General features: G+C 46.7%; 2 protein-coding genes and 1 pseudogene across 2 annotated transcripts; 1 reads left to right on the forward strand and 2 right to left on the reverse strand.

Annotated features, from left to right (window-relative positions):
* Window positions 1-276, forward strand: part of LOC146176956 (uncharacterized) — a 1,191-nt pseudogene extending 915 nt beyond the window's left edge.
* Window positions 277-9,029: 8,753 nt separating this feature from the next.
* On the reverse strand, window positions 9,030-30,744 carry LOC146176957 (solute carrier family 52, riboflavin transporter, member 3-A-like). The gene is made up of 4 exons (XM_084581432.1): window positions 30,004-30,744; window positions 18,765-19,025; window positions 12,903-13,133; window positions 9,030-10,230 (listed from the first exon to the last, which is right to left on the reverse strand). The coding sequence occupies exons 1-4, from the start codon at window positions 30,742-30,744 to the stop codon at window positions 10,027-10,029; spliced, it is 1,437 nt and encodes a 478-aa protein (XP_084437558.1). The 3' UTR covers window positions 9,030-10,026.
* A 652-nt stretch (window positions 30,745-31,396) lies between these two features.
* Window positions 31,397-37,617, reverse strand: LOC146176958 (uncharacterized). Its single transcript, XM_084581433.1, has 2 exons — window positions 37,360-37,617; window positions 31,397-31,471 (listed from the first exon to the last, which is right to left on the reverse strand). The coding sequence occupies exons 1-2, from the start codon at window positions 37,615-37,617 to the stop codon at window positions 31,397-31,399; spliced, it is 333 nt and encodes a 110-aa protein (XP_084437559.1).
* Between the last annotated feature and the right edge of the window lie 34,472 nt (window positions 37,618-72,089).

Here is a 72,089-nt window from a genome sequence, read left to right on the forward strand (position 1 = left end):
GACGCAAGTAACAGCGTGGCGGACGCCAGAGAACCTGTGCTCGAAAGCCAAGGCAGCGCGGAGTCTCCCAACTCCGAAGTTATGGACTTCAACGCAGGAGTAAGCGGCCTACCCGTTGGGAAGCGGCCAGATGATGAGAGCGCCGGTGGGGATCTGCAGCCTGGTGGTGGCAGTGACAAGCCGCCATCGAAAGCACCGGGGGTTCGACGCTCGACGTTGAGGCCTCGGCTAAACGTTTCGTCCGAGACGCGGCAGACGGGGAAACCACCTCCGTAGTTTGGACGTGACCTAATGCATGTGAGTGCAGGGGGTGCGTCAGCCGTCATAGCCTGTTTTCGGCTGTGGCTCTTTGACTGTGTTTATGGAAGGTGGCAAGTGCGGTGGTCAGGCACGCCTCAGTACGCATTCAGACATCCCTTTGGGAGGCCGGATACGAGCACGTACGCTTTGGAACCTCGGACAAGCAGAGCAACATGGACGATTGAGGTAGGCATCACATGGATCGGGCGCCTTTTTCTCTAGATGCATGGCAATTAAGCTAGATGTCCCATTACGTGTAGCAACCTTGAATGTTAGAGGGCTTGGAGCCCGAAGGCGGCAATGCCAGTTGAATCGCCTGCTGCTAGATAATGAAATCGACTTATTAGCCGTTCAAGAGTCGAAGATAGAATCTCAGGACCATGCAGACCGCATGGTGTCTGTTTTCCATGCAAACTTTGATGTGTGTGTGTGTCACTCTGTGGGGGCATCAGGCGGTTGCCTTTTCATTCGCAATACTTTGGGTATAAGCGTACACTGCGTATTTGCATGCGAAAGTGGCCGACTCTTGGTTGTTGACTTTTTGTTCTCAAATTTATTTTGGCGTGCTGTCTGTATGTACGCCCCCAATGTTGAAAGTGATCGTCAAAACTTCTTTTATTCAGTCGAGCCGTACTTGAAATGTGACAAAATTTTGCTTGTATTGGGCGATTTTAACTGTGTGCGTGCTGCTACTGATCGAGTGAAGATTAGACCAGTAAAAGACAAGAGCGCTGAACTGTTGAATGTATTGGTGCATGACTATTGCTTGGAAGACATTGGAAATGTGTTTTCTGCTGGAACCCGTCCGGAATACACGCACTTTCAACGCGGTAGTCATGCGAGACTAGACAGGCTGTATGTATCTATTGATCTCGTTCCAATCTGTACCGACTATAATGTAAAACCTATTTCGTTTAGTGATCATTGCGTTGTTAGTGCGACTTTTGGAATGAAGGTTAAGAAATCTGTTTTCAACTGGCATCTATGGAAACTGAACGAGAAAATTTTGGAGGACGAAGAGTTTGTTAAGGCAATCACGAACGATTTGGAATGTTTGCTTAAGGTGCATGAAGAAAGCCATGCATATAAATGGGAAAGATTTAAAGAGCAGGTGAAGATAAAAGCAATAGAAAAGAGCATTGTTATTCGGTAAAAACAGAAAGAAACAGAAAAGGAACTTCATGGACAACTTGAGGGCCTGTTGTGCATGGAAAGCTGTGCGCCAGGAAAGTTCACGAAGCAAATAAGAGGTGTGAAATCTCATTTAGAAAGAATCGACGCTGAGAAGTACAGAGCCGCGGTTATACGTGCAAGAAGCGATAAACTGTGGGCTGGCGAGAAGCCGACAAAGCGAGCGCTATCAGATGAGAAAAGGTATGCTTGCCAGAAGGAAATCAGGCAAATAAGACATGAAGGGCAGATTACAAACGATGCTAAAGATATAAAGTGTGCGATTCTGAAACATTTTGCTGAGCTTCTGAGTAATACGCGCGAACATAGTGAAGGGTTTCCAAAAGAATATTTACGGCTAATGCCAACGCTCGAAGATCATGTGAAAGAGAGCCTTGAAATGCCTATTACATTGCAAGAGATAGAAAAGGCCATAGATGACCTCCCATGTGGGAAAGCCCCTGGACCAGATGGGCTGAGCGCCTCCTTTTACAAAGCATTTAAAAACCATGTTTCCAGCCTTATGTTGGAAGTGATAAAAAAAGCCCACGAACGCAAACAAGTGCCATTATCATTTACTACGTCAAACATCGTACTTATTCCAAAAACTGATGATCCGGAGAAACGCCTGTTGGTGAAGTCCTATAGGCCAATAAGCCTGACAAATGTTGATTACAAAACCTTCATGAAGGTTTTAGCGAAGAGATTGCAGAGTGCAATAGCCAAATTAGTCGGACCGCACCAAACGTGCGGCATAAGAGGTCGCAGCATCGCCACAAATATACATGTGGCACGAACCGTATTGGAATGTGTAGACACGCTTGGAAGTCAGGTTGCCATGATTCAGCTGGATTTGGAAAAAGCGTTCGATCGCGTATCACACGACATCCTTTTCTCCGTTATAGAGCATTGTAACCTGGGCTCGGTAATCGTGGAGGGAGTGACAATGGCGTACGCAAATTGCTCGACGCGTATTATAGTGAATGGCGATCTCACTGACAGTCTCGCAGTGCGTTCTTCGGTGAGGCAAGGATGCCCACTCTCTCCTCTGCTTTTTGCAGCCTATCTCGAGCCATTATGCTTGGCCATTCTCAATAACGAATGCATCTCGGGTTTCAAGCTTCAATCGGGGCATGTGAAGCTACTTGCATACGCGGACGACATTGCAGTATTTTGTGAAAACAGAGAGAGCATTTGTGAATTGGTTAACGTTGTTGAAAAGTTTTGTGACCAGACTGGATGTCGGGTTAACTGGGAAAAAAGCTCCGGATTTTGGCACGGCTTATGGGATGCTGAACCGGCTTCTTTCTCCCGATTGCAATGGTCTTCCGTGCCAATGCAGTATCTGGGTGTGCCCCTACAATGTTATCGCGATCCTAGCTTACATTGGAAGGAAGAAACAGAGTGCGAGAGAAAGCGGAAGCATGGCAGGGAAGGCAACTGTCAATCTTTTCACGCGCGTTCATCTGCAATGTTTTTTTGATTTCAAAGATATGGTATGTAATGAATGTTCTATGTGCGTCACGAAATGCCATTAAAAAAATTCATCGTGTGTTTGCGGTTTTTCTTTGGACTTCGACCTGGGAAAAGACGAGGCGAACGAATTTATTTTTTTCTCTAAAAAGCGGAGGAGTCCGTTTGATTCATTTGTTTCTGCGCCAAGTGGTATCGCGCTTTTTTTTTCTTCGCGACCAAAATGACACCTTTTTTAAGAACAGTCATGCAAGTGCGGCTGCAAAGGCTGTTACCCGGATTTGTTGTCTCTTTAAGTGAAAACATGCGTGGTGCTGTCACAGGATATTTACGCGAGGTAGTTCTCTCTTACAAGTTGTTAGAAGTGCGTTTTTCCCGTGAATATTTGTACAGTGTTGGCAAAAAAAAGCTGTATAAGGACCTAGTGGAAATAATGCTCCCGGCACCTTTGTATCGAGAGCCCTACCGTGGAGGCCCAGGGCAGGATATTTTAAAACGAGTGAAGAGGATGCCAGTTCGACCGGCTGCCAAAACGTTCTTTTTTAAGTTGCACTCGAACACTCTAGCCGTCAAAACCTGGCTTCACGAAAAAGAAATCTATGTCCCTTGGACGAAAAACTGCCAGCTTTGCAAGAAGCCAGAGACAATCGAACACATATTCTTAGACTGCTGGGATGCAGTATTTCATTGGGACGTGCTACAAAGAACAATTAAAAAAGAGCTGCCACTAGACTCTTATGGCATTTGGTTTTTACCGGTGGAGAACGAAGACGTACCCTATGATTTAATAATGCTTCTGGGCCTCCACATCTTGTAGAGAACACGAATGCAAGTAAGGCATGAAGATATTAACATTCGCAGTGTACGTGAAAATTTTGTTGAAAGTACTGTTTATCTACGGGAATGTATCTGCGCGCTCCCTGACCCAGCACGGTGGGCAGAAGTTCTGGATGACCAGGTAAAATTGAAGAAATTTTAACCTCAAACGCGTCAGCTCAAGGGCAGCTGAAGTGTTTTATTAAGTGTGACAATTTGTTGTTCATGTATACCTCGGAAATAAAGAAAAAAAAAAGCCGTAGAGTAGTGGTTACGTTGCCCGTCTGAAGACCTTAACGACCGAGGTTCGATTCCACATTCGGTAGTAAAATTGTTTATTAATTTAAATGTAGTCGTTTCATTTTATATGTTGCATGCTTTTTCCACCCTGGCGACGCGTTTCTTTCCGGAAACGAGGGCCATCGACCGTACAGGCCATTCCGGTATCAGAGCTCCGCGCGGTTTCATTCCGGACTTTCCAGGGCAGTACAGGAATTTGCTGAAATAGCCCCAATCCTGTATCCCAGATCCTGTACAGTAAACCTGTATACGATTTCCTCTACAAATTTTATATAGGATTTTTCAGTAGGAACACTATAAGGGGTATGTGCGAGCTTTGCTCCTTTCAGGAGTCATAGGCTTTGTGCTTTCATTTTGATGTACGTCTTTTGGTTATCCTAACTAGTTGCTGCTATCGAACGATTGTAGCATGGGCGAGATGCAATGGAGCTATTACAGGGGCTTGACTTGAATTGCACAAAGAGAACACTGAGTTCATAATGACGATTATTAGGGAACTTTCAAAAAGAGAGGAAGAAACCGGAGATTCTAAATATTACTGCAGAAGTAGCTCATATAACGTGCCTGTTTGTGTCGAAAAGGTTGTATGTGAAAACGAAGAAGGACGACAACTTGAAGCCTCCCAAAAAGGTCTGTCTCAAAATTCATAGTCTAGGGCGCCACTGGTTTGCAGTTATTCACGTACTACCGGTAAAGGCTGGAGTTTATAATTTCGCTATGGAAAGCAGGAGGAATCAGAATTGGGGCATAATTAAGCTAGAATAAGTAGATAAATTAGAAAAAAATTTTGAGTATAGAGAGAATCAAAATCATTCCACTTTATAACCGAGATCGGTAGTATAAATCAGAGTTCTGGGATATTAATTTTTGAGTAATTATATGCAGCATAACCGAAGGCCCATTTTGGAGGGCAACTTACATACCAGCAGGAAGATATGACATATACGACCTTTTCCGCCCAAAACGGTTCCAACCATTATATACTTTAAATATTACAGCTGTTTTCTCGGTTTTCGAAAGTATTGTCCTCATGCTATAGTGTCCGTTCAAAAAAGTTTGTTGTTTTTAAACGCGGTTTAGCACCGGTGTGCCCGAGGTGTTTCTACAGAATTGCTGTCTCTTGACCTATATTAGAGTGCCGAATATTAGCTTTGTTGACAATTTTCACAAGTATCCCGGGCCAAAACGATAGAAGCACAATTTAGATGACGGCCTCGTGAGAGGAACTGCTTAATCAGAGGATGTCATTAGAACAGCTATTGGGGCAAAAGCAAGTCGCTTCAGCTGAAACTGTTCCAATATCAGCACCGTATTTTTTCTTATATGCCAAGATCACGTGTGCCGATCTTTGCTGCTGATCTGGCACGACTACAGCGCTTCTTGGACTGATTACACCAGCATTGCACAGCAAGACTGGCATATGTTAGTTGAAGTTATCTCATCGCTGGTAGACACGCATGAAATATATCTGTATTTTTAAAGTGGGTAATGTTTACGTGCTATAAAGCAGCAAGTGCCGCGACTTTTCATTTGAATGCACTCAGCGCTGAGACTGACTAAATTGTCCTTTGAGGCGCCTAACTAAAGTAAATGCCCTTACGACCGCATGTCCTATTTACTTGCGTGGCCAGTTTTCACCTCTCTTGAAGGGTTTTGCAGCTATGGTGTGAACCGAACCTACATGCAATAAACTGTGACCGCGGTATGAGGCATATTCCTGCCCAAAAACCAGTATTTCCGTGGCAGATGTCACGTGGTAGTGACAATGCCGTAGGCGAGGAACGAAGAGACCAGAGTTGCACTGAAAGAAACTGTTTATTGTGCTGACTTTCGTCCGCGAAAGAGTAAGGCAGCACGGTGACGTCGAAGGCAGTAATCTTGCTCCTTTGTCGTCGAAGTACGAATCACCTTTGCACTCTGGAGGGCAGATTTTAAAATCGGTGCTGAAATATCAAGACGAGCGAGCCAACGAATACTTGAAAGGTACGTAACAATAAGGAAACATTCATGCTTGCCTGCGATCATTCCAGACTAATCTCCGCACATCTCGCGCTACTAGGAAAGTGATTATGCGAGTTTCGCGATAACGAGCATTAATAAAGAGGACAAAATTGTTCGGTGCGCCGCCACTAAAGTGACAAGCCGACAGCTGTTGAAAAGCACCACATTTAAAATGTTCGCGGTATTACTCCCCTCCTAAACTGGCAACACCTCGATGCTTCCAAAATAAAGTTGAACAAAAACATTAGAAATTTATTCTAGAGCCTTAGCACGCATAATAGAGCTTAAGGCGTGCAAAACCTGCACAATTCTTGGTGCGTGCGGTGCCACTTGGATGCTTTCACGTCTTCAATAATGAACCCGTAAGTCCGATTCCCTGATTCTGCGAAGGACCTTGTACGGGCCAAGTATCGGTTTAAAAGGTTTTCACGTGAGTCCACGGTGGCAAATCGGTGTCCAACCCCTCACCTGGCCACCTAGCTTGTACGCTCTGTCGCGATGGCACAAGTTGTATCGTCGGGCGTCGGTGCGCTGCTGGGCTTGAATGCGCAGCCGGGTGAGTCGTCGGGCATCCACTGCCCGCTGTAGGTAGCCGAGAAGTCGAAGTTTTCTTCTGCGTTGTGTAGCAGCATTCCTTCGAGCTTTGTCCTGGACCGTACAAAAGCTTGAATGGGGCTGCTCTGGATGTCCCTTGGACCGGCGCGTTATACGCGATGATTATGTAGGGCGGGATGGCGTCTGAGGTCTTGTGTTTGTCGTCACCGCACATAGGAATCACGGCCACAATCATTGGTAGGCCCATTGGTTTGGAGTTGGTACACTGTTGTACACTGGTGACTTTTACTACTATAGGTCAATATACCTAGCCTGAGCTCCACCGTAAATTCTGTTCCCTTACCTATGATGAGCACTTCGCAGCGCTGTGTCGCAGGAGAATGCGTTTGGCAAAGAACCTGCCGACTTCTGCTGTGGTACCATTAGGCGAGGCGTTTGCTTCGGCAGAGAGGGTTATGCAATCGGTTGTCAAAATAATAAACTTCTAGAAAGTGACTAGGGGATTTATTACGATTTGTTGAAAGGACATTGTCGGGGATGGTACGGAGTCCAGTAATCCAGCTGGTCTGATCAGGGACGTCTTGCATCGCTGACCTTCACGGTACATGTTCACGTCACGTGCAACGTCAAAGGTTAATCGCGGTCAATAGTAGCTCTCGAATTCGGTGCAATGTGCGTGCAAATCCGAGATGCCCTGCTCTAGGTTCATCGTGGGATGCTAGTAGAATTTCTTCTCTCAGGTTTTCAGGAACAGGAAATCAGGGATCCTACCGGATGAGAAGTTATTTGAAAGGATGCTGATGTATAACGTGTATTGACTCTTGAAGATTGTCGGAGCGGAAGCGGTTTTGCCTTGTAGGTAATCTATGACATTTGGCCTCTCGGGGAGTCAGGATCGAAGCGCTGCTCTTGTGCGAAATGTATGGCGCTTACCTATGCCAAGAAATCGTCGTCGTCGTCATCCTTCGAAGTATCGTGGACGGGGTTCGATATAAGCAGTCTGAGTCGAAATGCTTGCGCTCAGACTTGTAGACTACAGAAGTGTTAAATTCTTAAAGACGTAAGTTTCATCGGGCAATACAGCCGGAGCAGTCTTTCAAAAAGGCCAGCCTGCAGAGCGCGTAGTGATCGTTTATCACCTTCAATACCTGATGCATTTCTCGTAGTATCTTGAAATGCGTTATTAACATTTACTACAGCACATTGCGTCTTAGCAACATAGGTGGCAGTTCACGAGTGGGGTATGCAAACTGAAAAAAAAAATGTTCAAGCCCTAATCAGTGCAATATAAGGCTACTTTTGGACAAGTAGCAAAGCCTGGGTCCATCAACTCGATTGAAACAATTGTTCATAAGCGATGGATACGCCAGTTGGCATCACCGTTACAAAATTACGCATTAGTGGCAACTCTTGGCGCCGGAATAGGAGCTTTCCCACGCTAACAATCTTGTACCTTCGTAATGATGTTATTAGAGGCAGAAGAATAAAATGTTATTGGCAGTCACTTCTTAACCTGATATTATTTTTGAAATATCACAATCACTACAAGAACACGTGTATATTTCGTCAAATCCTCACATACACTTTATGAGAGCCATCTTCTGCCTTGGTGGGCGGAACCATGAACGTCAACATGAGGTGAAAAGTAGCTGTTAAATTCATTTCTGCATTAAGTTAACTGGTGCAGCTCTAATGGTGACTTATAAGGATTGGTTATTTTAAACAAGAGCTGAGCAAGTTCCTTGGGCCTAAAGCTTTTGCATAACACTAATGTGACAGTTTAACGGAGTGGTGGGAAACGTGCCGGAAAAATAGTTCGACGCCTCCATGCGGCCGCCTCCTGAACTCCAGTGAGACCTGATTAGTTACTGCTAAGACAGATGGCGCCTGCGAAATCTAGGATTTAAAGCACTGTTTGCAAATCAGGCTTCACGCCTACTCGGATTTCTCGATTGGGAAACACTCCAGGGGGTCTCGGGCCGCTGTCGCATGATATTTATGGTATTTCTGAAATATGCTCCTAATGTTTCCGATGTGGATATAATGGATATATTAAAATATGGATACGTATATATCCATTCCATATGTGGATATCCGAACCATTAAAACATTTATGTGTTGTTCTTCAACAGCCGCCAGAGTGCGGTCTTTATACTATGATTGTAGCGCGCAAAATAATTTTGTAATCCTTATTATGCTTGTCGCGAGACGCGGCTTTTTTGTTTGTCATGTGGGGCGAGATGGCGCGAGATGAGCCGATATTTTATATAGAACGATTCTGGGAACTCGCGTCCATTTTCAAAATCTTTCAGGTTGCTCTGGTCGCCTACTAAGTATTTATCTAGATGCATGTGCACCGACTTTAAATTGAGTTCTGACGTGTGCAACGGGCATTAATATTTCGACGACCAACGAGTACGTTTGCTGCTTTCGACACTGCCATCGATCTCTTCAATTCCTTTGCGGGTGCAGGTCCGCCCAATTAGGTGTTGATTTGAGCGCTGATACGCCTGTCTGCTTCTTTGGTTCCATGGCATTGAACCAACGCATGGCATAATTAATGACGATGAAACGTGTGTGTCGTTATTCGGATTATTTATTCTTTTTTCGTGTTACCTTTCCCCACACTGCAATGCTATCTCTTTTTTTTAGGTTATGTAATGTAATGCTACAAATAAATAAATAAAACCAGTTTGATCACGCTTTCCACCTTTGGAGAGCATTGCAATCCCATGACATTCACCTGCGTAGTATTGAATAATGGTTATTTTAAATTATCTTTGATGAGAATATTACAAAATAGTGTTGAAAAGTTGAAGTGAAAGCAACCTTTTACTTTGATCTTGATACGGTTACAGCGCATCGCACTATATAGTGTGTACTAATCGCACACGGCCCATGCCGGAGATGACTGTGGTTGTGCTTATACAGCATGCGGTTCTGGTAATCACGTTCGTTGATGCGTGGGGTAAAAGGCATCAACACTTTCCCTTTTGTCAGATGTTTCCTGCACGAAGCAATCGTCACAAAGTTCTTGGCATTCGGTCGCAAGATGGGGAGTTCTGGTGTTCTCAGTTTCTCATTACACAAAAATAGGTGTAAGGAATATTCCGAATGCCACTGTGAACATACGCCTCAGTTCTCTCAGATCTTAAGGGTGTAAGTTGCATATCATATCTTGGGTTTAGGGACCTAACTGGCACCGATAGGGCTACAAGAAATGTTTTGGGAGAAGGCTCTGAGGTATTTGCCTCGTTATATATCAGATCACATTGGTAACCATCTTTGTTGGGCTCCACACCCAAAGATGACAACCAAAAACCGCCATGGCGAGATCTTTGGAGAAACTTTTCCTTGCACTTTTCGTGCAGCACGTGTACTCAAAGAGGTCCTGAAGTCCAAAGCTACTCCTCATGCGGCGGCGCAGTGCTCTCGTTCGGAGAAGAGTTGCAGGTGGCTGATCAGCAGGTATGGTACCAGGCTACCGACCAGGGCGCCCAGCTGCGTGCAAGCACCAACCCAGAAGAGCGCTTTCTCCCCGTAGGTGGTGAGAACCAGGGTAACCATGGTCTTGGCGTAGCTCAGCACAAAGAACGTAGCCACCCAGCAGCACACCTGCAGAACCCATGCGGAAATACAGTAGTTAGATACAGGCCGCGATTACTTTATCCGGACATTCAAGTGAGAAAAGTTTGAGCCGTTGAAAGAATTCTAAAAAATATTTATTGTCAAATCCAACAGCATTCTTCGAGGGTGGTAAAAACTGCACTCGCGGATTCTATTGAACTGAGTGAGCTCAAACCACGATGCTTGATGCCAATAAAATGCATTACAGCTTTGGCATCATTTTTGCTTCAATTCCTTGTTTAGCCAATTTAGAAGCCGGCGGAAAATGTGTATTCCGCACTGTATCTAGAAATACATGGTTCGTTGCGCGGCGCGACAAGTAGTTACGCTGAATAGAAAGTCGGTTTGACGACTGTTGCCATGGGACCTGTATCCTTTGGGTAGCTAGGTGGGCAAGCTACAGTACATATCTAGATCACCCAGAAGCACTTCAGTATAATGTTCCTATGGCACGACTGACATTTCATTCATTCATTCATTCAATCATTCATTCATTCATTCATTCATTCATTCATTCATTCATTCATTCATTCATTCATTCATTCATTCATTCATTCATTCATTCAATTCATTCATTCATTCATTCGAAATGCCTACAGCGCTATTAGGGGCATTAGTGTATGGGGGATGCAATGAAACACTATGATACAGACATTAATACTAATTCATTTTCGAATCGACGTCAATAAAAAACTAAATAAACAAGCGCATAGTGCAATGACTGCACGAGTCTCACACACTGTGATATTATTTACCATGTCAAGATTTTGACTATCAAGTAAAAATGTTGTATAACCATAACCTTGAATTAATACAGAAAATAAATGGAAGGACAAGCGTTGCTGAAAAAAGTCGCTCAAATTTGAGGTACCAGTGACGGGCTCCCCATGACAATTTCCTCTAGCAAACCATTCCGTTCATGTATTTTCCTCGGAAAGGAGCTGAGTTTAACATATTTATTTCGCAGGCGTTTTCACGTACCTAATAGGAAGAGTACGTGCGCACAGGTACCAACGTCGGTTTATTAAGATGTCTACCCCAATCACGTGTCGCTAAGTTAAAAATGTTGCAAAACTGCTAACAGGTCATCGATGCAATCACTTCAAATACATGCTTAATTTTAACATTTACATACGCACTTCTATAAGGCTGCATAAATTAAGCTACGACCCTCAGTCCCAGCGTCCGCCATGCAAATAATCACCGGCGCTGTTAGACCTGTGACTCTGCAGAGTGTGCTCAGAATCTCTAACTCCGGGAAGATTGCAATCAAAATTCAATTTGGTAGCATTTAACCCTATAGAATTATTCAATGAAGCATCCTCATCAGTATGATTTAATAAACTACCAAGGAATAAATGAAATCTGTTTTAGGGTGCAGCCATGTTCTGACAGCCAAACACAGTGATCAGGTAGTCTAGAGCTTTCGAGAAGCGTTAAACCAAAAATAATCGCCAGGTTAAACACAGTATACTATACAATTGAGATGTTTCAATCGCTTACTTAGGCAAGCAAGTACGCGGGGGAAAGCTACGGAGTTGGCGCACATGGCATATAGTCTGAGAATAGCAGGGCCAAGGTTTGGTGGATTTAGCAGGACGAACTGATTACGACCCTGAATACTTCTTTTAGCAATAGAAAGAACCGGAACTGAACATAAAAGAGTACCAATTTGAGATAAGAAATACAAAGTTCAAATTGGGATCTATCCTTCGCATTCAGAGGATGTGGATGTCATAGGATAGGTAGAATTCAATTACCGTAATATAGAAAGGTCTCAAAATAGAATTAGAAAAGTCCTCAAGCCTGAAAAGGGAACGAAAGAAGGATGTCAACAGCTAGAGGTACACTGGGGAAGTATAGGAATTCAGGGTCTCGCTACTGAACAGATATTTGTTTTACCCGATGATAACGACTTAAGTACTGCATCTAAGTTCTAGTGTCCCATTCTGGATATGATTACGCAACCCAGTGAAAGTTCATGTTGTGACACTTAGGCAGGATACCGGTAAACCACATAAGGAAGCGAAACATCAGAACAAAAAACGGGGATTATAAAACCCTTAAATCCGTTAAGGAAATATAGTCGCCTAAGCAAAGAAAGTTGATTAATGTCCCTAAACTGACACTGCTAGTAATTTATAATTTGGCGAGAACTGAGCGCTGTTTAAAGAGCGGCGGTAGCGTAAAGGTGGCCAAGAGGAAACTAGGCTTGGTAGAAAAAATATTTAGGCATTATGAGACAAGGCAAGTAATATAAATATCATTATGATTAGCACAGTGAGAGTAGACGAAGAGTTTTACACTCATCTCTATAGTAGCCCAACTTACAAGGACGATAATGAGAATGGTAGAATAGTGAAGAGCAATCCGATCTACCAGTAACGATGAGAACATGAAACAGCTGGGGAGGTTCAGGTAAGTGCAGATTTGTTGAAGGCGGTGGAGGTGCTATGTTTGAGAAACTGGCCAACCTATATACTCACTGCCGCATGACCTCCAGATCAACGGAAGTTTGGTCGAACTGTTGTTGCTACGTTTTCTGCCTTGTCATGAATTGCTACGGTTTTTGTTTTTAGCCCTGGTATGATCTCACATCGAAACTATAAAAACGGGCATGATGGTTGGGACATTGCTGATCAGAACCCCGCGTCACTTACCACGAAGACTCTGCCCACGTCTGTGTCCACGAGCGGCGGTGTAGGACTGGTGGCTGCAGTCAGCGTGATATAGGCGGCACCCAGTGTCCCCAGCAGCGTCTGCGCGCACAGCTGGTGCATCCGGCGCAGCACCACGAACATGGCGAGCGCGCAGGCCACGGGGTACGCAATCCCGCACAGCGTCACTGCTAGGTGCAGCGCCCGCGGACCATATGGGAGGCAGGAGTACGACTGCGATATGCAACAGAATAAAATATGTTGAGGAATAGAAACACGCAATTGAGGGGGATCGATTGCACCTTGAACGAAACCTTGGCAGAAGAGAGATAACTTGATTTCCGAGGAAATGCAGTTGTGCAGTAACTAAATTACGTCGTGGTGCATTCAACATTGGATGCGTTACGAAAAAGGCCAAACACAAGAGGCGGCAGTGTGCTGGGCTCTGTTAGTGGGTGACAGAAACTCGCTCATGATTAAACTATCCCAGAGACGATGCCAGATATCCATTTATTGTTCCATTCCAAACTTTTCTCACTCTCTCACAGCGCGGCTGGGAATCTATAGGTCGAAGAGACACAGCTTCTGTGCCTTCAATTCGCGTTTCCTCAAAGGAAATTTCATTTTCCCTTCCCTGAAAAATGAAACTATTACTGCATCTCCTTACAATAATTTTGTAGGATGGGATAAAAGAAAAGAAAGAAACATCGCTGACGAGTGATCCAGAGTAATTGCTGGTTTCCAACGCGTTTTTGATTTATTTTTGTGCGTGCGAGTATTTCATTGCTTAGAGGCATTTGCGAAACGATGAATTACATGACCATGAAATGATGGAAAGTAGTACGCAGAATTGTCCAGCAGATAACTCAGTTTAGCATTCCGCAAATTACTCCAGTTGTCAAAACAACTGAATGTCTGCAAATTGGCTAAGATAATTCCAGTCCATAAAGACGTCAATGTTAATAGTGCGATATACTTCAGGCCCATTTATTGACTAGCATAGCATGTAAAGGTTTCGAACATGTAATCTCAAAACATCTAACCGATTGTCTAGAGCAGCAAAAATTGCTATAACCTGACCAGCACGGATTCCGTCGACGGCTATCGACCACCACTCAGTTAACAGAAGTGGTCCGAAACATGTCCCTTAGCATCGATAGCGGCAAACTTGCGTCCCACTAGTACATTTTAGAGCAGAGTTTCTTGGCGCCAGTTTTTTTTTATTTGGTTACTATCAGGGCCGTTCCTGGGCTTCGCGTCGGCGTCGACCTCGTAACAATCTACGCCCCCTTTTCAACCCCCTAGCTCAGCACCCATCTTCCTGCGCGGCGCCGACCGCACGTGTTATCTCATTGCTGCGCGTGCTCCCCGCTCGCTGCTGCTTAAACCCCCTCCCCCGCCCCTCTTCTTGCGTGGCGGCGAGGGTGCTCTCCGGTTGCTGAAAGGCCGGCTCGCTACCAGCGGATCACGGTGCGTGCATCCCATGCCGAAACGCAGGGTCACGTTCTCTTCACTCGCATGCGGCGTCAGCGGCATCAATCAGTCGCTGCTATCTGTTGATCGCGCAACGTTCATATTGGCCCACGCGCTGCCTCCCGCAAACTCCCGGTAACCTAATTTTTCCATACCGTTGCGTGTCTAATGACAAACTAATCCTAAAGCTGCAATACAAGATTCGGTAGGGGAAAGTTCTTAGCTGAACTAAATACTTCGTACCCGTTCCCAATTTGTAATGTTCAAAACTTTGCCTTCCAGAATGACCCCGGCCGTTAAGGGAGCCTCGCAAGGCTCCGTCTTTGTGCCGTTACTATTGTGAATGTATATAAATGATATCTCCGCTCATATTAACTGTAACATCAAGCTATTTGTAGACGACTGCATCATATGCTTTCGCAGTCCTTTGACACATGCTACACAGGTGCAAGAGACAGCAGATGACTATTGATTCTAAAACCTCTTTGTGGATGATAACCACAAAAAGAACCATAATGTTTCCATTACAGCATTCATGGCACTCAATTTATTATAGTCTCACAGTACAAGTCTCTTTATGCTCCACTAACCTCTGACTTTACATGGAACGCGCACATAAATAATGAAACATCGCGAGCATTGCGTAAACGTTTCTTTTTGAGAAGGTGCATGCGGCTTGCACCAGACCCTCTTAGCGTATAAAAATTCATACGAACTAATTTAGCGTAAGCTGACAGTGTTTGGTTTCCGCACACAGAACCGCTAACAGAGCTAAACTAGAAAAAATGCTAAGAAAGACACTGCTGTTTATTTATAACAATTATAGGCGTACTGACTCACCAACTTACCTTGCAAGCATCTCAGGTCTTATGACACATTGAATAATAGCAAAACAAGCGTGTTGCAAATTTTTATGTCAACTGCATAGCAATTTACAGAATATAGTGTCAAATATATTTGCCCTTCACAGTATCGACAGACACCCTACAAACATGCTCGCGCATTAACTTATTATTCCTGTCATATGGATGCATTTAAGAATTCATGTTTTTTTTGTCGTCATCCGAGAACGGAACAAAGTGGATTCTTTCACCGCACTTGCGCCAAGTTTAACAACAATCGTTACAAAGATCAAAGCCATTATTCGTGCAGAAGCCGGAGCGCCCCAGTTTCCCCAAGGGGCTTTACTTATTCATATTCTGTTTTTATTTTCGTTTACTCGATTTAAACAGAGCATGAGTCATTGCGTATTCTTAGTATATCCGCATAGGTTTGAGTGTCAATTCTTAAGTATTGATAGAGTTATCGTCATATGCTCATTTCTTCTAGTCATGTTTTACGTGCATGCTGTTCAGTGCTAACACTGGTTGATTATTTCTTATAAATAACGTCTTCAAGAGCCACATTTACATTGTTTTTTTGAAAGAGTTAAACATTTCTAATAGTTAGTAATAATAGATTTCTTTTGGCACATAATATTGCCACAAGGTGAACTTTCCTCCTGTTGTGCATTCAGTGCAAATGTTCTGTAGGCCCAATTACTTGGGACGCATAAGGAAGCCTGCAGTATTGAAAATAAGTATAACGCCTTGATCAGAATAATACACAGAGAGATGACCGCATATTGATTCGAGAAATTGTAGTGCTTTGGTCAGCTCAGTTAAGCATTGGGTAGATCAAAGCAGGCCACACAGCTTTGCTTGCCAGGAACCTGCAGGAAGAAACAAAGGTTTGGCATGGCTATTGCAATTCTGTCTCAATTAGTAGTACCTTAAGAACTTTTATGCGGCTACCAGTGGGCGGGCTCGACAAAGCGGGTACTCTCCACACAAGCCAGTCGATTGAATATTGTCTCTCTCCCAGAATCACGCATCAGGCGCAAAGCTGATCTTATAGGTCGAAGCATGACGTCGTTTACATCGGCAACTTCACAAAGCAAAAGACGTGTGCAGCTGCCGCACTTACTTTTCTACAAATACTCGATTTATCGGCAGCTGAGGCAATTGTGCAGTGGCGCAGTCGCATTCTGACACGACCACGCAGTGCAAAGCGAGTTCCCTGATGAGCTTCGTTCGCAGACCAGCGTTTTGAGAATTTTACTGCGAAGACCGTTTCTGCAGTTTCATAACTACATGCCTTTTGCAAACTCAATTTACTGCTAGCAGTCAACGGTTTCTTAAATGAGGTTATATTGTCCGCCTTTTGTACCCGCTATAAATGTGGACGAGAAATATAACGTTCCCTCAGTCCTATAACGTGGTTGTAATAAATTTAGAGGGTAGGTTCAGCTAAACCTTTCCAAGTTTATCGCAAGACATGTTCATTTTGAATGTTATATTCATGGAGGCATACGCCCGATGACAGTCTATGTAAACATCTACCAACTACGCTTATGTGTTATCGCTTTACGATGTAAGTTCCTTCTGCTCCGGTAACAATTCGGGCACACATAAGCTATGCGCTTAAAAGGTCCCTGAGATGCTTCTTGAGGTAAAATTCTAAAGCCGCCAATTCATAGAGATGATCTTTGTGAGCATTCTAGTCATATTTTAAAGCTTTATGTGGAGAGGATAATTTGTAAATAATTTTAAAAAGTGATCCTGGCGACCGCTCACAGCCGAATTGGACGATCTATTGCCGCGCGCAAGCCTCCCCCCTGACGTCAGTGGGGTTGCTAGGCACACCCGCTGATTGGACTCTCCCAAGTTAGGCGAGCGGGGCTGAGCGTGGTGACGTGCCGCTTCGACTTGTTTTTATTCTCTTGTCCTTGCGCGATGGCGTGAGTTTAGTTGAGGGGGAGGGGATGATAACGATTTTCGATCGCCCATGTGTCTGGGGCTAATGAAGCTAGCCTAAAGACGCTTGATTTGCATAGAGAATCGATGGGATACTAATTGCTATAGCGCGTTTCATAACTTTAGTAAATCGCTTTTCATGGGTCCTTTAAGGCCTCGGCAAGAAAGCGGTAATGGATCGCGTTTGCTTCAACCCTTGGACATTCTTTTTTCGTGTATACGTAGTATTTCAGCCTATGTAGCCAAATCTAAGCAGGAGAGAATGGAACAACAAGCCAGCCGCTCCTTGCAATTCTAGACCGCCAGCGGATGGAGAGAAAGGGTCGTTCAAGGGGTGGGCTCACGAGAAAAGCACTATTCTTGGGGTGCATGATGGCAAAGGAATGTCTCCTTCTCCGGCCTGCTCCCAGTCTCTTTGTTCCTCGTTCTATTTCTGCGCGGCGCCCACGTGGTCTTAACCATGGAATAGAGGTCGTCAACTCGAGGAAAAGGTGTTCAGCGACAAGAGACCTATGGCAAGATGTCTTCCATGAAGTTTTATTGACTTGCTCAATGTCGACTCTTCCCATTGGTCCCGCCGCGTGTCTTCAGTGGGTGAGCGAAATGGGAAAGCGAAAGACGTCAAAGAATTGAGTTGACGGCAATATTTGGTTTGACAGTGCTTTGAAAATTCATTCTCTAATAACTTCCGTTCTAGCGCAGCAATTCCTGCAATTCGGCTGAATGGGTAACTGCCTGACATTAAGAATGTATCTAAAACTTAGTGGACCAGGTTGCAAGGCCCCATTAAAGAGTACCTGGTTTCCGAAAGTTCTGCAAGCCCCCATAACAGCTTCTCTTATAGCAAGACTCGCTTTAAAATGTTACTCTAGAAAATAGGTCAAACGAAACCAATAATATAAATCACCACGAAGACCGATATTGTGAAATCACAGCAGCCCTCGCAACAGCTTCTCAGTAGCAAGACTCGCTTTGAGATGTTACTCTAGGAAATAGATCAAATTAAACCAATAAAATAAATTACCATGCAGACCGAGATTGCTTTTTAAAATGCTTGGATATTTAAGCTCAGCCATAAGGTCATGATGCGACAGCTTTAATGCACCTCGTCTGCAGCTCCCCTAGCCAATTTTCGCTTGTGTATAGGCAGTTTGAAGCTGGATTTATCACGAATTCCTTTATATGTGCCTAGATTGTATGGTTCATATTCACTTTCATAGTCATAAGCCACTGCGTTATGTGAAAGACAAATACACATAGGTATGAAGGTCCTCTCTAAACAACCCAAGAGTATTTCGTTACGTGGCCTAGGTGTTGGTGCTTGACTAGGGATAAAGCCATGTAGATTGGTGGATGGCTTCATGCTTCCTTCCCAAACAAGCTGCTAGAGTTTCCAGCTACTGACAGCTCGATTATACCACGTGGTCTCATGACGTCAGAAAACCTGACAACGAATCAGTGCCCTGTCATGTCACATGACCGTTGCACTTTCCAGAGGTATGCTCGTGATCTTTCACTCACAACGCTGATGCTGGAGTTTCTTAAGAGACTATCAAACCTTTCGTTGCAATAAGCATTCAACACTGATGGCACCTACCTGTATTGCTGGCAGAAACCCAAAAGTCAGGAGGCTGCACCATGTCTGGATCAGCAATAGTGTCACGTAGTATCGTCGCGTTAGCTGCTGCGGTCGGAAGAGTGCATCAGTATCGCGGCGGATGGCAGGCTTTTCTTTGTCCTCTTTGCCCAGTGTCTCCTTGTGTTCTTCAGAATCGGGACACGGGTCCAGGCGTACGGCTTCTGGTGACACCGCAAACGTCAGCGACCGGTGCATCATCTCTCGGCGGAAGTCTTCTTGCTTCATATTCATTGGGGAAAAAAATAGCATCGGCATGACATTTTTTTTCTGCTCAAAAGCTTTGTGCACTTTATATATAAGTCATGCTTTGTGTTTATTGTATGTGTTCGTTATTTTAAAGCGTTTAGCATTTATTTTGTCAAAATACCTTACAGGGCGCAGAAGGGCATTGCGTAAGGGGGGCAGTAAGATTGCACATAACGGGATCATTACAATATGCATGTTTGTTCGTTGTTTGTTGCGACTGAAAGAAGAGGGAAAAGAAAATGCACGGGCCTGCACTGATTGTAGCTCAGCCACCTCTGCTGCCTCATACGGACGGAACAGGAAATAGAGAAGAAAAAGAAAAGGAAGAGATAAACGCGCGACGCAACAGCAGTTTTCCCCCACCGAAGCGGTGGCGGGTGCAATGACGGTCTAAAAGACATACACATTTGGTGGCAGGCTGGCCCCCACCGCAAGTGGCGTTGGCCTACCTGTCCCAACCCCATCAGGGCCAGGACTAACCACCCTGCCCAGTAGGGGACTCTACCTTGCAATAGGCATCGTGTAGCAGTAGAAATCTTCTCTGGCGGACGTCACCGGGGTGTCGGTTTTGAGAATATTTGCATCAGATTTCTTCTTAACCATTCTTTGTGCAGCGTTCTGAGTGCTGCAGTGCAATTAGTAGTTTAAAGTCTAGCTACACGCTTCTTGGGACAGAGATCAGGTATGAAGCAAAAAAAAACAGATTTTAAAAATAAGCTTCAGCATCGAGCAATGCATGAAATATGCTTCTGACGAATTAATTTCGTATTTCCAGAAGTACATCTCTAATTCATTGCCAAAAAGCTAAAACACAAATGTTTTCCGGCATCCTAAATATTGTGACTGACGAGGATGAATTAGGCAGTGGCGCGGCCAGAAAGAGTTGCGATAGGGCCGCCAGCCTTCGATAAAATCATTTTAACGTCATTAGTAACCTGCAGTCTTTCTTTTGCATGCTGCCCCGTAAGATTTTGGATGGAGGTTTCAGAGTAAGTTTATCCCTCCACATTCCGATCGGAAATTTGACGCCCTTTGTTTGCTTCCGCCCTCTGCAGCGGATTTATGGGGCGCATTGCCTCGCTGTTTCTGGCCTGCCGGACTTGGCGCGATCGCCGTTCCACCACCCCGTCCCCCACCCCGACTGCAAGACCCGACGAAGGAGAAGCACAGCTAAATGACCTCATCAACCCGAGACGCCCCCTACATGACTACAAGACACGAAGAGAGATCCTATCATATTACCCCACTGACTGGAGACCATAACCAAAAGATTCACTGACCAAGGCACCACCACACATAAGGACATCACACTTGACTATGACATGTGGTGTCTGCGTCAGCCTCAGCCATCATATGTTGGAGACCTGTGGCCCGAATGTTTGCAAGACTAACCTTCATTCGGTCATCATTGTGGCGACAGGCTGTTATCTTGTTTCTGGTCTGTCTCGGCTCATTTAGTCACGTCCTGGTCATGTCATGTGCCTGTTCATATTGTCACCAACACACGTAGCAAGCAGCACAACAACCGAGCTGGCCCTTTTTAATCAAGCGAAACTCGAGCGAGACGAGGATGATGCTCAGCCACGCGCCAAGACATTCGGCCACTTGGTGGCACTAGAAGATGGGCAGCGGTGTGGCATTGCCCCCCTTCCAAGAGGCAGCGACCCGATGCCGCAAACGTAAGGGAGCAATAGAAAAGCGGGGCAAGTTATACGGGAGTCTCCTGCTTTGGTTTGGACCCTAAAATTGTTTAACGACTGTAATAAGGCTTCATTCTGGCGACGTGAACTATTTCAGACTTCGGATGCCGAGAGGAGCGGACAGTGCCTTGTGGTAACACCTCGTAGTTCACCGCGCTGAGGCGACGGAGCACCTCGTAGGGTCTAAAGTAACGGCGCAGATGCTTTTCAGAGCGCCCTCGCAACCGTATTGGGCTCCAAACCCAGACTTGATCGCCGGGTGTGTAAGTCACCTCTCGGTGTCGCAGGTTGTAGCGCTGGGCGTCGTGTACTTGTTGGTGCCGAATTCGCTGTCGGGCAAGTTGGCGTGCGGCTTCTGCGTCACGAATAAATTGGTCAGCCCCCACGACAGTGGAGGGAGCCGAATCCGGAAGAAGCATGGCATCCAGCGTAGTCAAAGGTTCGCGTCCATGGACCAAATGAAATGGAGTGAAGCGTGTGGTTTCCTGAAGTGCAGTGTTGTATGCGAACGTGATGTACGGCAGAATTCGGTCCCAGTTCCCATGATCGTCGTCTACATACATAGAAATCATGTCGGCAATTGTCTTGTTAAGCCGCTCAGTTAGTCCATTAGTTTCAGGATGATAGGCAGTTGTTTTGCGGTGGGTGGTGCCACTGAGTCGAAGGACCTCGTTCGTGAGTGCCGACGTAAACGAGGTTCCCCTGTCAGTTAAGACGACTGTTGGGGCGCCGTGACGGAGTACAAAGTTATGAATGAAGAAATGCGCAACTTCCTCTGCGGTACCACGGGGAATGGCTTTGGTCTCACAGTAGCGGCTGAGATAGTCAGTGGCAACCGCTATATACCTGTTACCCATTGAGGACTTCGGGAATGGGCCCAGTAAGTCCATGCCTACCTGTTGAAATGGGAATTTCGGGGGATCGATAGGCTGCAGGAGGCCAGCTGGTTTAATGGGTGGTGTCTTCCGCCGCTGGCACTCACGGCAGGTACGGACGTAGCGGTGCACAACGGCAGCTAGCTTGGGCCAGTAGTACTTCGGCGTATCCGTGCCAATGTGCGAGAAAAACCGAGATGGCCGGAAGAAAGGTCATCGTGGCACGCGCGAAGAACTTCGTCATGAAGCGTGGTGGGTACTGTTAGCAGATAAACAGTTTCTGTTGGACCGTAGTTCTTCTTGTAGAGCACACCACCGAGCAAGCAAAATGACGATAGTCCGCGCCTGAAGAGCTGAGGAGGAGATGACCCGGTTCCTTCGAGGTATTCTATGAGGGGCAAAAGTTCAGAATCGGCCCGCTGCTTTCGGGCTAACGTGGACGACGTGATAACACCGAGGAAAGCGGTACCGTCGTCGCAGCCGTCCGTGTGGCAGGGAGTAGGGGCGCGGGACAGACAGTCAGCATCACTGTGTTTCTTGCCGGACTAGTGCACGATAGTAACGTCAAATTCTTGCAACCAAAGGCTCCATCGAGCAAGCCGACCCGAAGGATCTTTCAGGTTTGCCAGCCAACACAGTGAGTGATGGTCGCTCACAACACGAAACGGACGACCGTACAAATACGAACGAAATTTCATGACTGCCCACACAACAGCGAGGCACTCCTTTTCCGTAGTTGAATAGTTGACTTCAGAACGGGACAAAGTGCGACTGGCGTAAGCAATGACGTGTTCTGCACCGTCCTGCCACTGAACAAGGACCGCACCGACGCCAATGTTACTGGCATTCGTGTGCAGTTCCGTGTCAGCCTCTTCGTCGAAGTGGCCAAGTATAGGTGTACATTGGAGACGGGACTTGAGTTCCGCGAAGGCTTGTTCCTGGTCGGGGCCCCAAACGAACGGTTCGGCGTCTTTTGTCATGCGGGTCAGAGGCTCAGCGATCTTGGAGAAATTGTGAACAAAGCAACGATAGTACGCGCAGAGGCCGAGAAATCGACGCAAGCTTCGTTTATCTTCTGGTTTGGGGAATGAAGCGACAGCGGCCGTCTTTTCTGGGTCTGGGCTATCACCTCGAGCGCTGACAATGTGGCCGAGAAATTTCAGCTCATTAAAAGCGAAGTGGCATTTTTCGGGCTTTAGAGAGAGACCAGCAGATCGGATGGCCTCGAAAACAGCGCGCAAACGTTTCAGGTGCTCGTCGAACGTGTCCGAGAAAATTACAACGTCGTCGAGATAGACGAGGCATGACTGCCACTTCAGGCCAGAGAGTACGGTGTCCATCATTCGTTGAAATGTGGCAGGGGCCGAGCACAGGCCAAACGGAAACACTTTAAACTCATATAAACCGTCCGGCGTAATAAAAGCGGTCTTCTCACGGTCTCGCTCGTCAACCTCTATTTGCCAATATCCACTGCGGAGGTCAAGTGACGAAAAGTAAGTGGCATGGCGAAGGCGATCGAGGGAGTCGTCTATGCGCGGCAGGGGGTACACATCCTTTTTCGTGAAGTTGTTGAGGCATCTATAATCAACTCAGAACCTTAAGGTTTCATCCTTCTTCGCGACAAGGACAACAGGCGAAGCCCACGGGCTCGTCGACGGCTGGATAACGTCGTCCTGGAGCATTTCTGTTACTTGGCGGCGGATGGCGTCACATTCTTTTGAAGACACTCGGTAAGGACGCTGGCATAGTGGACGTTGGTCGTCGGTAACTATAATTCGGTGCTTCGTTAGTGGCGTCTGTCGGACCTTGGAGGTTGATGCAAAACAATCGCGGAACGAATTGATAAGATTCTCTATGCAGCGTTTCTGACTGGGCAAGAGGTGTGGGTTCAAATCGGTCTGAATGGCTGTAGAGGTCGCATTGTCGAGGTCTGACGTGTTCGATAAAGCGTACTGGCCTGTCCATTCTCCAAGTTCTTCAAAATAAGCGACCATCGTGTTCGCCGTCAAATGTTGGGGTTCACACGTGAAGTTTGTCACTAACACTTCGGCTTGCCCACGGACAAGTTCGACAAGGCCCCGAGCTACACAAACTTGTCGAGTGAGAAGCAGTGACATGTTAGCTTCGGCAATGCCACGCGTGTCGGTGCTGTGATCACATTTGACTGTGACGAACTTGCTCGCTCTCGGAGGGATTGTTATGTGGTCGGCAGAGACGCGCAACATCGTTTTCCGGAAGTCCGTGTTGCTATCAACGGCTCACTTGGTTGAAAACGATACTGTGAGCTGCTCCCGAAGGTCTATAACAGCACCATACTCTTGCAGAAAATCAATCCATGCCTAGAATCAGATCTTTACAGCAGTCTTTTAATACGGCAAAGGTGCCAGTGAAAGTAAGACCGCAGATCTCTATGCGGCAAGTGCACATGCCAATCGGCGTCATGACATGGCCACCGGCAGTGCGCATCATTGGCCCAGACCAAGCCGTCAGAACCTTACGGAGGGTCGTTGCTAGCTGGCTGCTCATGACGGGAAAATCGGCGCCGGTATCCACAAGTGCGGTCACACCCCAACTGTCGGCGGTTACAAAAATTTCCCCGGAAACAATGCGTTCGCAGCACGTCGGTAAGTTCGTCGGATCGGGTCGTCGCCGCTCGGGCTGTCGAGTCAAATCGTCGGGTGGAGGCTGTTTATTCTGAGCCGTAGCGGCGGCCTCACCCCCGGAGGTCGCCGTGTTTAGTTTTCCCGGTGAGGGGATGTGCCTCTGAATTGTCCAGAGGAGGAGTATCGACTGGGTGACCCAGAACGCTTCGGGGATGACGATCGCGGCTGACGTTGCTGTGACGTCGGGTGCATCTCGTTAGCAGCCAGGTATTCCTCAATCTCCTGTTGTCTTTCTCCATAGCGAGTTCGAGGCGCGTTCGGTGGGAATCCTCTTAAGCCCATTCTCCAGTATGGGCAATTGCGTAGAATGTGGCCAGGCTCGCCGCAGTGATAACAGAGCGGCCGTCTGTTGGGTGTGCGCCACAAGTGCGCCTTGCTGATGGCGGGACGCTGGTCTTGCTGTGGCTCGACGGGGCGCAGATCTTGTTGCTGCTCGACGGGACGCAAGTAGCGAGGCGGTGGTCCGGCAACGGGACGGAATGAATGTGGCTCGGGGGCAGGTCGACGTAGGACATCACTATACGTCATAATGCATGGCTCTGATTATGGTGCTGGTGGTGGCTGCACCGCTCGCCGGATTTCATCACGAATGATGTCTCCGGTAGAATAATTCACTGCAGGTGGTGCATTCAAGTGGAGCTTCTGCAGTTCTTCGCGAATGATGCTCCTCACAAGCTCCCGCAATGCCTCGTCCCTAGCTGCTGGCACGGACGCGTAGTAGGGTGTGGCCGCTACGCTTGCCTGACGGCCGTATTGGGTACAGCGTTCCTGCAGTGAACGTTCCATGCTCGTAGCTTCTCTCGCGAAATCTGCGACAGTTCTTGGAGGGTCACGAATGAGGCCAGCGAACAACTGTTCCTTCACCCCGCGCATGAGGTGCCGTACTTTCGTTGCCTCGGGCATGGTAGTGTCGGCCCGATTGAAAAGTCGCGTCATGTCCTCGACAAACATGGCCACGCTCTCATTTGACTGCTGAGACCTCGAACGGATTGCTATCTCTGCGTTTTCTTTGCGCGTACTCGAGCTGAACGTTGTGAGCAACTCACGGCGAAAGACGGCCCAGTTGACGAAGGACGTCTCGTGGTGGTTCTCAAACCACGTCTTGGCCGAGTCTTGCAGCGCGAAGTACACATTCATTAGCTTCCGCTCGTCGTCCCATTGGTTGAATGCGGCCACACGGCCAAAAGTGGCCAACCAGTCTTCGACATCCTCGAACCGGTCACCGTGGAATGATGGCGGTGATCGAGGTGCGAGAAGGACGTACGGTGGGGCGTTGCTGGAATGCTGACTTGTCTGGCTGCCCGTCGTGGATGTCATGGTTCGTAGCGGGGTGGACAGTGGTTCAAACTCAGGTTGTAGGCCTCGGAGGCGACGGCTGGGTTTATGGACAGGAGTCGCGTCCACGCGTTGATGAGCAGCGTCACTGACGTCTTCGGGGGCCACGTACATGGGATCTTACCCAGCACCTCCACCAAATGTCACCAACACACGTAGCAAGCAGCACAACAACCGAGCTGGCCCTTTTTAATCAAGCGAAACTCGAGCGAGACGAGGATGACGCTCAGCCACGCGCCAAGACATTCGGCCACTTGGTGGCACTAGAAGATGGGCAGCGGTGTGGCAATATTTGCCCTTCCTTGTCCAAGCTCGGGATAACATCTCGGTGGTCTCCGAGAGTGTTACGGACGAGGAAAAAGCCGGCTGTCGCGCCGCCCTTGGCCTTGTGCCATTGCGATGCTTCACTAGATGTTATGCTGCGAGGAGCACTCGTGTTAGGCGCGCCGGCATTCAATAAAATGGTCTAATCGACTCCCCCCCTTAAAAAAAACTTTGAGGCGATGTTTTTGTTAAGGGGGGAGTAATGCCGCGAAATCTCCGAAACTGTATTTGTTGTTTTTTAACAGCCGCCGGCATACGGCCTTATCACTCTGATTCTGGATCGCGTATCAGTTCTGTATTCTTTGTTTGTTAATGCTGGATGTCGCGAGTTGCACCTTTATTAGTTCCGTTGTAGCGCAAGATGCACCGAGATCTGCCTCGGATTCCGGCCACTCGTGTGCCTTTTTACAATGTTCCAGCTTGTGCTGGTAGCAGTTTGCGACGCTATCTAAATTGTTCTGAGCAGCATTTAAATTGAGCGTTGACGATTGCGATGGCCATTCTTTGTTCGACGATCGACCAGCACGTCTGTTGCTATCGCCGCCGCCGAGTTGCTTAGTTCTTCTGCGGGCGCAAGTCAGCCAAATAAAGAGTTAATTTCAGTACAATCAAGCCTGTGTCTCCTTTTGGTGTCAACGGCGTTGTCACCACTACGTGACATCTGGTGGAGGTGCTGCCCTTGATCCTTCAAGCGAAGACCACAGCCTTGTTCCTGTCGCCCTGGGGGACCAGCCAACAGGTCACCGAGCCAGCCGCCGACTTCAAGGACTACACCCCGAACACGATCTGCTGCCTGACGCCATTCGATATCGATACCGGAAGGTATCAACTTTGAAAATGGTCAACAGCACCAGATGTTTTGATGCAACCCCAGGAGCCCCTCATCTTGCAAGGACTTCCCACTGAAGATGCGGAGGACTGGATTAACCTCTTCGACCGTGTGGCAGAATTCAACGGCTGGAACGACGAAGCGAAGGTAAGGCAAGTTCATTTTGCTCTTCAATGATCTGCCCGTATATGTTTCGAAAATCACGAGGAAGCTTTGAAAGATTGGGAGACCTTCAAGAAAGAGTTTTGCCGCCAGTGATAATACACCCCAAACACCTGACACGGGCCGGAAAGAAAGGGAGGAAGGTGGGAGTGAAAGCAGAAAGAGATAAAGGGGGCAGTAGCGGAGAGCTCGGGAGTAATTTTCACCACTTGGGGATCTTCAACGTGCAGTGACATCGCACACCACTAGGGCACCCCTTCGTGTCGCCTCCATCGAAACTCAGCTGCCGCGGTCGGGATGGGACCCGGGTACTCCGGCATAGTAGTTGGGTATCTGAACCAATCGTTGAAGTGCCGGCTAGTTGGTAATACAATTTTGGAATAACAGCGCGAAAGACGAGGACGAAGATCAGGACTGTGTGTTTGTGTCAACGTTATTAAGTATCTAGTAACGTTGGTTTGTGTCCTGTGTCAGTGCTGTGTTTGTGTCCTTCTGATCTTCGTCATCGTCCTTCGCACTGTTATTCAAAAATCTGAACCAATGCCACTCCGCGGCGGGGCACAAAATATTCTCGGAGTGCTCTTTCAAGTACTTTTGTCGCCTTACAAAAATATTTGAAATATGCACGAAAAATTAGCAAACCTATTTTTAATCTGGTCTTGGGGTACTTCTGAAATAAAAATATATTTTAATACATTGCGAATATATCTATGTATATCCTAAACGCATTGTCGTGTTTACGCTGCTTATGGTAACCCTACATTTGAAATAAAAAGGACTTTGTATAGCAGGAAATATTTCCGTATCTCCAATTTCTGTTCCCTGAAACTTTTTTCATTAGTTGTAATCAGGCATGGGCGATAATGAAGCCACTCGAGGTTCTCAGTTAGAAAAATGTGCACAAGACGCTTGGCAAACCATCCGCGAAAAAAAAACTTAAAATCGCGCGAAGTCACTCAGGTTTAGTGAAATGCAGCGGAGCCTAGGATTGCCACCTCCCGCGCACAATGAGCGCACAAGCCATGGGCGCTGGTACTTAATATCAATTCCAGCACCCAGGCAAATCCGCAAGGAGAAGGCATTTCGGGGATGCAGTGTATCCTATTGCACTGTGAGCGGCACAAGATTTGACTGCGCCCTCGATGTGAGGTAAAATTTATTGTTCTTCTGTCTTGATCTCATTTCTTATCAGGAGTTCCTTATCGAAAATACTCTTTGCGGGCGCGTTCAGCAGACAGTTTTATTTACTAATGCCTTGGTACAGGCATGCTTGACTCCTGCGCCTGGGGCTAATGCTGAAAAAACATAACTTCGTACGATTTCCTGACATGCTCAGAGCTTTGTTTCAAAACACGATGACAACAAATTTCTATTAACTGCAGTTTTTTCTGACATGCTTCCTGGTTACAGTTAAGCGTTGTCCGGTGAATGAACACAATATCCTATTGCGTAATGAGCACTTGTCTCTCCCCGGGGCTGTTCAATAAGAGTCGCCCTGCCCTCATCAATGAAGACACAAGAGTCGTTTTGTTTTATTTCCCACAATTCCGCTTGCCGTGGCAGTCGTCCCTTCTCCTGCTGCAAGGTTTTTACATTAAAAATAATTATGTCAGCAGGGAGTCTTCAGTTAGAGCTGAATCACACTAGAAGATTCCTTTGTCATATTTCCAGTCAGGCTTAAAAAGAAGACGCTTGCTGACGCTCGACTGCAGTGCGAGTTGTACGCGCACTGCCTTAAAGAACTGAAAGTGGGAGATGCCACCAACCTCGTCATGGAGATCATTGGCTTGTCGTGGAGGTACAGTGAACAATTTGCTACTTTCGCTATTCGCTTAAAGGCCCACTGTCCACCCTACGGTCGAAAATATTTTCTTCCCCAGTGACTGTGAGACTTCGCCCCCAGAACTCAAGGCAACAAAATGTTTAGAACATAGTAACTAATAACGCAGTTACGGTCACCGCAATCACCAGATTCTGTCGTGTTTCTCTCCTTCCGTTCCCTCAGCAAAAGTTTTTCACTCTCCTGCCCGGTCGTCTAGCGGCCGCAAGACAAATTCCCCTTCCTCCTCCGCGTTTGTCGGGAGGTGGGGTGTGGCACTCCGCGTGCGCGAGAAAAAAAAAGACAGGCGAGGGAGCGCGCACAGCTGGATTCAGTCCGGCCGTGGCGAGGGAAAAGCGCGCAGCGAGCGGTGGACACCCATCCTTCACCCTCACACAGCGAGACGGACCAATGGACGTCGTTTTCGACTAAGACGTCATAGCTGTGGCTCGACGGGCCAGCGCAGGGAGCGGGGAATCTGGCTTCCCGAAGGAGAACATGAGAGAGCTTTGATTTGTATTTTTGTTGCTTTGTGGCGCGCCTGTCACTGTAGCATTTTGTACAGACTATCTCCGGTACCTGATCGAAACACTGGGCTTCTCCGCTTAAGACTTCCTTCTCTGCGCTGGCCCGTCGAGCCGCCGCTATGACATCTTGGCTCTTTATGTTGTAATCAAGAAGAGCTTTTGAAAAATTTCGAAGGAGGCTTGTATGTAGTAGATGACATATGGGCCCTTCACATGTAATTGCTAGAGCTCATGTAGTTGACAGTGTTTAAACACTTATGTGCTGAATTTCGGACACTACATGTCTGGTAACTACTTTTAATTATAAGTTGAAGTTACTTCAGTAGAAAAATGTGTGGAAATAAAGTGAATCATATCGACTGCTTAAATTCAAATCAGCGAAATCTCATTATTACTTTGAAGCTTCCCCCAAAATACGAGCATATTTATTTGCTAAATATCGCTTTCAGGCTCCTTTTCCTGCCACATAAATATTTCATTTTATGGGTTGGGTAGGGTTACAAGTACTGATAGCACACTTCATCGTTTTCTTCAGATCCTGTTTGGCGGATTTGGCTCGTTTTGAAATAAATTACATTCTATGTGTAAATCATCCTATGATGAAACGAATGGGAAAATGTATTGTAGGTGTTGGTGGAGAAGCAGGCTATTTAAATATTGCCTACTTCTGTCGCTACTTAGTATACAAAAGTTTGCATGATTGAATGTGGTACTCACCCACTCTGTCTGTAAAGATTTGCAGTTGTCCAGAACAAAGAAGGAGGCATAGCTTAGCACAACTAACAGAAGAAGTACGCCGAAGAATACTTCAGGCTCGAAGTTCGTTGCACCAACCTTCAGCACCATGGTCGTCTCATTCGTCGGTGAAGACGTGTTTAAGAAGCCTCCGATGGCGGGAGTGTCGGTGTGGTTTGCACATTCTGGTTCACTAAGTCCCTGCGCAAGGGCTACGAGGCTTGGCACAATGCCCCCCACACCTTCGCCCACCAGGTAAGACGTCATATATACCTCCCGAAAACGACCCACGAAAGGCAGGTACACAACGGATGAAGTACAGTCTACGATCGAGAGTGCAAACGCGGACACTAGAAGAACCAGGCTGGTTGTTTGGCCAAGCACAACGGTAGTGACTTTCCACCCGCAAATGAGAACAACGCAGGCTGCCAGTCCCACACAGAGTTGCACATGGTTTGCAGCGCTGAGGGCACGGGGCCCCGTGCAGTAGCGGGCACAGAAAAAGCGTCCGAGGCCATACAACAGAGGGCCGACGTTTCCAAGCTGGATGGCCAAACTAAGGGAGGCGGACAGTGCCCATCCCTCGGGCAATGCGTGAACCAGCAGAGGCAGCTCCATCCAGAGGCCAGTGATGGCCAGCCACGAGCTCAGGCCGTACAGCAGGCACAGCAGGTCAACCAGGGGACGACGGTCCCTGGTGAAGGACCACCAGTCAGTCGACATGGCCACCCTCTACCGAAGATAGATGCAGGGTAGGCTATTCCTAGTGCATGGCCCGACAGCCTGAAACAAGCACATGAAATCAATGCTTGAAAACTTTAGATTTAGTTCCTCATGGAATCCGACAAAGCAATTCCATTTCAGTTAAATGGAATATTTGTTGGTCCTAAAAAAAATCTAAATTCATGACTTCCTTATCAGGCATTGACTTCTTAGATATTGTATAACACCCATGAATAGGTACAAATCCTACAGAATATAAAAAAGTCAAATATATCATATAATAGCGGCAGCAACTTGCATACTTTCCGGCGAGAGGTTAAGGTGCGAGCAGATAGGATAATATGTTTAATAAAAATATTTCAGTAGTGCAAATATATATATATATATATATATATATATATATATATATATATATATATATATATATATATATATATATATATATATATATGGCTTTCCTAGAAGACTAGAGACAAGAGATTTGAGAGAAGAAACACTTCAAATAGCCTGTCGCATAGTTTCCTTATTTATTCGCCTTTTGTAGTGTTCTTGCGCTACTTTAAATTGATAGATGTCCGCAATGGCCTCTGAACAGGCTATGAAGGGTTGTCGTGAGAATTTCGACTTCAATGATTTCTTTTTGGTGCCATCGCTAGGCACCAATTGTTCGGTCGAAAAGACGTCCTTCTTTTCGACTAAGTTCGGCTTCGGGGTAGTCGGGAATCATCTGAAATGATTTAAAAGTGGCAGGAAAGCAAAAAGTGCAGTTTATTGATTTGTGCTACAAAATTAGATGGAAAGTGTGATGCTTTGGTAATGCTAAATGTATAATTGATTGTTTTATTAGGGGGCATAATAAATAAGAATAAATAAATAAACAGCAACTCAACATGAATAAGATTAAAAGGAAAAAAACAGGATTGTGCTTTGCTTTTCTGAGAACTCAACGGCTGAAGCATTTCTGCCTTCCGTTCATCTCTCTCTTCTCTTGTACCTCTATATTGCCGCGAAACCCTCTAAACTGTATTTGTTGTTTTTCAACAGCCGCCGGCATAGAGGCTTATCACTCTGATTCTGGATCGCGTATCAGTTCCGTAATCGTCGTTTGTTAATGCTCGATGTCGCGAGTCACACCTTTATCAGTTTCGTTGTAGCGCAAGATGCACCGAGATCTATCTCGAAGGTTCCGGCCACTCGGGTGTCTTTCCAAAATGTTCCAGCCCGTGCTGGTAGCTGTTTGCGACGTTATCTAGATTGTTCTGTGCAGCCTTTAAATTGAGCGTTGCCGAGTGTGACGGGCATTCTTTGTTCGACGATCGACGAGCACGTTTGTTTTTATCGCCGCCGCCGAGTTGCTTAGTTCTTTTGCGGGCGCAAGTCAGCCCAAATAAACAGTTTTAGTGCAATCATCGACCCTTCAATTGTGTCGTCGACCACGTCACCACTACGTGACATCTGGTGGAGGTGCTGCCTTTGATCCTTCAAGCGAAGACCCAAGCCGTGTTCCTGTCGCCCTGGAAGACCAGTCTACAGGTCACCGAGCCAGCCGCCGACTTCAAGGCCTACAACCCGAACACGGTCTGTTGCTTGACCCCATTCGATCTCGGAAGGCATCGACGCTGACAATGGCCCAGCCTACAGCACCGGTTATTTTCGTCCAACCCCGGGAGCCCCCCTGCTTCCATGGACTACCGGATGAAGATGCGGGAGATTAGATGGACCTTTTCGACCGTGTGGCAGATTTCAACGGCTGGAATGACGCCGCGAAACTTAGGCAAGTCTACTTTGTTCTTCAAGGACATGCCCGAGTTTGGTTTGAAAATCACGAGGCAACTATGAAGGATTGGGATACTTTCAAGGAAGCGTTTCTGACTGCCTTCTCAAGCATCGTCCGAAAGGAAAGAGCCCAGGCCCTCCTTCAGTCAAGACTGCAACTTCCTAACGAGTCTGTCCTGGCGTACGTTGAGGAGATGAAGCGCCTCTTTCGCCGAGCCGACCTTAACATGACTGAAGGTGAGAGAGTCAAACTTTTAATGCGAGGCGTCAAAGAATCGCTTTTTGGAAATCTTGTCCGAAATCCGCCAAAACAGTGGCGGAATTTGAAACGGAAGCGTCTGCCATCGAGAAGACGTTGTACACTCGGATGCGCCACTACGAGCGGCCACTTCAGCCAGACTACTCAAGCCACTACCCCATCGCATCTGCAAGTGGAGAGAACCTTCGTGACCTCATCCGGGAGATCGTGCGAGAGGAGCTCCGCCGAATGCAGCCATCATCGCAACAACCCCAGGTGGCGATGCTCGCGGACGTCGTCCGTGAAGAAGTCCAGCAGGCGCTGGGCGTTACTGAAGCGACGGCTGCGACTGTTCCAGCACAAGAGGCAACAGCGATGAACTACGCTGGTGCATTATGTCGCCCTCCGCCCCGACGTGATGACTTTCCGAGCCCTCGCCGCTACCGGCCTGTTCCTGAAAACCGCCCCTTGGCTCCCGTCCGCCAAGCCTACCAACTTTTCGCGGATCGCCGAACCGTTGACGCAGCTTACAAAGGCTGACGTACCTTTTAAATGGGAAGCGCTGCAAGGAGAAGCCTTCGACGAACTTAAGCGCCGGTTGCAATGCCCTCCTGTACTTGGCCACTTTGATGAAAACGCCGAGACCGAAATTCACACCGACGCGAGCAGTGTGGGCCTAGGAGCCGTTCTTATCCAGAAGAGTGCCGGACAGCAGAAAGTAATCGCCTACGCTAGCAGGTCCCTCACAAAAGCCGAAGTCAATTACTCGACGACCGAGAAGGAGTGCCTTGCAATCATCTGGGCCACTTCTAAGTTTCCTCCATACCTACACGGCCAACCATTCAAGGTGGTAAGCGACCATCATGCGCTCTGCTGGCTGACCAATTTGAAAGATCCTTCCGGCCGCCTTGCCAGATGGAGCCTACGACTTCAAGAATTTGACATGACTGTAGTCTATAAGTCGGGCCGGAAGCATTCCGACGCAGACTGCTTATCCCGCGCTGTCGATGCTCCCCCGAAGGACGATGACGACGACGCCTTTTTGGGACCGGTAAGCACCAGCAGTTTCGCAGAACAACAGCGATCAGACCCTGAGCTGAAAGCGCTAGCCGATTACTTGGAAGGAAAAAACGCTTCCCCTCCTGGTGTGTTCAGGCGACATTTATCATCCTTCACGTAAAGCAATGGCCTCCTCGTGAAGAAGAACTTCGCACCCAACAAGACCGCGCAGCTTCTCGTAGTGCCTGAAACGGTTCGGCAAGAAATTCTGCAGGCGTTGCACGATGAGCCCACAGCAGGCCACCTCGGATTTGCGCGCACGTTGCGTCGAATCCAGGAGAAGTATTACTGGCCGCGGCTGCCTGCCGAAGTTGCCCACTACGTGAAGACGTGTCGTGAGTGCCAACGACGCAAGACGCCGCCGATCAGACAAGCAGGACTACTAAATCCGATTCCGCCCCCAATCCTGCCCTTTCAACAAATTGGGATGGATCTCCTCGGCCCCTTTCCATCTTCGTCTATGGGTAATAAGTGGATCATCGTGGCCACTGACTACCTTACCCGTTACGCCGAAGCAAGAGCACTACCAAATGGTACCGCGGCAGAAGTCGCCAAATTTTTTGTCGAACAAAATCTCTTGCGACACGGCGCCTCAGAAGTGCTCATCACGGACAGGGGAACGGCGATTACGGCAGAGTTGACGCAAGCCATCCTGGAATACAGTCACACAAGCCATCGACGAACAACTGCGTACCATCCCCAGACCAACGGCCTTACGGAGCGCCTGGACAAAACGATCGCGGACATGATCGCTATGTAAGTCGACGCTGAACACAAGACCTGGGACGCCATCTTGCCGTACGTGATCTTCGCGAGTAACACGGCAGTCCAGGAGACGACCAGAGCGACCCCGTTTAAGCTTGTGTACGGCAGGGAGCCCACGACGACGCTCGACGCAATGCTGCTGCACGTAACCAGCGAAGACAACCTTGACGTCGCCGCCTACCTGCAGCGTGCAGAGGAAGCCCGACGACTCGCACGGCTGCGTATTAAAGACCAACAGCGCACCGACAGCCGACGACACAATTTACGACGACGGCACGCAGAGTACAATCCAGGAGACCAAGTGTGGGTTTGGACACCAATTCGCCGTCGCGGATTAAGTGAAAAGTTGTTGCATCGATACTTTGGGCCATACAAAATCCTTCGCCGCGTCGGACCACTGGACTATGAAGTCATTCCCGACGGAACGTCAGCATCACAAAGGCGACGCGCACGCCCAGAAATTGCACATGTTGTACGGCTGAAGCCATATTAGGCGCGTTAAAGAATCTGTGGTGTTAAAAATTTGCAGTGTTTATGTTTGTTTCTTTGTTTTGGAACATCGAGGCGATGTTTTTTTTTAAGGGGGGAGTAATGCCGCGAAACCCTCAAAACTGTATTTGTTGTTTTTCAACAGCCGCCGGCATACAGGCTTATCACTCTGATTCTGGATCGCGTATCAGTTCCGTAATCTTTGTTTGTTAATGCTCGATGTCGTGAGTCACACCTTTATCAGTTTCGTTGTAGCGCAAAATGCACCGAGATCTATCTCGAAGGTTCCGGCCACTCGGGTGTCTTTCCGCAATGTTCCAGCCCGTGCTGGTAGGTGTTTGCGACGTTATCTAGATTGTTCTGTGCAGCCTTTAAATTGAGCGTTGCCGAGTGTGACAGGCATTCTTTGTTCGACGATCGACGAGCACGTTTGTTTCTATCGCCGCCGCCGAGTTGCTTAGTTCTTTTGCGGGCGCAAGTCAGCCCAAATAAACAGTTTCTTTAGTGCAATCATCGACCCTTCAATTGTGTCGTCGACCTCGTCACCACTACGTGACAATATTGTGGGTTTGTATACTTGTTATGATTTAATTCTTTTTTTTTCTTTATATGGTTTCGCCAGCGGTGACATCGGCATCTCTGGACTCCTCTCTCCGACATGCGAGATTGAACTGAGTTATAGGTGGCTCTAGCGGTCTTTTTATAGGGACCAGGGCCAACTAGCCGAACGGAGAGATTATGTCGATGCCAGGAGCGATTGTGATGTTTTCCGGGCATACTTCGCGCAATATCGCCAAATCTCCCGAACACAACCAGCGTTAAAATGAGGGTGCGAGATTTTCATCATGAGCCTAGAAAAGCTCTCGCCTTACAAAAATAAGATAAGCTAGAAGCAGTGAGTCATCGTAGTCTATCGTTGCTCGAACGTTTAAAGCGGTGTGTGATCGTGTCATAGTCCACCATGAAATATCAAAACTTCTTACACAGTGTGGCTTAGTCCGTCGTACTTAATGCTCTGATTTATTCGTCGTAGCCTGATGCTACCAGAAAAGGCGCACACTAACGCTATCGCCTATACTCTTAAGGGGAAGGTAAAGCGTCTTCATAATTTTGAGCCATAGCTAATGCAGTTCGTTCGTCAAAAAGACGTCCATGGATTCGGCCACGCGTGTCGGAAATAATCAGAGGTTGCGTAGCATCATGCTAATTTGTGAACCCAGTTATTGATGAGTGCCCTGTGTGTGATAAGCGGCGAACGTGTAATAAAATCATTGCAATTATTTGATTATTACAAAGGGATGGTAATCAAGAAAATTTAGAGGGTCTTGCGTGCGCACAAAATGTGACGTTGTCGCGTGCTGCATGAGCATACGCTGTGTGCGGCTATTGATTGTCCGATAGTCCGTGCTTACTGTAAAAGACGCTGGCACGAACGTTTCACGCCCAGAATGTAACCAGCTGGCAGCCTGCTAAGTTGCAGGAATAAACAGCTTTTGTTGTTTCGAGAAAGCCGCTCGTACGATGCTAAGACATGACAGATTGGCGACGAGGACGGGATTACTGTACGGAATTCGCAGCGTAAGGAAACTGCCTCCTGTGTCGAGGGATTCCTGCCTCGAAGATTGCGCGATGGTGGAATTCCTGAAAGCAGCATCACGGCGGCTGAAACTTCAAGCGTGACATGAGCCATATTATTCATATTGAAGCTTTTGACGAGTCCACAAGCGATTGGTGCTCCTGTAAGGAAGCTAAAGGCTTACTTTTTGGTCAACGAGTTTCTCGACAAAAAGAAAGTTCCTGCCTTGCTAAGTCTCATTGGTGCGATGACTGACGCGTTGCTCTAGCTGTTGACGGCACCAGACGCTCCGTCCTCAAAAGAGTTTCACAATCTTCGGAATCTCCTGAGCGATCATTTGGCGCCGCAAAAGTCCGTCATTGCAGAGCGTGGGACGTTTTACAAGGGGTGACGGCAAAACAACGGAAATAATTTCCCAATTTGTCGGTGAACTTCGAAGCCTAGTGCAGAGTTAATAATAATTGGTTTATTGGAAGGTGAAAGCGCAGTATCTGTCACACTTGCTATGTGGATACCTGAACCGCGCCGTAAGAGAAGGGATGATGATGGGAGTGAAAGTGGAAGGAGAGAAAGGGGAGCCGTAGTGGAGGGCTACGGAGTATTTTTGATCACCTGGGGATCTTTATAACGTGCGGTGACATCGCACAACACACGGACGCCATTTCGTTTTGCTTCCAGTCTCAAATTCGAAATTTTCCTCGGTGAAGCTTACGTTGTCGAAAGCCCCATTTATGTCGAGGGCCATGACGACGTTTTCGCCCGCCTTCGGCATCGCCTCGAGCACTTCCTCCTTGAGTTGGAGCAGCACGTCTTGCGTAGAGAGGTTGGCTCTGAACCCGTACATGCTGTCCGGGTACCATTGTTCGTTTCCCAGGTGCGACTGGATTCTTTTCGTGATCACTTTCTCGTACAGCTTGCCCAGGCCATCATGGAGGGCATCAACAACACCAACTGCGGGAGGAGAACGCATGATTACGTCACAGCTTTCCTGAGCGACAGAACGGCGACCGTGGGGCTGGGCAAGCTGAGAAGCGACGTCTTCCCCACGCCGTGCAAAGGCACACCCCAAGGATGCGTCATATCGCCCGTCCTCTTCAACGTGGCAATGATTGGACTTGCAAGACGGCTCAAGGAGATCCAGGGCATCCAACACGCGATGTACGCCGATGACATCAATATATGGGTCACCCAAGGATCCCTCGGGGAGAAGCAAGAAAAACTGCAGGAAGCGGCAACTTGCGTAGAAACTTACACCAGAGAGAGGGGCCTAAGATGCTGGACGGAGAAGTCGGAACTCCTCAGGGTCGTCAAGCATCCCACCCAAGCGACACTGGAGGTCGTTCTCGAGGGACAGAACATCCCTGAAAAGAGCATGATAAAGATCCTGGGCATGGGGTTGCAAGGAAGCCGGAAATGCAGCCACACCATCAGCCTGCTGAGTAAGGCGGCAGAGCAGGTGGGCCGTATGATCAACAGTCTCTCAAAAGAGATATGGAATGAGAGAAGAAGGCACTCTCAAGCTAGTTAACAGCCTAATTGTCAGCCGAGTCACGTACTCCCTGCCGTACCACGCGATGACCAAGGCGGAAAGAGAGGAAGCCGACATCATTCTCAGGAAGGCGTACAGGACTGCTCTGCACCTACCCAAGCACACGTCGAACGAAAAGTTGCTCCAGCTAGGCATCAGCAACACCTTCAGCGAGCTCGCCGAAGCTCTGCTGGGAACGCAAATCACGAGACTCAGAGGCACCCCCACGGGACGAGCGCTCCTAAGAAGGTTGGGTCGGGACACGAGCGGACTGGTAGACAGATACGCGGACGTACCGGACCACCTTAGGAAAACCATTAACGTGGGACCATTTCCGAAAAACATGGACCCCAATCTTCACGAAAACAGACGAAAAGCGAGGGCCGAGTACGTCGAGAGAACGCTAGCCCAGTTAGGCAACACCGTACACATGGACGCTGCCGTATATTCGCGCGAGAGAGAACGCGTAGCCGCGACGGTAGTGGTAAACAAGGAAGGAAACATGATCACGTGTGCCACGGCAAAGGTCGCCGGTACAGCGGAGGCCTAAGAAATTGCCGTCGCGCTGGCGGTAGCAGAAGGCTACAGAACGGGCCGATCTCTCAACATACTGACGGACTCGAAGGAGACGTGCAGGAACTACACGAGGGCAGGATCAGCAGAACAGCCCTTATAATACCCAGCGGGTCAACCTCCGCCGAGGAGAAACCCAGGCATAACCTAATCTGGATCCCGGGCCACACGGGCATAGGGGGGAACGAAAGAGCAGACAGCCTAGCTCGAGGTTACGCATTCCGAGCAGAGCAGTCAAATGCTACGGAGCTCCGCCTACAGGCTTGCGAGGGGGGATACGCAGAGATCTTGCACTTGCATAGGGGAGCTAGAATTAGATATCCACCACCACACAAAGCCTTAACAAAGGAAGAAGCGACCGGCTGGCGCAGATTACAGACCAACTCCTTTCCTAACCTACACATACTTAATAAAATGTTCCCGACACAATACAGAGCCACCTGCCCTTCGTGCGATGCCACACCTACACTTTATCATATCACGTGGGAATGCGAACGCAACAAAGCATTCCACCAACACGAAGACCCGAGTGCGGAGCAATGGGAGAGTTGGCTCACCAGCGGCGAGCTCGCGACCCAAAGGGCCTTAGTGCAGCACGCGACTGATGCAGCACGACTGAGTGGAGCCTTGGAATAGGGGCCCACCCTTGCTGACGAGAATTCTCAAGTCGCCAGCGCCAGAGAAGACGATGGAGACTTCACAACCGCGAAACCCTTGAAATATTCAATAAAGTTTTCACTCACTCACTCGGTGAAGCTCTCCGGGACTGTTTCGTTTGCGGCTTGCTCGGCGAAGATATTCAGCGTGTTTCATTCCCAGAAGACAAAACGTTAACCTGCCAAAAAGCTGTAGATAAGGCTTTAGCCATGGAACGCAATGAAAAGCGCGGGTTTACCCGTAACATCGTGCCCGAAGGGCAAGGTGTGAAGAAAGTTCGAGCTAGAAAACAGATGGTGACGTCGCAAAGCTGTTTCCGATGCGAGTCACCCAATCACTCTAGCAAAGAGTGGCCTCATATCGGCAATACTTGTTACAATTGTCACCGGAAATGGTAAATCCAACGCGCCTGCCGTAAAGGAAATAGTTATGAGGACTAGCCTCGGAAATGAATGACGATGCTGGCGCCTGCCCGAAACGCGTCATCTGCTTCCTTTCAAGCAGTCAACGCTGCCTGAATTACTGTGGCCCTGAGCGTCGACGGCGTCCAGCTGACGATGGAGCTTGACACTAGCGCAGCCGTATACGTCATTTTCTGGTGTGAATTCAAGAAGCTTTTTGTTCAACCAGCGTCGGTAAATATGAGGATAGTGAAGCCGAAGGGACTGGCGGAAGTAGTCGTGAATCACAACGATCAGACCGCGCAGCTTCCTCTGTCCGTCGTGGACACTGCAGGACCTACCGTTCTGGACAGGGACTGTTTGCAGAATATTCGGCTGGATTGGAGGAGCCTGTTTTTTTGTAAGCACGTTGGTCCTTCTCATGACATGTCACAACACCGGGAACGAAAACTGCAAGACCTGCTAGATTGCCACTCCGAGCTTTCAAGGATGAACGAGGCGCTATTACAGAAGAGCGAGCCGTGTTTGTTCTTCGGGAATGGTCGCAGCCATAGTTTGTGAAGGCAAGAAGCATTCCATTCGCTCTACAGTGTGTAGTAGAAGCTGAACTGGCAAAAATGGACAAGCTTGACATCATATCTCACGTTGCTAAAAGTGATTATGCGAGACACCCTCGGTACCGGTCGTGAAGAAGGGCGGAATCCTCCGGCTGTGTGGTGACTATAAGACCACCATCAATCCCTGTCTGGAAGGAGCCCTCTACCAGCTACCTCAGATTACCTTCTATCATCGCTTGCAGGGGGCAAGGAGCGTCCGAAAATCGACCTTAGTAGGTCGCAGCCATAGTTTGTGAGGGCAATAAGCATTCCATTCGCTCTACAGTGTGAAGTAGAAGATGAACTGCCAAAAATGGACAAGCTTGACATCATATCTCACGTTGCTAAAAGTGATTATGCGAGACACTCTCGGTACCGGTCGTGAAGAAGGGCGGAATCCTCCGGCTGTGTGGTGACTATGAGACCACCATCAATCCCTGTCTGGAAGGAGCCCTCTACCAGCTACCTCAGACAGATTACCTTCTATCATCGCTTGCAGGGGACAAGGAGTGTTCGAAAATCGACCTTAGTAGGCCATACCAGCAGGTTGTCACGACGGACAGCTATAAAGGAACTACTGTCGTTAACCACGCGCAAGGATGTGTTCAGAACAAACCGTTTGGCTTTCGGGACTCCTTCGGCGCCAGGCATATTTCAACAAATTCAGGACAACATGCTGAAAGGATTGAAGGGAGTCGCTTGCTATCTTGACGTTCTGGTCACGGACAAGACCAAGAAAGAACACTTCCGTAATCTGAAAGAATTTCAACACTATAGCCAAAATCACTATACTTCAACACTATAGACATTGACCCCTTTCCCAAACATTTCACCCCAGAAGAGCCGAGCACCAGGCCGGGGAAAGCTTGTAACCATTGAAAAACCGGTGGGTGCCCGGCGGCACCAGGGATCGAACCCAGTACCTCCCGAATGCGAGGCGGATGCTCTACCACAAGGCCACCGCTTCGGTTCAAAAAGGGCCACATAATAGGCTTTTGCAGCACAAGGCGGACTTCTTGTTGTCCGATAGTGGAACTGATCACTGCCACATCGGAATACCTATACAAAAGGGCTACATAATGGGCTTTTGCCGCTCGAGGCGGGCTTATTGTTGTCCGATGGCGGAACGGATCATTGCCCCATCGGAGCAACTATTTGGGACCTATGAGCCCTATCCCGAACATTTCACCCTAAAGAGCCGAGCACCAGGCCGGGGGAAACCTTGTTCCCATTGAAAAAGCAGTAGGTACCCGGCGGTAACAGGGATAGAACCTGCTACCTCGCGAATACGAGGCGGATGCTCTACCACAAGGCTACGCTTCTTTTTTTTTCTTTATTGCATGAATTGGTACAAATACATCAGTAAAAGATCGTGATTGCCATGCTCCTTGGCTGACAACCGTGTCTAATGCACTTATTACCACAAGTTCGCCCATCAGACTCAAGACCTCATCCGCAGCGTCTTGCTGCTTCAAGATTGCTTTTAGTTTATACGCTTGTTCATCAAAATAATTATATACAGATCGTGCATCCACATCACAATGTCTATAAGCTATAAGCCACCCTACTCCTCCAAATACTGTGAAGGCCCAATAGCACGATGAGGTCATACTGAAAATGATCATTAACCGTTGTAAAGTAGCGAATTCTACGTGGCGTCAATGGCAGCTCTTTTTTAAGGGTCCTTTGTAACACGTCCCAGTAAAACACTGCATCCTAACAATCCAGGAACACGTGCTCAACTGTTCCAGGTTTCCAAAGGTACGAAAAGGCCCTTTTTTTCCATCCATGTTTTGACTGGGAGGGTTCCTGTATGCAATTTAAAAAAGAATGTTTTTACGCCCGGTGCAACAGTCATGTTTTTCACTCGCTTGAGCATGTCTTTTCCTGGGCCTTCACAGTATAAGGTTCTGTACAATGAAGCTGGGAACAATTGTCAAATAAGATCCTTTGTACAACCGCTTAGGTGGTACCGTCGCTAAATACTCTACAGAGTACCGCACGCGCGAAAACCTGAACGACCACACCACTTCTCGCAGGAAGCGAGACACAGTGTATCCCCGAGCAGAGCATGAAGAGACTATAAACTCTGGAATTGCACTGGTTAGCATGATTTGTATAAAAGTTCGCAGGAATGCATCTTTTTGGTCACGTAGGAAACAAAACCTTAAAACCATCTGCCGCACATATAGATGCATTAGAGACAACCCTCCGTCTTTAACTCGCCAAAAGAGATTATATCTGCTGATCCGCTTCCAGTTGGACGACCAAATGAAGACCGCAAATACACGATAGAACCTTTGGATATTGATGCGAGCACAATACAATACTTGAAGTAAATACATTATTCTTGCCATCAAAAAGGCATTTCTTTCATCCTTTCCCGTCTTTCAACTTTTCATTCCAGCAATTCGTATTTTCCCCGTATTTGTCCAAAAGGACTCCCAAATAAACTCCGGACTTTGTAGCCCATCATACTCCACAGAAATTTTCCGGTTCCTCTTCCCATTCACCGTGCCGGACACCGAGACATTTCTTTATATTAGCAGCACTACCAGGCTGCCTTCAAAACCTTTGTGTTACTTTCAAAGCTTACGAAACGCTTTCGCGGTCTTCACAAAAAAAGCGCCACATCATCAGCGTATGCCAATATTTTCACTTCACATACTCCCAGCTTAAAACCACGGATGTATTCGTTAGCAGTTACCATTTTACACAATGGTTCCAAATATATAGCAAAGAGGAGAGGAGACAGTGAACATCCCTGCCGCACAGATGCTCTTACATCAATCTTTCAGATAACGCTTTGTTAACCATAAGGCGTGTAGAACAACATGCATAGGCCTTTTTAACTGCTTTCAATAAAACGGCACCAACACCAATATGTTCCAACAAACAGTACAATCTTTCATGAGACACACGATCAAATTCTTTTTCAAAATCAACTTGAACCATGGCCACTCTCCTGTTCAGAGTATCGCAGCACTCGAACACACTACGCGCTACATGAATATTATTAAATATGCTTCTGGTCTTTATTCCACATGTTTGATGAGGCCCAAGAATATTTTTTATAATGTATTGCAATCTCTTAGCTAACACCTTCATCCGATTTTTATAAACAACATTTGTTAACGTGATCGGTCTATAGCTTGTAACTTTTAATAGCAAGGCTGGCTCATCAGTCTTGGGAACCAAGACCGTATGCGCGTTGCTAAAGGACGGTGGCAGATAACCCACATCAAAGCACTCCTTGAAAAGCCTATAGAGCATGATAGATAACTCACTTTTAAGGCTCTTGTAAAAGGCCGCACTCAAACCATCTGGTCCCGGGGACTTTCCGACATTCAATTAATGAATGGCGTTTTCTATTTCCTCCACACTTATTTCGTTCTCTAACTCTTCAGTAACTTCTTTTCCTAATATTAGCATCAGAGGCAAAAAGTTATCCTAAACCCTTCTTCACTTGGTGCTTTGCTCGAAAACAGCTCACAGTAATGCTCCACGAAGGCGCTCGTAATTCCGTTTTGATCATCATGCATCTGCCCCTTGTATTCGATAACCGTTATCTCGTTCGCGCGCGCATATCGCTTATCATCAGCGAGGGCACGTTTTGTTAGCGTTTCGCCACCGAGTCATTTTTCCGGGCGCGCTCTTATCGCAGCGCCTCTGTACTTCTTGGCATCCAAAGCTTCTAGCCTAACTTTTATGCCTTTTATTTCTTGCATGAACATACCCGGCATTCGTTCTTCTTCACCCCTAAATTTTTTAAGAGCACTTGCAGTTGCTTTTCTTCTTTCTTTTCCTCATACTCAATAATGGAAGAGCGCTCAATTGCATTAATTTTAACCTCCTGTTTAAAACGTTCCCAGGATTCAATGCAGCCTGTTTCGCTCTCATAAAAAATAGCCATGCTTTCCTTAACGTTTTTTAAATATAATTCGTCGTCTGTAAGCCTCGAGTTTATTTTCCATAAGTCCCAGTTCATTTTTTATTTACACTGCTTCATTCCGCTCAGCGTGACCGTAACTAAGCAATGGTCACTAAATGACATTTGCTTCACTTCATACTGTTCACATATAGGCGAAAACTCCGGCGACACATATATTCTGTCAAGTCGCGCGTGACTACTACCTCGAAAATGTGTGATATGCACACGTTTCTAACCATTCACCAGGACTGTTACGTCCTCTAAGCTACACTCATTGAGGGCACACTTCAGCAATTCGGTACTTTGGTCCTTTCCAACATTTCTATTCGAACAATCCTTAGAGTCTACAACACAGTTGAAATCTCCCAAAAATATAAGCGCACGACTGCATTCAAGGAAAGGCACCAACTGCTCAAAAAACTCGCGCCGTTCTTTTTGTGAGGGTGGTGCGTACAGGACCACCACCCTCACCGCACAGGTTTCGTACTTAATATCGCACACGAGGAAACGCTCCCTTGCATAAGTTATTACTTGCTCCACTGTTATGCCTACACTTTTTCTCAGGAAAAGACAGCAACCTGCCTTGTCGACATGCAGTCTGTCGATAAGGCAATGCTTCGGTTCTAACGCTTCATGAACCCCCAGAGTAACCAGCTGGCAGCCTGCCAAGTTGCAGGAATAAACGCTCTTTGTTGTTTTGTGAACATTGCCTCAGACATGGCAGGTGTAATTGACCAAATGGTTAACTGTAATATTGAAAAGAATAAATATGCTTTCAATGCTATCGAACTGATAAGAGTAGAATGCCAGGGCTTTTTGATGCTGTCTGTGCACAAAAACTAAAAATAAAAAATATAGATGGATACACCTTCAAAAACAGAAAGAAATAAAAAATATCAAAGGTAAAGAAAGAAAAAAGAAGAAAAGATATCAGAAGAAAGTGAAGTAACGAAACAACGTCTCTGCGCGTGAAACGAAAACGCGTCGTAATATTTAAAACCCATAGCAGTGGCGTTTAATGGTCCCAAACTCGTTTTTTCAAGTTTTTTATATTGGAAATAGTTCTCTTTTGTAGCGAGAGCTACACTACGTTACCCAGCCGTGCATGTTGGTGTGTTTGGGAGAGGCCACTAGGGCGCATGTGAAAACCTGGAAGGGGCAACAGGTGTGCCGCGCATGACGTTCTAGATCGCGGTTGCCCCGGCCGCGTGTCGAGATGCCAGAACAAAGAGAATAACGTCTTGCCAAGCGAAGACGTCAAGGCGCCGAGCGTAAAAAATAGCGCATTTAGCAGCAGCAGAAAAAAAAACGAGCCTAAGAAGGCGAAGAAAGCAGCGGAAAAGCCCAAACAAAGAGAGGAACGACTTGCCAACCGGTGATGCCAGATTGCCGAGCGCAATAGGAGCATAACCGCCAAGATGGGGGCCTATGGAAGAGTTCAATCAGCGGGAACCAACAAGAGAGGCGTGAAGGTACGTCGTGTGAATTATGACTTGTTGCTGAGCCGGACATTTGAAGCAGGCTTTGCGAACAATCTGCTTGAGCACATATGTGGTGTGTGCGAGAGATTTGCACCAAATGGACCTGACACCGGTGAGTAATTCAATGTACGAGACTTTGCTTTTGGAGACACTAGCAAATTGAAATAATGCATAGACAAAATTGAGGCCACTGAATGCTACTTCAAAGGGCAGTCTTCGTCTCTGTCAAGCAAATAAAAGATGTGTATACCCAATGTCTCTCATTGTTAAATATACATGACCACAACAAGCTCAGCCAGGGAACCCTACCTCTTGCTAGATATATCCTAGCATAGTCAAGCTAAGCCACTGCCATTTTATTAATTGAGCAATTACGGACTCCAAACTTTTTATATTTGCCTTTTCTAGATTTAACTTTTCAATCAGGCCATCTTGACACCTTGGGAATCTTTATCGCATTTGTAGTGTAATTACTTCAAATACTATTTCGAATATGTAACCACTTCAAATATTTCTAATTAGCATAATCAAGCATCGGCTTTCCATTCTGAGCATTTTCACATACTTCAGCTCGCCTTATTCAAGTTTTTATTTCTTACTTTTTATTGCATGAATTAAGAAGATTTGAGTAACTCATGATCGCCTAGCACACATTAATCAATCATCAACTAGAAGCACCACAAACATTTGAATGCAATATTGCCGCGAAACCTTGAAAACTATATTTGTTGCTTTTTAACAGCCGCCGGCATGCGGCCTTATTACTGTGATCCTGGCACGCGTATCAATTCTGTATCCCTTGCTTGTTCATAATCGTTGTCGCGACACGACGCGTTATCATTTTCTTTGTCGCAAACTATGCGCCGAGATCTGTTTTGAAGATTGCGATCACTTGTTTATGTTTCTACAATGTTCAAGGTTGTACTTGTTTACGACGTTATCTAGATTGTTCCGAGCAGCCTTTAAATTGATCGTTGACGAGTGTGACGGCATTCTTAATCAATCGGGATGATGCACTGCAAGAATAAACGTAAATGGGCGTACTTACCCCACTAGCTTTGTGGTCTTGCAGCAGTGCTCCCGAAACTTGATTTTGGGCATGGACTTCCTAAATGGACATAGGGCTATCATCGACCTCCGATACAAGCTCATCAAGCGCTCCGAGACAAAGCCATATCTGCTACGACGACCTCGACGCAACACGTATCTCTAAACGTCCTCGACGGAGAATTTACCATGCCGCTCCGATCAAGCGTCGCAGTCAGCGTAGGTAGCGCAGACATCGAAACTGCTGAAGGCATCGTCGAAGGAAATATCCAATTGCTCTTGGAACGAGGTTTCGGCATCGCAAAAGGCATCGCAAAATTTCGGAGAGGACGAGCTCAGGTGTTGGTAACAAACTTCACCCAAGAATCTCAACAAGGGCACGACGATCCGTTTTTTCGACGAATTAGCGGAGCTCAAACACGTATTCGCCCTCCACGACCAATCACTGGAAGACGCACCGGACCAATTCAGTCAGCCCACATTTGACATCAATACGGCATTGACCCACAGCAGGAAAGACCAGATTCGGAGTCTTCTTCGAAGCTACAGGAACTGCTTCTAGTCATCATCGAATGGACGACAAACACCACTGGCCAAGCACCGCAGTATAACTGACGAACACGCCCGACCTCTGCGCCAAAGCCCCTATCGTGTATCGCCGCGAGAAAGCCAGGCCGTACGCGATCAAGTTGAGGAAATGGTGCGTGATGACGTAATTCAGCCATCGAACAGCCCCTGGGCGGCGCCAGTCCTTTTGATGAAGAAGACGGCACACTTCGCTTCTGCGTCGATTACCGCCCCTTGAATTGCCTCACTACCCACTTCCCCGCATCGACGACACACTGGACCGGCTCTGCAATGCAAGGTATCGATGGACTTGAAGAGCGGATATTGGCAAATTGAAGTTGACGAAAGAGATCGCGAGAAGACCGCATTCATCACACCGGACGGGCCTTTTGAGTTTGAGTTTTTGAGTTAAAAATAAATAAAAAAAAGGTTATGCCATTTGGTCTCTGCTTCGCACCAGCCACGTTTCAACGAGTAATGGACACAGTCCTGGCAGGCTTGAAGTTAATAATTTGTTTCGTATATTTGGACGACATTGTTGTCTTTTCGTCAAACTTTGAAGACCACCTAAAACGACTGCACACATTACTGGAAGCAATCAAGTTATCGTGACTAACGCTAAAAGCAGAGAAGTGCCACTTCGCCTACGAAGAACTGCGGTTCCTAGGCCATATCGTTAGTAACGATGGTGTTCGCCCAGACCCGGAGAAAACAGCTGCAATCACGCAATTCCTACCGCCTGTCGACAAGAAGGCTGTGCGCCGATACTTGGGTTGTGCGCTTATTGTCGACGATTTGTCAGAAACTTTTCGCGCATTGCCGAACCGTTGACGCAGCTTACAAAGGCTGACGTAACTTTTAAATCGGAGCGCCGCAAGGAGAAGCCTTTGACGAACTCATGCGCCGCCTGCAGTGCCCTCCTGTACTCGGCCACTTTGATGAAAACGCCGAGACCGAACTTCACACCGACGCGAGCAGTGCGAGCCTACCAGCCGTTATCGTCCAGAGGGGTGCCGAGCAGGAGAAAGTAATCGCCTACGCTAGCAGGTCCCTCACAAAAGCCGAAGTCAATTACTCGACGACCGAGAAGGAGTGCCTCGCGATCATCTGGGCCACTTCTAAGTTTTGTGCTTAACTATGCGGCCGACCATTAAAGGTCCACGGAAACGGCCCCCAAGAAACCACTGGTAAACGTGTTCGGTGTGTAGAACACATCCTTTTGAGCATTAACGCAAAGTATAACTCCTTGGAACAAAGCCAGCGATTTATTATTAATTTTTAAAAACAGCGTTTTTTGAAATTCGCGGGCAGAGATATTGTCGCTTGGCGGTGTCGCATGGAACTATTTCCTAGTCCCGTGACGTCACGGGTCGGTTGACTGGCAAGGCTCTAGCAAGGCTTGCTAGAAGCTGCCATTCGGTCACTGCAACCATGACGTCACGGACACACTTCCGGTAGCTGCGAAAGTCGTCTGCTCGTGCGCTGCTCGAACTCTGTGCGGGCTGTTACACAGCTCGCCGCCCTTATCGGTTAGGTGGCCATTGCCCATTAAGTGCAACAACCGAAGCGACGCAGGGATCGGCAGAACGAAGCTGCATTTACAAATATCTTATTTATACAACGTGGTTTCAGGAGTATCGGAGTGTCGTCCGACAAGGCGTCAACAGCACAGTCAAGCACCGCACGATGGCAGCACCTCCTCGGCCGCCGTAAACACCGCCGTTGTGGCCCCGCCTCCCGCATACCGTTCGCGAACGACACGGCGGATCGTTAGCACCGATGTCCGAAATAAAGCGTGCTAAAATTTGTTGGCGTCTGAAATACTGAGCCGAATATCAAGTATGAAGCCCTCGTGAGGATCGCTGACCAGCAGCAAATTGCTGGTAAGAGCGATAGCCGTGATACAAGCTAGTTTCTGCTCAAGCCAGCTGCCGCTGGCGCATTTCGGCTGATCCGATCTGCTCGTGCTAGCTCTGCGATTAATGCGTCGGTAGAGTTAATCCTATAATTATTTTACTATGGCAGGATAGGAATGACTATAAGGCAGTTTCATAAGTAGACGATTTACGACAGCGTTGATCATGTTCCAAAGCGTCGACCGCCGCGGCTTCGAAGCGAAACAGTAGGCCTAGCGACGACTAGGGACGGTCACGCACGGCGCCGGCGTTCGCCGCGCTCGCACGTTCCACCCCGCGGTAATTGTGTAACGTACCTCAGCCTGCTCGCGGCATCCCGTGCTGCAAGCGTTGCAAACTCGTGTACTTTCATAGCTAAGGCCGCGTATTTTTTGACGTTCTGCTCAGCAACAAGCCGTTCAAACGATACTGTAGGCAAGACAAGGCTTCAGTACGCAGTCGCTGCGCTGTCGGCCGTAATCGAAGACTTCGGGCGGCACCATAATCTATACATCGATCTTTAAACGTAATACAATGGGCAAATGAATAACTTTGTGAAGCAGACCCGCTCGTACGTTTCGCGCACTCGGGCGCCGACGAGTAGCTTCCTTCAACAGACGCCGTCATAACCTCGGTTAACGCCGCAAACCGAGGTCGTCAAGCTCGGTTTGCGGTAACCGCGGTTAGTGGTGCAACCATGGTTTGGTCCGCCGTGTAACATAGGATAACCACGGGTTCGCGGTTACACACTAACTGTCGCTGCGCGAACTGGCGAACTCAGGCGTGTGCGAGCGAGGACGGGTGGGGGTTGGCGCGAGTACGCGAGCGAGCGCGCGGAAACCGGAAGTTCGTCGAAGTGACGTATGTCTGGGCGGAGCTTTGAACTTGCTTGTATTCTTTGTTTTTTTATGGCTCCCTTCGGCGTACGAGTTGAGAGGGAAAATTGGAAGGGTCATTTTTAATCGCCGATATCTCTGGTGTTGCAGAAGCTAGATCGAAAATTTTTGCGGGAGAATGATGGGTGGTTCAGTAACTATCAGTGTTATGGCGTTGTTTACCCTTCTTTGTGACCCCTTTCTGGGGACCTTTAAAGGTGGCAAGCGACCATCACGCGCTCTGCTGGCTGGCTAATTTGAAGGATCCCTCCGGCTGCCTTGCCAGATGGAGCCTACGACTTCAAGAATTTTACTTGACTGTAGTCTATCAGTCGGGCCGGAAGAATTGCGACGAAGACTGCTTATCCCGCGCTCCCGTCGACACTCCCCCGAAGGACGATGACGACGACGCCTTTTTTGGGATCGGTAAGCGCGAGCAGTTTCGCAGAGCAACAGCGATCAGACCCTGAGGTGAAAGCGCTAGCCGATTACTTAGAAGGAAAGACCGCTTGCCCTCCTGAGGTGCTCAGGCGACATATTATCATCGTTCGCGTTAAGCAATGGTCTCCTCGTGAGGAAGAACTTCGCACCCAACAGTACTGCGCAACTTCTTGTAGTGCCTAAAAATCTTCGGCAGGAATTTCTTCAGGCATTGCACGATGAGTCTACAGCAGGCTATCTCGGATTTGCACGCAGGTTGCGTCGGATCCAGTAGAAGTACTACTCTCCGCGACTGCCTGCCGAAGTTGCCCACTACGTGAAGACATGTTCGTGAGTGCCAACGACGCAAGACGCCGCCTATCTGACCAGCAGGACTACTAAACCCGATTTCGCCTCCAGACCTGCCCTTTCAACAAATCGGGATGGATCTCCTCGGCCCCTTTCCATCTTCATCTATGGGTAACAAGTAGATCATCCTGGCCACTGACTACCTTACCCGTTACGCTGAAGCAAAAGCACTACCCAATGGTACACCGCGGCAGAAGTCGCAGAATTTTTTGTCGAACAAATTCTCTTGCGAAATGGCGCTCCAGAAGTGCTCATCACGGACAGGGGAACGGCGTTTGCGGCAGAGTTGACACAAGCCATCCTGGAATACAGTCATGCAAGCCATCGACGAACAACTGCGTACCATCCCCAGACCAATGGCCTTACGGAGCGCCTGAACAAAACGATCGCGGACATGATCGCCATGTACGTCGACGCTGAACACAAGACCTGCGACGCCATCTTGCCGTACGTCATCTTAGCGTATAACACGGCTGTTCAGGAGACGATCAGAGCGACCCCGTTCAAGCTTGTGTACGGTAGGGAGCACACGACGACGCTCGACGCAATGCTGCCGCACGTAACAAACGAGGACTACCTTGACAGCACCGCCTACCTGCAGCGTGCAGAAGCCCGACGACTCGCACGGCTGCGTATTAAAGCGCAACAGCGCACCGACACCCGACGATACAACTTACGACGACGCCACGCAGAGTACAACCCAGGAGACCAAGTGTGGGTGTGGACTCCAATTTGCCATTCGCGGACTATGAGAAAAGTTGTTGCGTCGATATTTTGGGCCATACAAAATCATTCGCCGCGTCGGACCACTGGACTATTATGTAATTCTCGTCGGTACGTAGCATCACAACGGAGACTATTACGCCCAACGATCGTACATGTTGTACGAATGAAACCATATTACGCGCGTTAAAGAATGTGTGGTGTTTAAACTTTGTAGTGTTTTTTTTAAGAGGGCAGTAATGCCGCGAAATCTTCAAAACTGAATTTGTTGCTTTTTAACAGCCGCCGGCATTCGGCCTTATAACTGTGATCCTGGCGCGCGTATCAATTCTGTATCCCGTGTTTGTTCATGCTCGTTGTCGCGATACGACGCGTTATCAGTTTCTTTGTCGCAAACGATGCGCCGAGATCTGTCTCGAAGATTGTGATCACTTGCGTATGTTTCTACAATGTTCGAGGTTGTACTAGTAGCAGTTTGCGACGTTATCTAGATTGTTCTGAGCAACCTTTAAATTGATCGTTGACGAGTGTGGCAGGCATTCTTTTTTGGACGATCCATGAGCACGTTTGTTGCTTTCGCCGCCGCCGAGTTGCTTAGTTCTTTTGCGCGCGCAAGTCAGACCAATAAAGACTTAATTTCAGTACCATCAAGCCTCTGTCTTCTTTTGGTGTCTACGGCCTTGTCACCACTACGTGACAGTATTAAATCGGAAACACGTGTCCACTGAAACAGGAATAGACTGCCGCATTGTAGAAGTTAATGGCAATGCAGGATAGTCTCTGAGATCCGCACACGATCTTGGTGTCGATGCATGCCTTTAACTTGCTATATCTTGTGGTCATCGCAGCACGTGAATGTCGACACCTGGTGGCAACACCTGTGGAAGCTGTGCTTTCAGTGCTTTGAGAGTTATACATTTTTTTATGCTGGAGCAGCTTCACGCTGCTATCTGAGATGATTTTCGTTGAGTTCCCCACTTCACTTTCGCAACACTACAAGTTGCAGAATAAATACAATATAAATTGGACATTGGCGGCGAGAGGCGAGCGCAGCATAAGTCCGTTTTCTTCTCTTCTAGTCTCCTATTCACGAACACTGGTTGAATAAAAATATAGGTGTGTATATGTGGTTTAGGGGGCAAATTACAATGAAACTTTATTTTATTCCTGTGTTCACTGCATCCACGATTAAGCAGTCACTTTTACCAAACTGGTAGCTGCACAGTACCTGAGTCCTCGAAATCTGCGACACATTCCCGACGGCCGCAAAGTAGAAGTCAACATAAACATTGCAATATTCAGAAAAATACAATGGAGCACACAGTGACGTCTCTGCGCATTTCAGTAGCCCTTGAGCGCAGTTGTAGACCTTGGGCCAGTGCGACAGCAAGTGCATGCGCTATGTGCGTCAGCGCTGATTTGTTCGTGGCACGTGTTCCGCAAGCTGTTACGCAGTTGCTGGCACAAGGTCCCCGGATTCGTTTTAAAATCAAGCACACGGAAGAACAGTAAATTCGTCGTGTTATCTAGCGGAAGCTGCTTTTCAAAACTCCCGGTGAACTCCAGTGAGAGCTTCAACGGAGAGGTGGAGCCCCATAGAGAATTCTGAGCTTGGCTACTTGCACAAGGATGAGCAAGTGCACGGCCGCGCAGCACAAGGCTCCCGTCATAAGAAAAAGTGAATCAGTATGCTGCTTGTTCGACATGTTAGTTCATATGACGCCAGGTCAAGCTGGAGGGAATACATTTGAAATGCCAAAAGCTCGAACAGCCTCAACCCGAAAGTTTGAACGTTACACTCGGTTAAGCATAGAGAGAAGGCTATGGCGAGCAGCTTAATGCTAAAAGACTAGGAATTAGAAAGGAAGCGATATTTCAGCTTTCTCTTTTCGATTAAAAACATTATTCAAGGAAGTGGTGCTCTCGAACTGTTTTCCTCTTTCATTTAGTGACAAGGCGCGGCGCTTTAATGGAAGGTACTTCTTTTCCGTTTTTTTGTTTTTAATGGATAATAAGTAAGCGCTATTATGCGGCTAGGAGAGAAAGTTAAAAGATGAATTCATCTGAGGATTGGAATGGTGGGAATATGCATTTTAAAGCATTGCTTTTGAAAACAAACCTAAAACTAGAAGACATAGGGTATTTCTTTAGGTGAAAATTGGGTCCAGGGGAGGCCATTCATGGTGAAACACCAGAAACTTTTTAAGGCAAAAGCCATCTCATGCTCACGGCCACTATCGTGTCTGTCCGTTCGTAACGCTTTTGTGAATTGGGGCTAATAAAGAAAGGAGAAAAATATTGAATGCATCAGATAGGCGAGGAACAATGAACTTAGAAGCTCAGTGTAATCACGGTAGAGTAATTAGGTAATATCGAAATAGCGCGGAATTCGATATAGCCACGGAAACGGTTTGGCGTCCACCTGAAGTCATCTCTGTCCATGTCTAATAGCCGAAACGGATGTCACGATGGCGTCACATATGACATTGACGTCAGGACTGGTCATGACGTCCTCATGCGATTCCCGCATATACGAAGCTGACCCCGCCGGGCGTCCGATCCATGCGTCCATACGCCGCCTTTCATTTGGAATATCCGCGACCGCAGCACCACACAGAATACAGAAGCAGACGCAGAACAGCAGGCATCAGCAGTAGAGCAGGCATCAGTCATCTAATTGGTTTATAGGGAAGAAAAGAAACATATCTTTCACATTTATCCGCGGAAACCTTAACCAAGTTTCTAGGTAGCATTGCCGTCACCATGCCGTAAAAAAACAAGAAGGGTGAGATTAAAAAAAGAGAGAGGTGCCGTAGTGGAGAGCTTCAGGAACACCACGCGATAGAGGCTTTCGCCACATCGCAATTTAAGGTCCAAAGTTTCCCCTAGAATATCTAGCTTTTTGTTTATGGTTGTCCTCAGAGAGTAAAATATGTTTAACTGATATCTCAGTCTCATATCTGTTTGATGGGGTTCTGTCTATTTCTTTATTATAACTTTGCATTTAAGGCTTTTCTGTCTTTTGCAAAGGCGAACGAATCCTTTCTTTGAGACGGCCCCGGTGCACGCATGACTTTTACTCGTCTAACGCAGGATTTACAAGGCGTATTTAGTCATCTAGCTCGTTACGAAGCCATATTATAATTTTTGCGATGCATATAGAGCACAATATTTTCACGCAATCTGTAAACTGTATTTTTTCAGTTAATTCTGAAGGGCATAACAAGCGCACACGTCTCCTTTCTACTATCTTTGGTTTCTAACTTAAACGTAATCCAGCCGAATTTTATGTTCTCTCCTGTAGCTGGAACTATTGAGTCGTATACTGTATGTCTTGTGTTTGTGGTTCTCAGTATTCTTAAAGTCTCGGTGTAAACAATAGTGTTACAAATTTTGACAGCATTCAGCAGTGAAGATGAACACCGAATTAGCTTTTCTATTATCTAACTGCATCCTTGAAAGACGGCGCTTCTCTCATAAACATTTCTATTTGACGAGTTGATATAGGTGGCACTGAATGTACAATATTTTTCACGAATTCAAGGAATGTTGTAATGTATCATACATTTGGTTAAATAAATACGTCGGACGGACGTCACATACTGCAGAAATATTGTACCGTGCTGTTATTGGCTTACGTCTCGGGAAAATATCAGGCAGAGCGCCTACGTGCTGAGATCATGCCACATCTGTTCCAGCTGCAAAGCAGTGGTAGCCTCTCGGCTACAGGTTTCTTGGGCATATTGTTCTAGAAATGCGGTCTTATGCCTAAATTGCAGGTGTGTTTCTGTTCAGATCTCATTTCATTTCATGTTCAGGTTTCATTTTGGTACTGGGTGAGCACAGTCAGCAGACATTTCTTACTGAGAAAAAAGCAGCGGGTGATTTTATGAATAAAAGCTAAAACTATTTCTGTTTGCTGAGGGGGAGGACATGGTTGGGACAAAGCTTCGACTCGGATCCTCGCCAACCTTTTGACGGGTGCAATAAATGTTATTTCTCTCTCTCTCTCCAACTAACTATTTTCTTTACTGTCGCGTGTACGTGCCTCTCGAATGTTGATAAGAACTTTTATGTACAATAAATACATGAGGAACTTTGCTCACAAGGACGCGTGTTCGAATTCCGTTCGCGTCATCAATTCGTGGCCTAGAAGGATCAGACCGACATCACTGCCTGGTACCCAAATTATATCTTGTCAGACGCCGGATCTGCGCTACTCATGCACCACGCGGGAGCTCGCGCTTGCCCTCGTTTTCACCCGAACGATCCTTGGGCGTGGCAGGAAGCTACAAAGGTATTCGACCATTAAGTTCATTTTTAAATGCGAAATGTCCTGGTAAAAATGCACCCCTGAAGAGCCTCATTCTCGTACAATTAATTTCGGTGTGTGGAATCTAAAATTTGAAGAAATTAAAGGTCGGACAGGAAACATTTCATGTATCCTAACATTCGTTCAAGGATCCGGGGTTATGGTAGGCTACAGAGAAACGCATATTTCAGTGCAGTGCCATACGCCTTTCTATTGCAGATAAAAACATCAGACAGTGTTGTTTGTTGATGAAAACATCCTGGACTGCATTGTCGAGTCGGACAAGCTGGAGAGCATGGTTTTTAAAATTGTAATGAAGAATGTCATGAAGTTTAGGGCACAGAGAAAGAGCATTTAGAGCACCTTGGACAGATTGAGCAAGACGATTGCTTAATTCTAGGAATTACGGAAAGAATGGTACAAATACTGCTTTCTTCCATGCCTTTGGCATCATTTCGGTTGCCCATTCTTTATCCAAACCCTTTCAAATTTCCTCTGCCCCATATTAGGAGCGACATCCTAGAGCTGAATAACGTAATTCAGGGCAAAATGAAGTCTCCTTTGTGGTAGATATTATTTTAAAAAATGATTCCTTAATAATATTATTATAAGGCTCATTGCCAGTGCCATTTTCGACACGTTTTCACCAGTGCTTTTTACGTCAATATGAGCCAGAAACTTGAAAAAAAAAAGAATAATACTCTTCCATGTTTACCTATTATCAACAACTATTTGTTTATCAAAGTCTCAGAAAAATGTTGTGAAACGATAGAAAAATGTCGTTTTATTGAAACTTAGCAAGAATCCAAGCTGGGCTTGTTGGTTCATAGTTACTAAAAAGATTTGCAGCGCTAAAAGACGACACAGAGAAAAAAGATGCACAGGACGGCGCTACACTTTCAACAATGCTTTGATTCATGCAAACACACAGAATATATATGCAGCGGGTGATGGGAAGTTATCATGAGATGAGCTATAATCTTCCATATCTATCTAAAAAGGCATATTCATTACTGTGCAGCACCATGGTGACAGACCTCACGCAGCCAGACCCAGTTCTTTCAATATGATATGATTATATGAGCTGTCGGGCGATAGCGTCCTTACATCGTTTTAATACAGTCGTGTCATACAAAAGGGCTCGACACGTGCCATCATTATATTTTCTGCAATGTAAGGGAAGGTTGGAGCCGGTGCCAGTGCTTAGCGAGTTCTTGTGCTCCCGTAGCCTATCATTAATACATCGGCCTGTTTGGCCGATGTGTACCTTGCCGCAAATGAGAGGGATGCTGTAAACTACTCCCTCTGTGCATGCCACATAAGGCTTTTTGTGCTTCTTGTTGCACCCAAGAAATGCTTCCTTCTCCTTGGACGTACTGGAAAGTGTAGCGCCGTCCTGTGCATCTTTTTCTCTGTGTCGTCTTTTAGCGCTGCAAATCTTTCTAGTAATTATTAAAACTTCCTCCGATATTTTCTTCAATCTTACTGAACTGTTCATTAATGGCACACAGCACTGCTAGGAAGGCTCATTGCCTGCAAGGTCTTCAGATTTTTAAATTCATGGCACGTTTCTGCACTGTGGGTGAAGGAATAATTCACCAAGGGTAAAATGTAAGGTTATTGTCACGTTATTCTCGCGAATAATAGAGTAAATAGAGTACACATTTTACATATCAGTTTCGAATTCTCCAAAAATAACACACGTTCTAAACACGCCCTGCAATACTCCTTATTAGTTATGCGCCGAATCTTAGCATACCCAGAAATACGTTTTCAATAGGAGTTGTTCAGGTAGTTAAAATCCTGCCGTGGATGCCTAGACGAACACGATCGCGAATAACCTCAAGCATCCATGCCTCACCAAGTCAAAGACTGTCGAACACCGATCCTCTTAATGCATATTCGAAGGAACTTGAAGGAGGATAATATGATCAGTTACTGAGCAGGCGGAAGGATGAGACTTTTAGCGTCTGGTAGAAACAGAAAATTCACCTTGTAGCTGATGAGGTCGATCATGGCATGGTTCCAGTGTGGTAAAAGAAAACTCACCGCTCACGTATTCGCCACTGCCGACAAGTGTTCACAGGAACGCGTACGCGACATAGACTTGACAGCAGACAGCTGTGCATTTGCGAACGTTCGCACGGGGTTTTGCCGCATCAAGGGCCGCGGCATGGATATATAACAAGGACGAGGGTGCCCCACGTCGTCGAGATAAATCGACTCCATTGCACTTGTCGCATCGCCACTTGTCACGGCCGGATACGAAGCGCCATCGACGCGCCACGGACGTGAATGAAAGCAAGAGCGCTTTGGCGGGCGATGATTTTGCCCACACACATATATCACAAAGCGATATATGTGTGATATATGTGTGTGGGTAAATTACGGGTTGCGTTTTGTGCAGTGGAAACAGACACTGAATTGCTGTGCCATAACTGTTGCGGTTGCCTCCTGTCTCGTTTTTTTTTTTTTTAAACTCTGGCGGGAATGCACTTTCATTTCCATGCGACTGATAAGACGCTCTAAATTGGTGGGATGGCAGAGGCCATACAGGAAGCGGTTGTTTCCTGTACTGTTCTCCAGTCTCCTTCAGTACGAAGATTTTGTCTTTTAGATTAAGGGGTAATGATCAGCAATTTAATACCCAAAATAACATCACTAGAGAAGGTGGAAAGAAGAGTCTCGCGTTATGCGTATCTATTCCGGGCGAAAATCCCTTCCAAAAGTTTGAATACAAAATAAATTCCGCCCGGTCAGAACAGGTGGGTTTTCAAACAATGCAAACTATCTACATAGCGGAGCTGGATTATGCAAAACCTAAGTGTAATTAAAATCAACTATCTCATTTGAATGGCCAATATTCTATCAAAATTAGCGAGGGCAGTCAACAGCAGAGGTCAGCGTTTGATGAATTTTCTACATCCGCAGTGTGTTTCAAAATTTCGCACTCAATCACACATATCCTAAAGCTAGATGAATTCGCTTCTCCTCAATACATATTTATAAAATGGAGTGTACTGCATTTTTGGGCGTAAAATGCACACACAATTTCTATATCTTTATATTAAAGGTGTTTACATCGTTTTGGCGATTGTACCACTCTAAGCGACGCAAATTCTTAACAGTGCAAAGCTTGAAACACATCTCGCAGATTTTTCAAAGCACACATTTGGCATACCATATTTCGAGGTGGAACACGGATCAAAAGAATTTAAATCCATGGATAACATTTGATGTTGACGGGCCCCAGTTTTCAGTAAAGTATTCGCCTTGAATTTATTAATTGCATCTATTGCTATACATATTAAATTATTTACCATGTAAACAGGTTATCTGAGGTATATAATGCCTGGTTTGGTTCGCTCTAGGTGTGCTATATATATATATATATATATATATATATATATATATATATATATATATAATATTGTTACGTAGTTTAATTGCACGGCGAATGGTAGATGCGCTGGTCGTTAGCACACCTAGAGCGAACCAAACCAGCTTCCTCTTCCTCTTCAGCTTCTCTTGCAACCCCTCAGCTTCCTCCAATACAGGACCGCGGGACGTGCGTGATACTGCCCCCTTCGCAGTCGAAGCCTGCCGGGCTAGTGAACGTTCGTCACAGTGATAGCAGTGCTTCATGCGGGCCACGTGAACTATTTGAGTCTTTCGAGAACGACGATCATGGGTGGTAAGACGAGAAACTACAAAGTTAACTGCGCTGATGCGTTCCAGCACAATGAAATGACCAGTATACTAGTGCAACAGTTTCTTGGACAGGCCGCGCTTACGCAACGGCGTCCAAAAACACACCAAGTCACCAGGGCCTTAAATAACATCTTGGTGATGCTTGCCGTAGCGTTGTTTGTAGCGTTTTTGGGAGGCTAAAGTGCGAAGTCTAGCGAGTCGGCAAGCTTCTTCAGCCAAAGTGAGAGTATGCGCTAATAAAGTTTGAGCTGGGAGCGAGAAAGGTAAAAATGTGTCCAGAGTACATCGTCGAAGTCGAGCGTAAAGAAGAAAAAAAGGACTGCAGTCTGTCGTTTTATCCTTACCAGTGATAAATGCGTATGTTATAAACGAAAAGACTTCATCCCAGTTTTTGTGGCGGGAGTCGACATACACTGCGAGCATATTGCTAAGTGAACGATTGGTGCTTTCAGTAAGGCCATTTGCTTGTGTCTGGTAAGGAGTTGAATGCCGAAAATGGCATGAGCAGAGACAACGAAGTTCTTCTACAACTTCTGCCATAAACTGTCGCCCCCGATCACTTATTAGCACACGACGAAGCCCATGTCGAAGAATGATGGACCATAGGAGGAAGGCCGAGACATCAGACGCAGTGGCTGACAGTATGGCAGCAGTTTCACAGTACCGCGTAAGGTAGTTACTCACACGATGATCCAGAGGTTCCCGTTGGTGGAACGTGGAAATTGTCCTAGAAGGCCAATTCCCGCCTGTTCAAATGGAGTTCGTGGTAGCGTTATAGGCTGAAGATGACCCGGCGGAGAGCAGGTTGGCTGCTTGAAACGCTGGCACTGGAGGCAGCTGGCCTCATAATGTTGAGTAGTTTGACTCATCTTCAGCCAATAAAAACGTTCCTTAGTCATGTGTAATGTGCTGGCAAAACTCAAGTGTCCAGCGTTTGATCGTCGTGCACTACCCGAAGAACCTGACACCGAAGATGTGTAGGAGCTACCAGAAGAAACCATGCGCTTACTGACGAGTAGTTCTTCCTGCATAGTAGACCATCACGAATGCAGATTGAGGTAGCAGGGTTTGGGAACTTGCGGCATCAAAAAGCGGCGCCAACACGCTGTCGTTCCGCTGTGCAATCTTGAATTCATCAACATCGGGGAAGCTTGGAGAGGTAGCAGCTACATATTCATCCAAGATCTCACTCTCGAATTCAGTACTTTCAAGAGGCAACCGTGACAGGCAGTCAGCATCACCATGATTACGACCACTCTTAAAAGACACAGTAAATTTGAATTCTTGGAGGCGCAAAGCCCACCGCGCTAGGCGTCCACAGGGATCACGGAGGTTTACAAGCCAACGCAAGGAATGATGGTCCGTCACAACGTAAAATGCACATCCAAAAAGATATGACCGAAACCGTTGTGCACCGAAAACAACAGCTAAGCCTTCCTGTTCAGTTACTGTGTATCTGCGCTAAGCCTTGTTTAAAGAACGGCTTGCATATTTAACGGCATATTCATTGTAAAATTGGCGCTGTATGAGGACTGCACCAACTCCGACTGCGCTGGCGCCGAGTGAAGTTCTGTTGGAGCTGATGTGCAGACGTGGCGTAGTACAGGTCCTGATGTCAAAATAAATTTCAACTGACGACAGGCGGAGTCACAATCAGTAGCCCACTTGAACGGCACACCTTTTTGCAGAAGACAAGTGGAAGTCAGCAAACTTCGGAACAAAACGTCGGAAGTAGGAGCAAAGCCCCCAAAACTCCTGAGCTGTTTTAACAATTTCGGTGGTTTAAAACAAGTGACAGCTTCAATTTGTTTCGAATCAGGCCTGACCCATCCTTGCCTACGAGATGTCCAAGTACTGCTGTCTCGTGTTCTCCAAAACGACATTTCTTGGAATTGAGTACCAGAACAGTTTTCTCAATACACTCCAAGGCAACCTCTAATCGGCTGTTGTATTCACGAAAGGTAGTTCCGAATATTACTACATCGTCCAAATAGCACCTACACATGTTCCACTTCAGTCCGTGCAAAACTGTATCCATGAATCTTTCGAAGGTGGTTGGAGATTTGCATAATCTGAACGGCATCACATTAAATTCTTCCGTCCGTCTGGGGTGATAAATGCCGTCTTTTCTTTATCTTTCGGATGCATGGGTGCTGCCAATAGCCTGATCGCAGATGACTAGTATCACTGAGGTAGCCCACAGACTAGACGATTCCTGAATGATGCCCTTATGCAGCATATCACGCACTAGTTTCTCGATAGTTTGGCGCTCTGATGGGAATACATAATAAGGCTTCTGACGGATTGGATCAGCAGTCCCAGTATTGATTCTGTGCTGAGTTTGGAAAATGGGAATCTGTGGTTGCGAGTCTCGAGAGAAATTGAAAGCCGCAGTATGTTTCGAGAGAACTTCACTAAACTGTAACGGTCACTTGTTGGCAAGGATTTGCTAATCATGGCAAGAAAATGTTGTCTTATCTACTTCTGAGCATGCGGTAGGCTGGGAACTGTCTCTGCTGAGCACTGCTACTGATTCAACAGCCTCTTCGTCAAAGTCGGCAAGTTTTATGCCACGTGGTAATAGAAAAGGTTCATTAGAGCAGTTAGTCGTCCACAAAGAAGAATGACAATTCCTGACTGAAATAATGCAATAGGGAATCAGAACATTTTTCTTTGCGCAGTTGAGGGTGAGTGGCTCATCTACAGCGTCGAACGCATCACTGGTACACCTTGAACAAAACACTTGTATAAACTCTGCTGACATTGCAAGAATGACTATGTCGTCCAAAACCGAAAGTGTGCTAGGATTGGTCGGCGAATTTTCACACAAAGCAGATTCAAAGCGAGTATTCACAGAAATGTCCCCATTGCGAAAGTCGAGAGTGGCCCTACATTGTTCCAGAAAATCGACACCAAGAATGACTTTATGCGTTGATCGATCAAGTACTGCAAATTCGGCTCGGAATGTGCGGCTGGCGATTATAAGGTTCACGGAACAGACTCCAAGTGGGTTAAGCGGTTCGCCTCCAACACCACACAGTCTCATCGCTCTATCCCAACCAAACATAACTTTACGACCAAGGCAGCTTTTAAAAGCAAGGCTTATAATAGAAATGGCTGCACCTGTGTCCACTAACGCCAAAGCACGTACACCGTCCACAAAAACTGCAATTCTATTCTTTAACATTGAAACGGGCAGAGGCATAGGTAAGCTAGAAACATTCGCGACCTCACCTCTATCGGCCGCACTGACTATTTTCCCGGAGGTGGCGACCATCGTCGGGGAGAAGGTGAGCGTCGTAAGCGCCGAGATGGTGGTGTCAGGCTGCGGTCAGAGGCCGGTGATTCATCTCGTTTCAGCCGTTCTGTGCTCTTGTCGGCTAGGTGTTGCTCTGTACTCATTACGGCCAGGTGTTCGTCTATGTGGATCAGAATTGTCAGCGGGAAACCTAGTACGGGAGTTCACCCACTGTCGGCGATACTGCTAGTATGGACGGCGACTGCGGCAAAAACGCAAAATATAGCCCATCATTCCACCGGTATAGCACACCGGCCGCTCACATTCACGCGATGAGTAAGGCGCATCGTTGCTTGGATCGAGCGCTTCATGGTCTGGATGTTAACGAGGAGGACGAGCATGCTGGCTGTTGTAGGCGTTGATGGTGGTAGGTTGGATGTTCGGGCCATGAGCAGTAGAGCATCGGATGTCCCAAGGAGATGTATCAGAGAGAGCATAACAGGCAGAAGGTGGATGATCATCTGCCGAAAGGATTTCATTGTAGACGGGTCTACCATGACCCCAATATCGTGATGCCTCCGAAGCTCCTCGCAGACAATCTGTCGAATTGCATCTGCCATGCTCATCGATTCAGGCACATCCACACTGGCCACAGTTGTGACATTCGGCAGCCGACCAAACTTCGAGATGATACGGCGCGGCTTCAAACCTTCAAACGTGCGGCAATGTCGGGTAACATCAGCGGTGGTATTCAAATCATCCTTGCAGATTAGAAAACTGTATACGTCTACCGCTCTTCCTTTAAGAAGGTGGCCCACTTTGTCTTCCTCAGTCATGCGAGCATCAACTATTCTGCACAGCTTGAGGACTTGTATGTAAGTTGTGCTCTGAGCCAAATTCCGTTCGGCGCTCTTTTTTCCAGCATCGGCATTGCCAAATCTCGCTGTCATTTTTTCAATGAAGCTATCCCAGGTGATGAGGGATGTTTCATGATTGTGAAAGAAGGAATACTACGTTCGCCAACTTGGTCTTCGAATACCAGCGGTTGTATGTGCTCACCCGATTTTAGTGGGTAAGCCAGTCATTCACGTCTTCCCCGGGCTTGCCATAGCAGTGCCGGGGTCCCGATAGGGCTGTGTGGTGGTCGGTTGGCTGGCATTGGCTGCGTTGGAACATCTGCGTGCGCCATCTCCGTCAGTAGAGGGGTAACCCAGCTATTCTTCTGCTTCGACGGGGTAGGAGAGGTTCCGTGGTGATCGATACCCGCAAACTCCACCAGAGTTGTTACTTGGTGGATTTCACACAAGGTGTCTTCCGCGATGATATCAGCAGCAAGAAATATTAGGCGCGAAGAATACGTATTCTTGAGTAATTATTTTTTGCGATTATTTTCATTGAATGTTTTTCTCAGTGAAATAATAAATATAGTTTACTATAGAGGCAGGTTGATAATATGATCCGATCACGCCTTGTTGCTTTGCAAAAAGAAGTGCTCCTACGAGCATACATTTGATGTAAAGGTTTATTTTGTTTACATAAAATTAAGAAGGAAAAGAACAAGATGAAATATCAGTGAAGCCGGACGAAATCAAAGTTCATTGTGATCCGCTATCATTACCCTTTACCGATATCAGGCAGTTTACGAAGGATTGGGCATTTCGGTTGAAACAATAGGGACGGTACAATCAAGTCGATTTCAATTTTCATATTCGGTTTGCATGACTACCTGACTATTTTGTGCCATTTAACGCTCAGTGAAAGTAGACAGCAAAGGAAGCCCGATCTGTCAATCGTTCAAGTGTGTTTATTACCGGTCAAGTAATAATTTATGTGAGGGGTTCAAGAATTCCCCTTATCTCCCTTTCCGTGAAGACTTGCCGTCGGATTTTAAGGCGAAAGCCTTTAATGCCTCCTCGTTGTCAGCAGAAGCTGTCGGCAAAAGGTGTTACGCTCTCGAGGGAGGTAGTTAAAATAAATAAATAAACGTTGTCTCCACAAGCAATCGAACCTCCATCCCGTGCATCCCCAGCCGAGTACTTTACCATCTGCAGCACGGCCCAGATCGTCAAACGTTCATCATAATTCCGTTTGTCGACCGGGAGGATAGTGTGTTTCGGCGAGCGACAGATACTGCGCCTTTAATTTCCTGCAAATGAGTTATAGATTACCGGTCACCGGTCAACTATGATGCGTTAAACAAAATTCTGGGGGCGCGCCATGTACCGTCAAGGCTGGTCGTGACGTCACAAGGAGATTCATGCATAGTCGAAGTTGACTCTGCCGGGTGTCCGATCCAGGCTTCCGTGCAGCGTCTTTAATTTGACGCTTCCTCGAACGCACCACCACACTGCAAACAAATGGAGACCAAGGTGTCTAGGAAGCGTTCGTACAGCAGGCATCAGCGGCGTTTGAAATTGATTTACAGGATAGAAAAGGCGCAGTAACTGTCATTATTCTCCGCGGACTCGTCTACCACGCTGCAAAAGAAGGCACGAAGGTGGGAGTGAAAGAAGAGAGGCAGATAGCGGGGTCGTAGTGGAGGGCTACGATCCAAGGCGCTATGATTGATTTCGCAGCATAAACTTGAAGAAAATATCTCGAGCTAGTTGGTTCATCACAGAGCGAAACAGCGCAAACTTCACAATGGACAGAGAAGGGCAGACGAGACACAGGCGCTGACTAACAACAGTTGTTAGTCAGCGCCTGTGTCTTGTCTGCCCTTCTCTGTCCATTGTGAAGTTTGCGCTGTTTTGCTCTTCGCAGCATAAGCAATATATTGTATACTGTACCATAGTGCATATATTTCTTTTATTTTTATCTACCCTTTTCTTTCTACCAATCGCTCACCTCTCTGATTTCCTCTACCTTTTCCTCGCTATCCCTTTTTTTCCGCCGCCCCAGTTCAGGCGCTTTAGATATCAGATACTAGGGCTGGCAAACATCTTTTCTTTCCTTTTCTATATGCAATAAATGACCACCACCACAAACCACCACCTTAGTGGTCTAAAGTGCCCTCTAGGATGTTTTTGTAAAATTATTTGCTTTCCTATTTGGCGCAACTATGGAATGTTCGTGAAAACGCGGGCCTTATTGTGTAAACCAATATCGGCAGTTACGATACTAGAAAGCGTATTTAGCGAGCGTTTGATGAAATATACAGATACACCCCGCAGCATAAAGAATTCATTACATTCAATCTGGACAGCTAAGATCGACATCAAAGCAAATGTCAAAACCGATTAGCAGTTATTTACCCAATGAAAAGCATAAATAACTAAACGCCGAGAAGGAAATGCTGCCCGATGTCCCTCCTTCGAAGCATTCGAAGGCACCCGCGTTAGACTACAAAATGGAATCATGACTACAAAGGCCAACTTTCCGAGTTTCCAATCATATACCGGTTTCGGTGGTCAGATTCGACTGCCAGTAAATAAATCCCACCTTAGATGCCATCAGTATACAAACACAAAAACTCTAAAACTTGAGGGCACTAATTAAAACAATCTTGACAATGTTTACTGACTCTGCAGGAACACCGTTGTGACTTGTTTGCAGTTAATGTCTTCCTTTTCTTGTAATCTAACGGAAAAGTGGGACTTTGCTGCAGCCTAATATAGGTGATCCTGAGTGTCGAAAAAGCATTTGTAATTTCGGGTGCATAGGTCAAGGAATCGTGAAGGGATTCGCTGCTATCGTTGCTTGAACGACTGCTAAGAGTGGACTGATTTTTTCGAAAGATGAGCTACGAAACAATATGGACTTAAATGTAACTAACTCTGGTTCACTTCGACCATATTTTCTGGCAACACCCTTCAGTAGAGCACAAATCTTGGCGGAATTGTCCGCAACAGCGACCGTTTATTCATCAAAATCGTCCGCCACTGCAATTCGCTATGCAGCGAAGGGGTAGTGGGTCCCAGCATACTGCAAGAGAGAGCAGTGTGTCTGCCCTGAAATCGGTGTAGGCCACCGATGCATCCTACTTGAGAGTGTTAACTAGCACCCCCTGCGTTCATAGCGATGGGCGTGGAACGTTATGTGTTACCGCAAGCGTAAATTGGAACGTGATCAACAAGGGAGGGTGGTAGCTGGGCGAGAGCTCTTTTCTGCAATATCTATGGTTTCTATCAAAATGGAAGGGGAGGGAAGAGCTCCGTACGATGCGAGAACAAAAATGCCTGCAGTCGACGAGGCCAAGGAAAGTTTAGGGAATATCTTTTATCCCTGTTTTGTACTTGACATTGACCATAATTAGTACTCTAACGAGTTTAAAGAACAAGGTAATTAAACATAAAGGTGAAGGGAAAACAACGCGCCGATAGTGTGAACCGTCACACAGCGTTAAGCGCAGCAGGAGGATGCTTGTACTCACTGTGTGGAGGCTAAAACTGTCCGTCACACGCAGCCATCAAAATAACAAGCAAATAAGCAGACCAGTAACACTGTCAGACCGGGAAGACGATCATTCTGCATCGCGTACCTATCCGAAGAGCGCTTTCAGATTTTCTAGAAGCACCAGCATATCTTGTATTATGCAAAACCTCAGCGACCTATATACTATTAAGATAAGGCGATAAGGGCGCACCCTACAGAGTAGGAAGAAGCTATATCCACTAGAGATAACGTGAAAAGCACTCAAGATGCAGTTATCAGCAGATTATGCATGCAGGAAGTCGAGATCAAAACAACTGACGGTCGGCGGGTAGAGTACCTTAAGCATTTACACACATCAGTAGTCGCTCGTTAGGACTATCCTCAAAAAGAGATTATTTCAGACTAATATATCCCATACCGCTGGTAGACACTCCGAATATTAAAAAATGCACCCGTTGAAGGAGATAGCCGACCTTTATCTCTCTTCAGTTCAAATAGATTGCACGTGCCAAATTTGATTCTGCCGCAAACGCATTCGAGAACACGCTGGAATCAATAGGTGGCATTCTATGATTGCGAGATAAAAAGCTTCCCCACATCCGATAGAGGTGGTCGCATTCTGCTAGTCCTCCTTGTTCGGTACTGCCGGAGTTCCTTTAAAAAAAAGGACCAGTGTATCTTCTTTCGAAAGGCAGGCAGAAATTGAAATGCGTCTTTCGAAAGTCGTGGCAACAAGGGACGTCTCCGAATTAGGTATTAGCAGTCAGTTCTACCAGAGATAATTCAACAGGGCCTGCTATTTTCTTCAATTACGCCGTCAGCATGAGGCCGTTTTTTCAGGACGTTTTCTGATCCGTTTTCGGCTTTGTCCGAAAAAGACATTAGAGGACGCCTCTTAAGTCTGATTAAGAGCGGAAATAGTGAGTCACTTTACATAAATTTTTTTTATTGCATCGTCATTGTTATGCCGACTATTATTTATTATTATTATTATTTATTATTTATTACATATTGCCAACTGCATCTTGGCAGTCAAAGCAGGAGTGGTTACAGCGTTCTTGAAACCGTGCCGAGTTGTAATTTAACTGCAGGAAAACAGAGCATACGGCTGCCGTACAAAATGAACAGAAAGAAAATCCAAAGGTCGAACGGCACCCAGACGGCAAGGAACCTAGTCGGAAAAAACTACAGAAATTTTTCTGATGTTACGACAGAATTTTTGTGCGGTTTTTTGACGGGAAACCTGTTGTGACAACAGAACATTCTGTAGTAACATCAGAAATTTCTGTGGTTACAACAGAAAAGTGCTACAGAACTACAGAAAAATTTGATGGCTACGACAGAACTACAGGATATTTTGTCGTATTTCTGACATAGTTCTGTAGTTTTTTGCGACTGGGAAAAAATGAAGCATCGTTACAAGGAAATATTTGCTATCACAGATAAGGTGTCACGGCCTTTACAAACGATTCAACGGATGACGCATCAACAACTTCTTAAGGTAAGGCGTTCGATTCGGCAATAGTTCTGGGAAAGAAAGAAAAGCGGTAAGCATTGCTTTTAACTTGCGGCATTACAATTGTCTCACTGTGCTTTGCCCTCGTTTTTCTGTACTTATTAAATTGCATGTAAGTGTTAAAATTCATTCTGACATATTTGTTTGTGATATTGTACATCATTTGTAGGCGTTGTAGTTTACTTCGCATTTCTAGTGTTGGGAGTCCAGCTCGTATTCTGAGGTCCGGGACAGAGACACCTCTATTGTAAGCGTTATAGATAAATCTTAGTCCTTTCTTTTGCACCCCTTCAATTTGATTTAAGTTTTTCTTGGTGTGAGGGCCCCTCACAATGTCTGCGTATTCGAGTAATGTCCTGACTAGCGTTGTGAAGGCTGCAAGTTTTGTTGCACTGGTGCAGGGCTTCATACAGTGTTTTTGTAGCCAAAGCTTTTTCGGTGACGCCGAAACAACATAATCGACACGTGCTTTCCACCTTAACTTTGTGTCAATTATATCACATGGGTATTTAAAACTGTCAAACTGCCTGACATCCCCATTATTAATTTTTTAGGTATGTAATAGCGATTTTTTCTTTCTTCTTACCATCATATGAGTACATTTTGAGGCATTCAGGTTCATACGCCAGGATTTGCACCAGCGGCTAATTACCAAAAGACAGGACAGCCTGATCGTGCACTTATTCAATGTTCTGGTACACAGGGCAGTAATTAGCAAAGAACCGGCATTGTAGAGAAATTCAAAGAAATATCATCAGTATACATAAAAAAATAGGAGAGCCAAAGACAGAGCCTTGAGGTACTCCGGATAATACAGGTGCAGGTGAGTTCAAGTTTCCTACATAGACATACTGTTCTAGGTCAGATAAATGCGAATTAAGCCAGCTCAAAATTTGTTCCTTTTGTAGATACTTTTTAACTTCAGTGTTCGCCTTCTGTGACAAACCAGATAAAACGCCTTTTCGAAGTCCAGAAAAATATATCGATTTGTCCATCCCCGTTCCATGCAACGATAAGATCATGGGTTGTGTGTAGCAGTTGCGTAACCGTGGATAGGCCACGTCGAAAGCCGTGCTGTCCCTCAAAAGAGAAATTATTATTGCCCAGAAAGTAACTTATGTGCCTAAAAATGAAATGTTCCATCACCTTGCTAGCAGTGCAGAGGAGCGAAATAGGCCTGTAGTTGTTTAAAGGTAGTCTTATCTCCGGACTTGTAAATGGAGATGACCCTAGCCGTTTTCCAGTCATTGGGAATGGTAGCTTGTTCCAGACTTTCACTGAATATTATTAAGAGATACTTACAGCACCATTTCGCGCACCTAAATATGAATTTGTTGGGAATGTTATCTGGACCAGGAGATTTCCTTATGTCTAAGTTTCATCACCATTACTATCTCTGCTATCGTCATTATTAACTATGTGCACCGTCATTGGGTCGGTACTATCATCATGATGATTGCCATTGACGGCATTTTTGTTGTTGTCGCTACTATTGTTTTCACCCCAGACAGGAGAATCACGATTGATTTTCGCGAACTCGGCAGAAGAAGCCATTCCGGATGGCTGTGTTCGAAAATGCTCCAAGCTAGAAACAATGCAAGAGCCGTTGCCCGAGGTCTTCTGAGATGTGAAAATGCAGCACTGAATTCATGAGCAGTTGCCTCCCATGAACGGCCAACCGGTAATATTGTTCTCAACACCGTTCTTCTGCGTGCTAACCTCAGGCGTCGCCGGTACCGTGCTCCTAACTTCCTGGACGTACTCGGTCAGATTTTGGACCTCCATGAGATTATTAGCGTCTGCTAGTACCAAATGAGCCAACGTTTACCTGCGACGACAGTTTATCGAAGGAGAACCTTGTTTGAAAAGGAGAGTTCTTTGTCAAAAATATAAAGTGCAGTGTGTTTGATCCGGAAAACAAGAGCATTAAGCACTTTATGAACACTTGAACTACGAAGTACTATGAGCGCTAATGAAAACAGATGGAGAACAGATTGACCACAGAGGATATAGAGTTACTTGGAACTATTTATACTGTCGAACACTAGAAGTGGCGATATCCTGGGTGGGAGCCCACGAAAAATACAAACAGAAATCTCGTTGACGCTCAAGGCTGTACAGTCGGCGTCAACCTTGTATAGAGCACTAAAGCAAGACATATCGGGCTGCAAAATCTGAAAATAGACTCCAGCTCCAGACTTCTAGGTTAAGTGCTAGTGTCTACCTTGGTTATGGCTATCCGTGGCACTACCTTCACTCGAGTGCGGCCGCAACAACCTATCGGTTGCTGCGATATCTGGCCTTATCTACAGGGACGTGTGTCTCCTGCGCGCTTATGTAACCTGAGTTGGTGACCGAGGTGTATTCGTCATGGTGGAAAGTAGGGCGCCACGATAGGTTTGCCAGAATAGCAGCTTAGGCTTGTTGGTTATGCATCTTGAGATAACAGCGCAAAACGTGGACGGGAGTACAAGATTAGAAGACGACACAACAGCCCTCGTTGTGTCATCGAATCTTGTGCTCCCGTCCACGTTTTGCGCTGTTACCTCAAGACAATAGGTTTGCCGCCATTCGCAGGTGAGCACCAGGTCAACCGAACACAGTGACGTCATCACCATCCATGTAATCCATCGTTGCTAACATTTCTATAATGGCATCACAAATAGCCGCTCTGGTCGGGACAGTAGCTATGAAGTTATTAAACTTGACCACCAAGAGTAACTACCCCGCTACACGCAACACGTGACTACCAGGTGTCATGGCACCATAATGATTAAGATGTGACGTAGCCACAGGTTTCCCGTTTCCTCAGGCGGCCGCGGGACAGCAGTTGCCTCCTAAGTTGTCGTTCAACCATATATATATGCCACACGCACAGACACCTACAGGGACACTCAGAGCCAGCATTGCTGTAAAAATTTGTTTTTAAGGAGATCGCTGTAAAAAAATATCTGTCGTCCATGTAAAACAGGGGTAGGAACCTCGTCAAGCTGTGTTAGAACCTACCCTAGCGATTAACCCGGGATAAGAGCGGTGGTAAACAATTTGTTGCAATGTAGAGTCAAGGATTAGTTGTCGAGTTAAGACTCACTATGAGTGAGGGATTCGCACTGCCGACTTTTGTTCCTCGAAATCGTCGTCAATGACGACATTCGCAGGGCCATTGAGGCCAAGCCAATGGTCGCAGAGGGACGCCACTTCACATCGTGCTGAACACGTTGGCGCCTG

The sequence above is a fragment of the Amblyomma maculatum genome, chromosome 10 (assembly GCF_055883805.1).
Source record: "Amblyomma maculatum isolate TAMU_Amacu chromosome 10, ASM5588380v1, whole genome shotgun sequence".
Taxonomy (NCBI): Eukaryota; Metazoa; Arthropoda; class Arachnida; order Ixodida; family Ixodidae; genus Amblyomma; species Amblyomma maculatum.

What these genes read in the sequence shown, in the direction of transcription:
- LOC146176957 (XM_084581432.1), bottom strand. Translation starts at nt 30,744, where the DNA reads ATGTCGACTGACTGGTGGTCCTTCACCAGGGACCGTCGTCCCCTGGTT. An exon ending in GGTTTCTGCCAGCAATACAG is followed by an intron (nt 13,134 to 18,764) that starts GTAGGTGCCATC and finishes TGCATATCGCAG; the next exon opens with TCGTACTCCTGCCTCCCATA. An exon ending in ACGTGGGCAGAGTCTTCGTG is followed by an intron (nt 10,231 to 12,902) that starts GTAAGTGACGCG and finishes TGGGTTCTGCAG; the next exon opens with GTGTGCTGCTGGGTGGCTAC.
- LOC146176958 (XM_084581433.1), bottom strand. Translation starts at nt 37,617, where the DNA reads ATGCGTTCTCCTCCCGCAGTTGGTGTTGTTGATGCCCTCCATGATGGC. An exon ending in TAAATGGGGCTTTCGACAAC is followed by an intron (nt 31,472 to 37,359) that starts GTAAGCTTCACC and finishes AAATCATTTCAG; the next exon opens with ATGATTCCCGACTACCCCGA.